The 72,089-nt window shown below is 34.2% G+C and overlaps 1 protein-coding gene and 1 non-coding gene across 2 annotated transcripts; both read right to left on the reverse strand.

Annotated features, from left to right (window-relative positions):
* Nucleotides 1-158: 158 nt before the first annotated feature.
* Nucleotides 159-265, reverse strand: LOC128284884 (small nucleolar RNA R71). Its single transcript, XR_008275304.1, has one exon. It is a non-coding gene; the product is annotated as a small nucleolar RNA R71 (small nucleolar RNA).
* A 31,877-nt stretch (nt 266-32,142) lies between these two features.
* Nucleotides 32,143-34,348, reverse strand: LOC108471142 (uncharacterized). Its single transcript, XM_017772733.2, has 5 exons — nt 33,664-34,348; nt 33,319-33,578; nt 33,060-33,153; nt 32,845-32,956; nt 32,143-32,646 (listed from the first exon to the last, which is right to left on the reverse strand). The coding sequence occupies exons 1-5, from the start codon at nt 33,797-33,799 to the stop codon at nt 32,454-32,456; spliced, it is 795 nt and encodes a 264-aa protein (XP_017628222.1). The 5' UTR covers nt 33,800-34,348; the 3' UTR covers nt 32,143-32,453.
* Nucleotides 34,349-72,089: the final 37,741 nt, after the last annotated feature.

A 72,089-nucleotide genomic window follows, 5' to 3' on the forward strand; every position in this document is an offset into this window, starting at 1 on the left:
GCGTTTCTGATGATGCCATTCGTCTTCGGTTATTTCCTTTTTCACTGAGAAAAAAAGCTAAACAGTGGTTGAACTCGTTACCATGAGGGTCTATCACTACTTGGGAACAAATAACTAAAAAATTTTTACTAAAATACTTTTCACCGGCTAAAACGGCTAAATTACGCAATGATATCGCTTCTTTTGTGCAGATGGATTTAGAAACACTTTACGATGCATGGGAGAGATACAAGGACTTACTAAGAAGGTGCCCTCACCATGAGTTACCGCTTTGGCTTCAAGTACAAACATTCCACAATGGTCTGAATCCCTTGACTTGGCAAATGGTTGATATGGCTGCTGGCGGAACCATCAATAATAAAACATCGGAAGATGCCTATGAGTTTATAGAGGAAATGTCACTGAATAACTATCAGTGGCAAGTTATGAGGATAAAGCCAACGAAAATAGCCGGCGTTTATAACGTCGACTCAGTTACTATGCTGTCAAATCAGGTAGAACTTCTCAATAAAAAGATTGATGGTTTACTTGGTTCTACGCAGGTCCATCCAATAATGAGGTGTGACGCGAGTGGAGGAGGTGTGCATACAGATTATCAATCCTTCAATTCTACAACCGAAGAGGAACAAGTAAACTATATGGGTAACAACAACTTTAGATCTCAAAATAACTCATACAGTAATACTTATAATGCAGGTTGGAGGAACCACCCGAATTTCTTCTGAGGTGGTCAAAGGAATCAAAAGCAACAAAATCCTCAGGGTTTTCAACAGTCACCTTATCAACAAGAGAAAAAACCAAGGCTTGAGGAGATGCTATCAAAATTCATATCAGTGTCAGAAACCCGCTTCCAAAATACCGAGACAACACTCAAGAATCAACAAGCCTTAATCCAAGGGCTCGAAACTTAAATAAGCCAGCTCTCCAAACTAATCTCGAAAAGATCACTAGGAAATTTACTTAGTAATACCAAATCAAGAGAGCATGTCAAAGTAGTTACACTAAGGAGTGGGAAAGTGTTAGCGGAATCTGAAAAGAAGTTAGCATAAGAAGCCGTGGAAAGCGAAAGGAGGGAAGAAAAACCCGAAAATAGTGACAAACTAGTGCCGGAGGAATATACACCACCAGTTCTATATCCAGTAAAATTAAAAAAAGATCACACTGATGCACAATTCGGTAAGTTTCTTGAACTTTTTAAGCAATTACATATCAACTTACCTTTTGTTGAAGCCATTTCGCAGATGCCTACCTACGCAAAATTTTTGAAGGAGCTTCTAACAAACAAAAGAAAGTTCGAGGACTTATCTACAGTAGAACTCAATGAGGAATGCTCCGCCATACTTCAAAACAAGCTGCCAACCAAACTAAAAGATCCAGGAAGTTTTACTATCCCTTGCTTAATTGGTAATCTGAATGTTGAAAAAGCACTAGCTGATTTAGGCGCCAGTATTAATTTGATGCCATATAAAATGTTCAAACAACTTGGTCTTGGGGAACCTAAACCTACTAGGATGAGTATTCAATTAGCCGATAGATCTGTTAAATATCCTAGGGGTATTATAGAAGACGTACTCGTAAAAGTAGATAAATTTATATTCCCTGTTGATTTTGTTGTGCTTGACATGGATGAAGATGTGGAAGTATCCTTAATTTTAGGATGCCCATTCCTAGCCACTGCTAGAGCGGTGATTGACGTGGGTGACGGTAAATTGGTACTTAGAGTAGGTGACGAGGAGATGATCTTTAAAATTTACAATGCTATGTGATTCTCTAGGGAACAGGATGATTCATGTTATTTCATTGACTCTATTGATCATGTTACTCAAGACTCTTTTCAGGAGATTGTACAAGCGGAGACGACGGAACCATATCCAACTCAAGACGAGGAGACAGGTGAGGAACCTAATGACCATTTGTCAAGACAAGTAGAATATGAAGGTATTAAGATAAACGAAGACCTTAAGCAAAAACCCTCTATTGAGGAGCCTCCCAAACTAGAACTTAAACAATTACCAAACCATTTAGAATACGCATTTCTTGGAAATAATTCTACATTACCAGTTATTATTGCTTCTAATTTGCAACCCAAGGAGAAAGAGGAATTAATCCAAGTATTAAATGAACATAAGAAGACCAAAGCATGGAAAATTTATGACATTAAAGGAATCAGCCCTTCTTTCTGCACCTACAAAATTTTGATGGAAGATGAATACAAACCGTATGTGCAAGCTCAAAGACGTCTGAACCCCAACATGAAGGAAGTTGTAAAAGCTGAGGTAATTAAATTTCTAGATGCTGGAATTATTTATCCTATTTCTGACAGTTCTTGGGTAAGTCCAGTGCAGGTTGTCCCTAAGAAAGGAGACATGACGGTCGTGACCAACGAGAAGAATGAATTAAACCCAACAAGGACAGTTACAGGGTGGAGAGTTAGCATAGACTACAAGAAACTAAACGACACCACAAGAAAAGATCACTTCCCCTTACCATCCGGAGACATGTTACTGCTTTCTAGACGGACTCTCCGGTTACTTCTAAATCCCAACAGCTCTTGAAGATCAAGAAAAGACGACATTCACATGCCCATATGGTACGTTCACTTATCGTAGAATGCCTTTTGGGTTATGTAATGCTCCTGCCATTTTTCAGTGCTGTATGATAGCGATATTTGACGAACTCGTAGAAGATATCATTGAAGTCTTCATGGATGATTTTTCGGTATTCGGTAAATCTTTCTATCTCTGCCTTAAAAATTTAAAACGAGTTCTAATAAGATATGAGGAAACAAACCTTGTGCTTAACTGGGAGAAATGTCACTTCATGGTTCAAGAAGGTCCTGTATTAGGGCATAAAATTTCTAGTAAAGGGATTGAGGTGGATAAATCTAAAATAGAAACAATCGAAAAATTACCACCCCTAGTTCAGTTAAGGCTATTAGAAGCTTTTTAGGACATGTTGGTTTTTATAGAAGATTTATTAAGGATTTTTACTAAAATAGCTAAGCCTTTGACTAAATTACTAGAAAAAGATATACCTTTTAACTTCAATCAGGAATGTTTAGAAGCATTTAATACTTTAAAAGATAAATTAATTAATGCTCCAATCATAATTGCACTTGATTGGAACTTGCCATTTGAACTAATGTGTGATGCGAGTGATTTTGTAGTAGGTGCAGTATTGGGACAACGAAGAGACAAGCATTTTCAACCTATCTATTACGCCAGCAAAACCTTAACGGCTGCACAAGAAAACTATACTACTACAGAAAAGAAGTTGTTAGCTGTAGTTTTTGCATTTGATAAATTTCGATCATATCTCATATTGTCTAAAGTTGTTGTTTACACTGACCATTCCGCCCTTCGGTACCTTTTAACTAAAACCAATGCAAAACCTTGACTCATTCGATGGATTCTCCTATTGCAAGAATTCGACTTGGAAATTCAGGACAAGAAAGGAGCTGAAAATCTCGCGGCTGATCATTTGTCCAAGCTCAAGAAATCCAATACTAGAGAACTAGATGACATGGAAATAAATGATCCGTTCCCTGAAGAACAATTTTTCGCTATATCCAACTCCGAGGTACCTTGGTTTGTAGACATCGCAAATTTTTTAGCTGCTAACATTATCCTAAAAGGGTTAACACACCAACAAAAGAAGCGATTCTTTAATGATATGAAAAACTACTTTTGAGACGATCCATTTCTGTTTCGCAGATGTGCAGATCAAGTCATCAGAAGATACGTTACAGGATCAGAAATATAAAAAATAGTGGAACATTGCCACTCAGGGCCAACCGGAGGACGCTATAATGGCACTAAAATCGCACAAAAATACTTGAATCAGGTTTTTATTGGCTTTCGTTATTCAAAGACACTATCAGGTATGTTACTTTGACAAATGCCAATGGACAGGTAACATATCTAAACATGATGAAATGCCTCAAAACTATATGCTTTCTTGTGAAAGATTTGATGTTTGGGGTATCGATTTCATGGGCCCATTCCCCAGTTCATTCAGAAATAAATACATCTTAGTAGCAGTTGAGTACATGTCCAAATGGGTAGAAGCCCAAGCTCTAACTACTAATGACGCTAGAGTGGTAGTACGTTTCCTTAAAAAATTCTTCTCGAGATTCAGAACACCTAGAGCAATTATCAATGACAGGGGTACTCATTTTTGTAATACCCAATTTGAAAAAACCCTTAAGAAATATGGAGTTCATCATAGAACAGCCACCCCATACCATCCTCAAACTAATGGACAAGTTGAAGTAGCAAAACGAGAACTCAAAAGGATCCTTGAAAAAATAGTAGAATCAAACAGAAAAGACTGGGCAACAAAAGTAGACGATGCCTTATGGGCTTACAAAACTGCTTTTAAAACTCTTATAGGGACATCACCTTACAGACTTGTTTATGGAAAAATTGTCATCTACCATTCGAACTAGAGCATAAAGCTTTTTGGGCTATTAAATTTCTAAACCTTGATCCCGAACTTACAGGAAAAAATAGGTTGCTGCAGCTGAACGAGCTAGATGAATGGCGAGCCAATGCATATAAAAATTCATGCCTATACAAGGAAGCAACAAAGCGGCACCATGACATTCGTCTAAAGCAACGGCAACAATTTAAAGTTAGAGATCTCGTCTTATTATACAACTCAAGACTTAAATTGTTTCCCAGGAAACTAAAATCACGATGGTCAGGACCTTTCGTAATTAAATCTGTTCATCCATATGGCACAATAGAGGTAAGTCACCCATCATACGGTACTTTCAAGGTAAATGGACACCGTCTCAAACTTTATAATGGTGAGAATTTTAAAGTCGATGGAGAGGAGCTACGACTCCACAAACTGCCCTGAATATACTAACAAGGTAACAGTCGAGCTTAGACTATAAATAAGTGCTTCTCGGGAGGCAACCCGAGTACTAACAATTTTAAATTATTTTAAATTCAAGTTTTAAACATTTAGGTCACTAACAGGGTATTTGAAGCATAGGTTCCCAGCTCCACACGGCCGATAACACGTCCGTGCTTAAGGCTGTGTGATCAACACAGAGGGAAACACGGTCGTGTGTTATGGCCGTGCAAAAATAGGATAAATGATTTCCCAAAACACGGGATGTGAACCGTGCGACATGGCCGCGGGTGAATTTGATAGGTGAACACGTGTGTGGGAATGGAAAAACACGGGCGTGCCAGGGGCAAGGCTCTATTCTATTTCTTCGACACGGGCGTGAGACACGCCCGTGCCATAAAGCTGTGGACAACAATACACGGGCGTGGTACCCTAACACACGGGCGTGGCTCTAGGCCGTGTGGCTTCCCCCTATATAAGCAAACCACTGTTCATTTTCTTCTTCCTTTCAAAACCCTAGCTGAAATCTCCCCCTCTCCACTCCTTAATCCCTATTTCGGCCACCATTCCACAGATTCTCACTTCCTCAACCCCCAAACCACACTAAATTCTACTCCACCTTTATTAATCCTCACTTTCCCCTCTCTTTCCCTTTCATTTTCCTCCACACGGCTGTACCCCCACAGCATGAGGACCCACTGACTCAGCCACTACCACCCTCTAGTCCAGTTCATGCGGCGGCTTCATATGCTGGCATCTCTGAGCGCCTCACTTGATTCAAGCAGCAAGGTTTTTGATGATTTGATAACATTGATGCTACTCTACAACAGATTTACCAGCACCTCTACATCTCATCGCCAATCCCACCTCGTGAACCATCTAGTGATGAAGATGTTTAGAAATATTTATTTTATTATTTTATGGTTTTAATTTTTATTCAAACTACTTTTTATTTTTTATTTATTTTATTTTATTTTTTTTATTTTTTTAGCAGATTTAAAATTTTTATTATAAATTTCGGTTATTTCTTTTCGAGTACTTATTCTTCCTAATATCCCCTAAAAAGTTCCTGATTTGATCACAGTTATATAGAGCTCTTAAGCTCATCATCACATAGGAACTAAACTCCACCGGGAAAGGGTCTCCACGACTACCATGTCTTACTCGACCACGACCATAGCTACCACTAGATATAATATTCTTTTGGCACAGGACGTATGGCCTAGTGAACTTCTACGATCGCCGAAGTATCCTCCTCCACTCTCGAACGAGCACTCTCCAAAACTCTAGTTTGAGGAATTCATCATACAGGAAGTTTCACTTCTCTCCCTATCTTATTTTTATACTCTAATATCTATCTTTGTACATTGAGGGCAATGTACATCTTAAGTGTGTGGGGGGTATTTATTTTATTATCAGAAAAATCCCTGAATAATCATCTTGTTCTCTTAAAAAACTCTCATATCATATTTAGGATAAATTTTAATTAATTTATGATTTTGATTGATATATCTTGGTTTAAAACATAGGGATTTATGCATTGATTATTTAAACTTTAAGACAATAGAGAGTCAAGCATGATGAGTTGATTTTTAAGAATTAAAAATCTTAGGTTGTTTCCCCAAGTCTAGGTATTACTTTGAATTGGAATTCATGAGTCTAAACATCAAAAAGCCATAATTTTTGTGAGATTTTTGAGCCTTTTGAGCATCTATTCATCCTTTCATGCTCACTTTTATTATTGCTTTGAGTGTGTCAGTATTGAACTGATATTCTAGAACTTGCTTGATTATGCATGTCGAGACCACACCATTTGATTTGATATATCAAAATGATTAAGACACTTAGGATTAATCCACTCATGCCATGAAAAGCCTACCCCCACGATTAATCCCTAGTAAACCTCCTTGAGCTTAACAAACCAATTCTTGTATTACCCTTAATATTAACCTTTAACCCATTATTGATTGAAATCCCCTAAATTAATCCCTATTTTTGTCAAGATTTGAGTTGAATGGATTGCCTAGCTTGTTTTTTTCTTGATATTTAGTCTATATTTTTTAACTTGTTCTTAAAAAAAAAAAACTATGTATGCATATCTGTAATTTCATAATTCTGAGAGAAGCTCTGTTGTACGCAAATGAAGATTAACTCTTTTTCTAGTTAGGCAACTTTTCATTTCAATCTCTATTCTAACCCTTTCTTTCAGCTTGTGACCACACCCCCTAACCAAGCCTCATTACAAACCTCAAAAGACCTTTTGATTGATGTATCATCTTAAATTATAGTGGTGGAGATTTGATTTTCATGCAAGCTTATGGTAATGACTTTCTATTATTGACTATTGAGTGTTTCCTTTATTGTCCTTAAAACACCTCGAGTGATTTGAGTGAATCATTAGTGAGGATGTAAAACTCTGTGATATTCTGAATTAAAAGTAATTACTTAGATGAGGGAAGACACCTATGTTTTCGGAATAAAATGTTCAACTTGGAATGATTGAAACTTTTATGTTCTTTTAGTTAAATTCTCAATGTATGATTACCTATGGATTAATTTGTGATATTATTAATAGAAATTATAAGTTGAGAAAGATTTATTTTGATTATGAGTTGAAAATTTTGCTTGAGGACAAGCAAATGCTTAAGTGTGGGGGTATTTGATAAACCTTAAATTATACATATTTTTACCCCATGTTTAATGCATTTTATGGATGATTTCTCATTAGAATTGGTGAATTTGATGCTCTTAATGCTTTAATTCCATGATTTACACTTAGGAGAGCGTAGGAGAGCGAAAGGAGCCAAAAACGAGCCAAAAAGGGACAAAACAGACCAAATTGAGAAGATGACATAGCCTAAGCCTTGCCACACGGGTAGCTCACACGCCCGTGTCTTTCGAGGGTGTCGACCAAGGCTTTCACGATTCACATGGCCTGGCCATTGACTCACACGGCCGTGTGCATTTTAACGGATCGAACACGGCCTAGCAATCACGTCACACGAGCGTGTCCCTGCCGAGCTCAAGTTAAGTCCAATTCAGAAAAGGCCATTTTTGAGGGCTTTTAGGCATTCCAAAGCCTATAAATACACTCTAGAAGAGGAGAAAAGGGGGGGACGGAGAATAGGGGGTAAGGAATTACTCCAGGAAGCCGATTGATCCATCTCAGAAGCTGGATTCATCATCAAGACTGAAGATCTTTCCTTAATTTCTCTTCGGGAGTTTTGGGTTTTCTTTATGTTTTGTATTCTTTATTCTTCTGAGATGTTTTCTTATTTAATTATGAACTAAAACCCCTAAATACCTAAGGGGAATGAAACCTAAGATGAATCTTGTTATTATTTTCTGAATCGTATGATAAATATTTAACTTGTTCTTAATTATGTATTCTTAATCCTTGTTTTGATATTCGAGGATACTGATTCAAGACATGCTCTTATTCAGAGGAGGAATAGACCCTGTCTAAGAGTACTTTGGTCATAATTAAGCGGAGTTGATTGCGCGCCTAGAAATAGGGTTGACAAAATTTTGCCAGATTAGGGTGAAACCTAATAAGGGGATCCATAGATTGAGTTAATGCAACCCTAGAGTGTTAATTAGTCAAAAGTCTCGGTTATTCAATCTAGGGATTAGATGTTATTAGTATTGAATAGGATAATAACATAACTTAAGGATCTTTACGGAACAAGTTGAATGAATAAATCGTCCGGTTCGGAACCAGGATAACAAGTAAAGTTTAGGTGGATTTTTCCTTAGGTATTGTCTCAAGTCAATCGATTTTCCCAAAAAGTAATTCCCCAATTCTTTTCTCTGTGCGTTCTTAGTTTAGATAATTAGTCAATTAAAACAAAACCCATTATTCTTAGGCTAGATAATAAAAAGACAGTCATTACTAGTACTTTTAGTTCCTTTGGGTTCGACAATCCGATCTTGCTAAAACTATACTACTGTTCGATAGGTACACTTGCCTACATAACGATATTAGTTAGTCTAGGTTTGATCTTCATTATAAATATTTATTACTTGTTACGAATCACACGATCAGGGATCTCAAGACTTTGAAGATGATAGAGATTGTAGCCTATCTCTTGATTTGTTAAGAATGGTAGAATAAGATAAAAAACGGACCCTACCTTACAAAAAGTCAGTGGACATTGTGAGCCTAGAAGAAGAGAAAATGGTGAAGATTGGAACCTGTATCACCACAGAGACAAAGCGAGACGTCATTCCAAGAATTCAAAAATGTTTTCGCACGTTCGTATCAAAATACGCCTGGGTTACTAAGACATGTGGATGCTGTTAAGGCTAGGAAAATCTTAAAGGAGTTCCATAAGGGTGCGTGAAGAACACATGCTAATGTTTCAGGTATTGTTGGTCTACCATGGAAAAGGATCGCATCAGTTATGTTGTAAATGCCAAATTTATAGAGACAAGATTCATGTGCCTCTTTCATTTCTTCATAGACTTTCTCTATGTGGGGCATGGATGTTATTGGGCTGATCTCGTCAAAAGCTTCTGGCAGATATCGTCATCTTTGTGGTCGTCGATTACTTTACTAGATGGGTGAAAATTGCTTCATATGCTAATGTTACAAAGTCGAAAGTAAAAAAAGAAAAAGAAAAAAGAACATGTGTCGACAAGGAATGCTAGAAAGGATCATATCTAATAATGCACAACAACACGATATCAAAAGTTTACAGTTTGTTCAAGATCAGACACCATACCACTCCAAAATGAATAGTGCAGCAGAGGTAGCCAAAAAGGAAAAAATATATATATATACATATAAAAAAAAGATCATGAGGAAAATGACCGAGACTTGTAAATATTGGCACAAGAAGTCACCATGTACCCTTTATGCTTATCAAATGTCGGCGAAGACCTTCGTCGGGGCAATACCTTTCTCATTGGTTTATGGAATGAAAGTGGTTTTGCCCATTGAAATCGAGATTCCTTCTCTCCAAACTTCGATTGAGTCAAAAATTGGATGAACTAGAATGGGTCCAGTTTCAATATGATCAAGTGAACCTGATTGAAAAAAAGAGTTTGAAAGTATTCATTATGGTCAAATGTATCAAAAACGAATGATGCGAGTTTATGGTAAGAAGGCTTGCCCTAGAGAATTCCATGAGAAGGATTTAGTTTTGAAAAGGATCCTTCATATACAAAAGGACTTTAAAACAAAGTGGATGTTGAATTAGGAAGGACTTTATGTTGTAAAGAAGGCCTTTTCTCGAGGAGCACTGATTTGGCTGAGATTAATGGAAAAAGCTTGCCCAATCCTGTAAATTTGAAATCAGTTAAGAAATACTTCACCTAAAAGGAAAGGCCAATGCGAAAACCCGCAAAGGGCACATTGAGACCAAAGGGATTTTGAGTGGAAAACTCGCAAAGGGCAATTCAAATTTTGATAAAAAATGGGGCATGCGATAGTTTTGCTATGACTGAATTAACAAAGAGGAGGTATGCTACATCTTGGGGCATCAAAAAAATATTCTAGATCTCCTAAACACATGTCGAGCTCAAAATGGTCATCAAAAAGTTTGTACAGAGAAGCTCAGGCTACGATATATGGGGCACCTAATCTTCATCTTACCCATATTGAATTTACTATTTTTGATTACTTTATTCGTTTCAAGATATGCTCCTAATAAATTTCCTTCTTATTGCATTTACTATCTGTGATTAACTTATTTGTTTCGAGCTATGCTCTCAATTATTTTCTTTCTTGTATATTGTTATGATCTTTTTCAAGCACTTTACATTGAAATAATGATTAATGAACTAATAAAACTTTCACAAAAGAAGTTATGCATATTACTTTGAAAAGTTTCTAAATAGTATAAGAACATAAAACAAGACTGTTGTTTAGAACTCACCAACTCTAAGGGTTGGAAACATTTGAGAAAGGGGAGTCTAAATCATGACTATCTCTTTGGATTTTCTGTCAAAGATATCATAGATAAGATCTTGCATCGTCAATACAACCACAAAAAATAACGAGCAACCCAAGCATTAAAATGGGATCATTCTCGAAAAAAATGACATTCTACGTTCCTACATACATATCTGGTCATGTTACCCAGATCAATTGATTGAAGAAAATCCACAAATCCTATACCCTTGAGTTGCAGTGGGATAGATTGAAGATGGTACAAATCCTATACCCCTGAGTTGCAGTGGGATGCATAGAAGAAACCACAAATTTTATCTCCCTAAAGATGTAGTGGAGTAAATCAGCTGAACAAATGGTGATTGTTTCTTCAAATTTTTTGTCAAAGATACCAGCTGAGCAAATAAGGCAAGATAACACATCAGTAACAGAACCTTAATGAACAACGAGTAATGACAACCCAAATATCAAAAAGAGGATCCTTCTCATGAAATTCTGTATTCATGTAAATATCATATATACACATCTAGTTAGGAGCATTTGATTCATTCTGATCATGACATCCTAATCATTTGGCATAAACATAGGCCCATGAAATCAATTCTACAGATCATGTTCCCTGGAGGACAATGTAACAAGATCGGTGAATGCACAAATTCCATACCCTTGAAGTTGTAGTGGAGCAGATTGAAGCCACTAAACCTTATCTCCCTAAAGTTGTAGTGGAGCACGTTGAAGTTAAAGTCTTATCTCCCTAAAGTTGCAGTGGAGCAGACTGAAGATAGCGAATCTTATTTCTCTGAAGTTGCAGTGGAACATATTGAAGCTATAAATAAACAGATCTTTTCTCTCTGAAGTTGCAGTGGAGCAGATCATAGCAAACCTTATCTCCCTGAAGTTGCAGTGGAGCAAACTGAAGATAGCGAATCTTATTTCCCTGAAGTTGAAGTGGAACAGATTGAAGCTATAAATAAACAGATCTTATCTCTTTGAAGTTGCAGTAGAGCAGATCATAGCAAACCTTATTCCCTAAAGTTGCAATGGAGTAGGTTAAAGTTAAAGTCTTATCTCCCTGAAGTTGCAGTGGAGCAGATTGAAGATAGCTAATCTTATTTCCCTGAGTTACAGTGGAATAGATTGAAGTTATAAATAATCTGAAGATAGCAGGTCTTATCTCCCTGAAGTTGTAGTGGAGCAGATTGAAGATAGCAGATCTTATCTCCCTGAAGTTGCAGTGGAGCAGATCGAAGCCACAATTCTTATCTCTCTGAAGTTGCAGCAGAATAGGATAAAAATACACAAACCTTATCTCCCTGAAGTTGCAGTGGAGCAGGTTGAAATTAGCAATTCTTATCTCCTTTAAGTTCCAGCGGATAGAGCAGATTAAAAGCTACAAGGCTAGTCTCTCTAAAGTTACAGTGGAGTAGATTGAAGCGACAATTCCTATACCTCTAAAGTTACAGTGGGTCGGAACGAGGCCACCTCGAAGAAGAGAAGTACCAAAAGAAGCTGAGACCTGGCAAGACAGGAAAAAATTGGCCCTTTTTAAAGTCTTTGCTCTATTCTCGTTACACGACAACGAGCAAAGAGGGGCAGCTATAACAGGCCCAATTTGCCCAGCCTGTTATAAAGAAAAAAAGAAAACAATAATAAAACCAATATTAAAAAAAACAAAAAAAGAGAAAGCCACAGTCCAGGTCTTTATAGCCCAAGTGCATTGAACATGCCCCATATTACAATTAAACCAGTTAAAACCCAAACCCAAAATGCCCAAACAAATTAAGTTACACGACCCAAACAAATTAAGTTACACGACCCAACAGGCCCAAAAATGTTAAACACTCAGAAACCCTAAGGTTTCCTAAACGCGCTGCAGCCTCAGCCTCCAGCGCCACCACTGCTCGCCACGCCTTCGCCACGTACCCTCTACGTACCTCCGTACACCACCGTTCCATCTGCAAGTAAAACAAAAGAAGACAACACAAAAAAAAAGATGAAAAACTTGTATTTTTCCTTTATTTTTATTTTTTTCTCTTTCTCTCTCGGCTATAAAGCCCAAGAGAAATCATTTTGTAGTTTTTCTTCTACGCATATGAAGAAATCAAAAATACAAAAAAAAAACAACAGTGTTCGAAATTGAGTATTTTCAAGGTGGTTTTTTTATCTCTGTCATTTTTTTCTTTTTTCTTTTTGTGTTTACTTTAAAGAAAAAGAAAAAAAATAAGAAGAAAAAGTAAGAAAACCTCACCTCTACGCTTACACCGTCAAACAGAGGGGAGGAGGTGAGGGAGCCACCTCCGATGAAGGGTGGTCGGAGGCTGAAAGGCCCTTCGCCCGTTTAAGGCATTTCTGTTGGGGTATCAGGGTTTTGGGCTTTGAATCGGGCTTGGGGAAGGCAAAACAGCCTTAAAGGCCCCTTTGTAATCTGACCGTCATATGTGGCGATCACTGGCGGATGGACGAACAGTGGTCCAGTGGTCAGAAATTGCCCAGGCCAGAGAAACCCCCCTCTCTCTCTCCTTTTTTTTCTTAAGGCATTAATGAAATGAATTTTGTAAATTTTTTTTGGCTTTTATAAAGGATTAAAACGGCGCCATTTTGGTCCTTAATTCCAATGGCCAAAATGATACCGTTTGAAGCTCTGACCCGCACTTGAACCCGACCCGCTCCCAAAGTCTGTGTGGTTTGACCGAATGGTCTAATTGAGCAACAGGCCCTTCCGCTTTTATAGCGCGCTTCAATTTAGTCCTCTTTTTTCTTTTCTTTTAATTTTGTCGCATGATTTTATTCATATTCTACTTTGGTCCTCCGCAGAACGGTGCGTTTAGAGGGCCTGGGATATTTTCCCTTTCGCCCCTCTGTTGTTCTCGCACGTTCGAATTGATCCTCCCCTTTTATATTATTTCTGATATTGTCCTAAAATTCTGTTTTAAGGTTCAAATTAGTCATTTTTTTATTATTTTCGCTATGTTATTATTAAATTAACAAATTTAATCTATTATTTCCATTACTATATTTCTATGTATTATATTTTTATTTGTATTTATGTATTAATATCATTATTTTCATTATTTTTATACTATTATTATTACTATTATTATTGCTATTATCTATTATTATTATCTCTATCAAGATTAACATATCATTATTCTTATTATTATTTTTATTATCATTATTAACCACTACAACAAAACAGGTTTTTAGCGGCGTTTTTAGCGGCGCTTTTCAAAAAATGCCGCTATAGGTTCAAATTAGCAGCGCTTTTCAAAAAACGCAGCTATAGGTACACACTAGCGGCGTTTTTTAAAAAAACGCTGCAAAACTTATGCTCAACACCGTCATTTTAACTGAGCTTCAGCGGCTTTAGCGGCGTTTTTTAAAAAGCGCCGCTAAAGATTGAGTATTAGCGGCACTTTTTAAAAAACGCCACTAATGCTTGATCTTTAGCGACGCTTTTGAAAAAACGCCGTAAAAAATTTAGCAGAACGTCGTCGTTTTGTGTTGATCCTTTAGTGGCTTTAGCGGCGCTTTTTAAAAATGCCGCTAAAGATCGAGTATTAGCGGTGCTTTTTTAAGAAACGCCGCTATAGGTACACCTTTAGTGACGCTTTTTAAAAAACACCACTAATGCTCGATCTTTAGCGGTGTTTTTTGAAAAATACCGTCGTTTTGCATTAAGCTTTTAGTGGCTTTAGCAGCGCTTTTTAAAAACGCCGCTATAGGTCGAGTATTAGCGGCGTTTTTCATTTTATTTGTCTATTTATAGTTTAACTGGTTTTTTTATATTAAAATATAATTTATTTTTAATTGAATATTTAAATTTTTCAGAAAAAATAATGACACGTAGAAAAAATTTTAAAGTAAAAACATAGGAAAATATTTGTTAAAAATGAAAAAATTAAAATATCGTTATTTAAAATAATTTTAAAGATTTTTGGTATATGACTGATTGTTTTTAATTTATATGTTAAATATTTTAAGGTTTATGGATTATGGGTTTAAGGATTATGGTTTATGGTTTATGAGTTAGGGTTTAAAGCTTAGGGGTTAGGGGTTAAGTGTTAGGTTTTTAAGGTTTAGAGATTATGTTTATGATTTAGAGTTTAGGGGGTTTAAAATTTAAGGTTTAATGTCTATGGTTTGGGATTTTAGGGTTTATGATATAATATTTATTATTTTGTGATTAGAATTTTGATTTTAGGGTTTATGATTTAGAGTTTGGGGTTTATGATTTATTGTTTTATAGTTAGGGTCTTAGTACTGTTCATGATTTTAAGGGTTAGGATATTAAGGTTTAAGAGTCAGGGTTTTTGATAAAATGATAAAAAAATAATTTATTTTAGAATTTAGGTAAGCAATAAGATTCTTTTTTAATTACTTTTATCCCTTGTAATACATATATATTGTGACACCCCTAATTTGACCCTAGTCGAAAGTGGTTTTGGAACCCCAAAACCGAGTCACAAAAATAATTAGATGTTATATTCTGTGCTTATTGTATGTGGAATTTGTATGTGTAAATATTTCGTGCCTTGATTTTATCAATTAGGTGTTAATTTATAAGAAAGGACCCATGTGATAAGACTTGAAAATGTGATAGGTGAAATTTAAAGTGGCCAAATAATGCATGAGTTATTGACATGAGGGACTTGCATGTCAAATGGACCACTTTTAATTTAGTGGCCGGCCATAATGATGGTTGATAGATATTATACGCATTTTATTTTAGCATGATAATAGTTAATGGCTTTATATTATGAAAGAAAGAATAATTAAAAGAAGGAAAGAGTGATAGAAACAAGGTATGTTCATCTTTCTTTTTCCCATTGCCGTAACTAGTGAAAGAAAAAAGAGAAGAAGAAGCTAAGGCATTCGGCCATGGTTATTTCATAAATCAAAGGTATGTTAATGTGATTTTTATGTAATTGTTTATGAAATTAAATTGATAAGTGTATTGTATAGTTAACCCATGGTTTAAATTCATGAATTATTAAACATATGTGCATTCGGCAATTTCTTAAATTGTGATAATTTGATAGCTTTTGGAAGGTGTTGTTTAGATGTTAAATTTGCTTGTATAATGGCTGAATGAGTGTAATGTTAATGAATTGATGGAGTTGTGAGTGTATAAATTTCCTTAGTTGAGGCAAAGCATGTATTCGGCCATGTGAGTAAAATGTTAGATTTTGAACTTTTGAAGTTTTAAATTATAAATGGTTATTAGATAGCACTAAGCTTGTTAATCTTTGTCTGTGAAGTTGTCAATTGATATCTTAATTAGGGAATTGAATATTGTTTATAATTTGAGGTTATTGAAAGTCGAATTAGATGATAAATAATGATCGGCTATTGTGTTTATGTGAATATATATATGCTGAATGTAGTCTTGGGTAAGTAAATTTTGATGTATTAGATTGGTAACATGGTTTTGCCGATTGTGAAAATGTGATAAAGGTGCCAAGAAATAATTTAGTAAAGTAAATTGAAATGAAGTTTTCTTTGAATGTGTTTATTGGTGTGTGAAAATTTGAATTGTAACGTTAAATCGTTAGTATGTGTTCTATGATTTCCGAATATGAATTAAGGTAAATAATGTGGAGAAGGGTGAGTTGAGTTGTAAAATTTATGTATATGAATTAGTGGTTAATGGACAATCGGTCAAAGTGGTTAATATGCATTTGTATATGTTATAATGGCCGATTGTAATCAAGAATAAAGATGTGAATGAATGGTTGTTAATGAGTTGTCGTATGTTTCTTATTAAGAAAAATTATTAATGTTTGAATCTAAATAAATTAGTTAAGTAATTAAACAAACCAATTTATTTTACCTAGCTCAAGAGCGAAAGGAACTTAACTCGGAAAAGGGAAAAGAGAAACAAATGGAATAGTCGATTCGTAGTTGTCCGACGACATTTAAGGTAAGTTCTTAAGTATTTGAGTTTGATTCCTTTGTAAGTCTTAAGTTTTAAAATGGGATGAATATGAATTATGTATATACGTTAAGGTCAATGACTTTTCTAAATGACGGCATATATGATACTATGTTTTAAAAATGTGAATGAGAACTTTACAGAGTAAATTGTATAAATCTGCTAGGGACAGCAGCAGTAGCGTGTTTTGGAAAAATTACCATAAATTGTGGGAGTTGAGTTAAAAGCTGGATAAATTATATAATTAAAGCTTGACGCGTCTAGTTTCGTATAAAAGAAATCGTGTAAGTAAAGGGGTTGCCGATAATGAGATTTTCAAAGTTGTGTGAGATAGAGTCAGAATGGCTCCGAAATCCTCTGTTCAGTATTTAGAAAATCATTATAAATCGTACAAAAATGATTATAAGATAAAATTTTATGCTTAGACTCCTTAATGAGTCTAGTTTCAAAAAAAATAAACGAAAACATATTTTGAATTCTGTACAATGAGAAATTAAATTCTTAGTGAAGAGTAGTCAGAGTAGTCAAGCAGTAAAATAGGGGAAACTTTAAGAAAAATCTGGTATTGATTGGCCAAACCAGAATTTTGAAAATTTTGTGGATAGAGGATATACGAGTCTATTTTCAGGGAAAATTAACGGCACATAATTTGGAATTTCGTAGCCCTAGTTACAAATAATTTAACGACTGTTGCTCAGGAAAATAGCTTGTAGAGAAATTGTGGTCATGTTGTAAACATGGATAAAACTTGTTTTAGTTGCTCATAAGCTATTGATTAAACTCATATGTGAATTCTAAATTGTGATGTTATAAAATGATATATGAGTGTTAGATGGATCTTTGATATTAAAATTTGTGAAATTGTAAGTTTATAAGTATTCGAATATGAAATGATAGTATGCCTTGAAATTGAATTACTCATCGGAAAATGATAGATGTAGATTCAGCCAAGACAAAGTGTATACATGAAAGTATATGTGGTATGTGAAGTATATTTGGATAATTGTGATGTGAATACATGAAAATTTATATTTTGATTTAGGATTTTATGTGATGAATGTGAATGTGTATATATGAGATAAGGTAGAATGGCAAATGTGATGAATGTGAACTCAGTATATATATGCGTGATAAGGCCGAATGGCCAATGTGATGAATGTGAACATGCGTATGTGTGATAAGGCCGAATGGCCAATGTGATGAATGTGAACATGCATATATGAGATAAGGCCGAATGGCCAATGTGATGAATGTGAACATGTATATATGTGGTAAGGCTGAATGGCTAATGCTAAACGTGTATGAGATGGATATGTGGTAAAGCCAAATGGATAATGTGAGATATGTATGAGATGTGTATATATATATTGTGGTCAAATGACAAACGGTGGAGGGTGTGTTTTATTAGATATTTGATAAGGTAAATGAATTACAAATATGATAGTCGATGTGAATGTTGTAACATGTGAATAAATATGCATGAAACTCTATGATGTAAACCTGGGATTAAAGACCAGATGACCATATGTGGTGACTATGTGCAGGTTAAGACCCACGACTTCGTGTGGAGATTTCATCCGAGCTAAAGGTCCCGCCGATAATCCGAGTAGAGTTTAAAGCTATAAGACTTCGCAATAAGAATTACTTATAAATTTATTCAATGCGAAAGGATAAACAGGTATGTACTCCAAGTTTATATGTGAGCTTGATTTGAACTAAATCATAAGATAGTTATGTGATGCATACGTGAGCAATCTATGAGACTATTCCTATGACTATGTGACATCGGATCGGTGTGAGGGGTTATGTGAAATTATACAATATATCTATGTCACATGAGCTCACTTTCATGTGAAAGTTTATCTATCTATTGTATATGATGAGATGTGCATATTCGGTAGAGGAATGGTATGCCCGAAGGAAGAGTGAAATAAAAATACGAACAACTATGTTATAATTTGATTGTTATCTGTTGACACTGCTTAAAACTTACTAAGCATTGTAATGCTTACTCCGTTTACTTTGTTTCCTCTGTTTTATAGATCTCATTTGGAAGCTACAGACTCGGGGATCGTCAGCAATTAGTCACACTATCATTATTCACTGCTTGTTACTGTTACGTTTTGAATTATTTTATGGCATGTAAAGAATAGACCGGTGGCCGAAGAATATTTTGGTTAATGTATATAAGCCATACGAAAATGGCATCTTTTAAATGTGTACTTATAGAAGTTTAAATTGTATTCCTAGCTGTCTTTAGTATTTACCCAAAGGAATGTTCCTTATTTCAAAAAAAAAAAAATTACTGTTCTGATATGAGTTTCAAGTCCGGTAATGCCCCTTTACCTATTCTGGCGACGGACACGGGATAGGGGTGTTACATATATATTTTGGGTTTATGGTTTAGGTTTATGGTTTATGATTTATGGTTTATGATTTATGGTTTGGGATTTATTTTTTAGTGTTTAGGGGTAAATATGGTGAACCCTTAACTTGTGTATCTTGGATTTTTTATAACATAAACCTAAATAAGATAAATATAAGTTATTATTTTAAAAAAAATATATATCAAAAATGGTTAAATCCCAAAAGCATACATGAACAATGGTTTAGTGTGCAATTGTATACATGAACTTTAATTTGATCTAGTTCTTGTAAATTATTAACACAATTATTGATATAACATAATTTTATATTTATGTATTGCATACATAAATATTTATATTTATTCAATATAAAAATTTATTGATGTGCTATTTATTTTTAAAATGTGTATGATTAAATCAAAATTAAAGTTTCAACTATACATTTAAACCATAATTAGAATTTCACATCTACAATTATACATTAAACTGAAATTCATATATAATTCGATATTTATCTTTATCAAAATTTAGGTGTATACATATAATTAAATATCATTTATATAAAATCTAAACAACTAATGCGGACCATACTTAAAAGAATAATGCTTGTATTGTTGTGTCATTTTGTATTTTTTTAATGCATCGATTCCATTTTATTTCATTAAAGTTTCTTTTTGTATTTTATATGTTAATTTAAAATTATAAAATCTTCAAAAATTTAAAATCTAAAATTAAAAATTAAAAATAAAAACTTAAAAATTTAATATTTAATATTTTAGTCTATATTTCAGTTAAAAAGTTCAATATTCAAAATTTAAAAAATCCAAAAAATGATAAACTCAACACAAAGTTTTTGAAAGAAGAAAATAGAAAAAAAATATGTTAAAAATGAAAAAAATTTAAAATTAAGCAATAATGGCATTTTTGGGCAAAACGCCACAAAAAATTGAGCTATAGTGGTGTTTTTAGTGGAAACACCGTGAAAGAGGAAATTAAAATCCCTAATTTTTGGTTACCCATTATTTACTCCCTCTTCTTCCCTCTTCTTCTCATCTCCGTCGCGCGCCCTAAATCCCCCAAATAAAAGTTTGTACTTATTTCCTTTTCCCTTTTACTCTCAAAAGTTTTAGAATGCCAGATAACATTGTAGGTAATAAACCAGAGAGATGAGATGGGCACTAAAGGATGGTTTTGGCAAAAAATTGGAAAATTTTCATGGAAAACTCGCTTTCATAATACGTTGTTCGGATTTGGATTTGGGCAAATGTTGAATATGGGTAAGTATATATTTAATTTGTTACTAAGTTGTTCTTTATATTTGAAGAGTCCTTAAAGACTCATATTTTCATACTCATATTTGGTTATTCGTCGTCAAATATGATAGTTGGACGTGGGCAAGGGTATGCCAATATTGATTAAGTTAAGACTAAAATATGATGTTGTTTGTTCCTTGGGACAGGGATCTAGAAAAGATTGGTGTTGGAAGAGGATTGGTTCGTGGTGGTGTCAGCCGCAGATTTGGTCGAGGACGTGGACATGAACATGAACGAGATGGACCAATTGGTAAGAAATTATCTGCAGAAGATCTTGATACTGATTTGGACAGGTACCATTTAGAAGCTACAAGAATTAAATGATGATATTTTGCTTGTTCCATTACTCTTAGTTTTTGAGGGGAAAAAAATGGAAGAGGTTATTTCATTTGTTTGATTACTCTAGTTTCTTGTGGGGAGAGAAGAAGAGGTATATGGTTGGAAAATGGTCACTGACATTAAGAAGGTTGAAAGTGCAGATTCTCTCAAGTTTATAGGCACTTGAATTGGTTGGGAATTTGTAGATGAGATCTATTTGACTACTTCCTAGATTGCCTTTTGAAGTTTTCATCTAATATTTGACTCTCAAGATTCTCTTGGATGATAGACAGATTCATGTAATACTTTTTCTTTGAAATAGTATTGTTCATGGTCATTGAACTTTGTTGTTACTGCATGGCCTACACTATTTATTTCTGATGTTGTAACTCGTTTCAGCGGTTTTCAAGTTGTCAAAGAGAAAAGCTGATGATAATCTGCAGATGCTTCATATAATTCTCTTTGGAAAGAAAGTAAAGGTGATTAAGGGTTATATTGTCTTGTTGTTCCATAATGTGTTTTTTATGTACTTACTGTATTTTTTCATTTACAGCCTCACAATTTGAAGAGAAACATTGGTCAATTTTCAGGCTATGTTTGGGTTGAGAATGAGGTATTTTCTTTGATCTTCTAGAAGTTCCCCTCCTTTTCCCCTGTTGTCTACCTGCATGGTTCTCTTGTTGCATTTCCATGAAGTAGGCTTTATTGAAGATACATTGCCCATGCTTTATTGTGTATAAGCTGTTTTTCATCAAGTGGAAATTTCTTAATGACCATTGTATTATCTTTTCAGCAGGAAAAACAAAAAGAGAGAGTAAGAGAAAAAAAATTGACAAATGTGTTAAAGAAAAATTGATTGATTTATGTGATTTACTGAATATTCCATTTATGAAGACCAATGTAAGAAAGGTACATAAGAAATGTATAAAATGTACCATTTTTATGCAATAATATTTCTTGCTTCTTTGGGTATAAGTCATTTCTATTTTGAAGGAGGAAGTCACTGCCAAATTATTGGAATTTGGAATCCCTTCATGCTACTACAGACGTTCTTCTTGCTGACAAGGAACAGGTGCAAATGATATTTGTATTGTTAATATAGATAATACCTCATTGTTATTTTTCGGTCCAGTCATGTGGAAATTTTTTTATGTTATTTGTTATTTGGTGTGGTTTTTCTCATTTTGTATTGGTCTTTCTATAGTCCTTTTTAGTTGGCTTAGAAATATATTTGGTTTGATTACAGATTTAAGTGATATTACCAATGAATATTTCTGGATTCAGAATAAATTATGTTTCACTTGCCTAGTAATGAATTATCAATGAATATTCGTGGCAGACATTGAGTATGCAATTAATTATATTATTACTTTAATGCAGGCTGCAAAACAGGATTATGAGAAGGAAATACTTAACAAAAGGATTGCTAAATTATCGGTGGTGTGGCGTTGATCTGAGGTAACCACTAGTTAGTTGAAGGGACATTCTATGTAGTTTGTCCATATGGAATTTGTTTTAAGAAATTTTATATTATTTCTATCCAAATTTTGATCTGATGTTCTTTTGAAAATTTAAAGGTTGGAGCTCAAACTGATTTTATGATACTGCATGTTGAATTTTATGATTTTTGGGACATGAAGGATGCGGTTCGACTTTGAAAAAAAATTAATGAGTAAAAGCCGGATTAAATCTCATGATTTTACCTTGTTTATGCCGTTTAAACAGCCTGGTAAGAACAAGTTTTCCAGCATTTATACAAGAGTCTAGTATGTCTCATGTTGTTCAAATTCGAATGGATTGAATAGAGTTTGTTTTGATTAATGGCTGCATTATACTGTCTGATTCTTGGACAGATTAAATGTGTTTTGGCATGGATAATTTCTAGGTCTAATGAGGTCCAAATGTAGATAGAATGAGTGTGAAATCAACTATTTAAATTTAGTGATGTGCCATGTTAAAGATTGTAAATTTTAGACAAAATTATAGTAACGTTAGCATGTTGAAGCCACAAATTATCCGATTTATGCTGATTGAAATAGTTTGTGTATGGGTAGTGTTAGAATTAAGTGACCCAAATTCTTATTTAAATAAAATACGATGGAAAATAAAATAAAAGTAAAATCCATATAGAACTAGACTTCTTTTATTTTATTTTAGAATAAGGTTTTTAAACCTTATTAAACTCCATCTATTTTATATTGATTAGGATAAGGTGTTTCAATCCTACTAGAATATGGCTTTGCAAGCCTATAAATAGACATAGTCTATTCCTCTTGTATTTGAGAAAAAAAATTTTTTGACATAGTGAATTTTCTTCTCCTCTGCCCGTGGTTTTTTTTTTCCGAAAGGGTTTCCACGTAAAATTTATGTGTTCTTTATTTTTATTTATTTTATTCTATTTTATTTTTCACAAATTGGTATCGAGCTTAGGGTTATTCATCTCGATCACGGTAATTGCGTCTTTGAAGTATGAAATTCATTGTTGGATCGCAACACCAGATTTGCGTTGTGGCAAATTAAGATGCAAGCGCTTCACAGATGGATCTAGAGGATGCCCGCTAGGATAGATAAGATGCCTTCGACATTAACAGATGAAGAGAAGAAGCGTAAGGATCGAAAGGCATTAACACAATTACATCGCATTTGTCCAACGAAATTTTGCAGGATGTGATGAAAGAGAAAACCGCATTGCATTATGGAAGAGGCTAGAACAAATATGTATGTCGAAAACTCTAACAAGCAAGTTGCATATGAAGCGGCGTCTTTATGCTCATCGTTTGGAGGAAGGTGCGTCGTACACGAACACTTAATGGTGTTTAAAGAAATTCTCTCAAACTTGAAGGCCATGGAGGTTCAATATGATAAGGAAGATCTAGGGTTGATTCTACTTTGTTCGTTGCCCGTCTTATTCAACCTTTAGAGACACGATTTTATATAGCCGCGAGTCTCTCACAGTTGATGAGGTTTATGATTCTTTAACCTCGTATGATAAGATGAAGCATCTTGTGGTTAAACCCAACTCTCGTGGAAAGGGTCTCATTGTTCGTGGGAGACAAGACCGGAATGTTGATGATGATCGTGGTAGAACACGAACGGAATCCTCGTGGTAAATCTAAGGGTAGATCGAAATCTTCAAGCAGAGGTAAAACTTGCAACTTCGCAAGAAGAAAGGGCACATTAAATCTGAGTGCTATAAGCTACAAAATAAGATTAAAAGGGAGGTGCGAATCAAAAGGAAAAATGACGAGAAAATTCGGTGAAGGCGATGTTGTAGAAGACTACGGCGATGGTGAACTTCTAGTTACTTCATCAATGATTCTAAAGTAAGCGAGGAGTGGATACTTGATTCAGCTGCACCTTCCACATGAGTCCCAATCGGGATTGGTTTACAACTTATGAAGCGATGTCTGAAGGTGTTGTTTTGATGGGAAATAATGCTTCATGTAAAATCGCGGTGTTGGAACAATTAAAGTTAAGATGTTTGATGGAGTTGTCGAACACTTAGTGACGTGCGGCATGTTCCGAATTGAAAAGAAATTTAATTTCGTTGAGTACTCTTGATTCAAAAGTGCAGATACACGGTGAAAGTGGGGTTTTAAAGATTTCAAAGGGTCCCTTGTTGTGATGAAAGGGCAAAGAAAGATTGCCAAGTTATATGTTTCTGTGGTTCTCTTGTTACTAGTGATGCAATTGCCGCTTCCTCTTCCTTGTCGGATGATGATATTACTAAACTTTGGCATATGCGCCTAGGGCATATGAGTGAGAATGGCATGGCGAATTAAGCAAAGAGGACTTCTTAATGGGCAAGGAATTTGCAAACCGAATTTCGTGAGCACCTTGTGTTTTGGGAAGCAAAGAGAGTTCGATTCACTAGAGGAATCCATAACACGAAGGAAACGTTGGAGTATATCCATTACGATCTGTGGGGCCGTCCGAGTGCCTTCGAGAGGTGGAGCTAATTATATGCTAACCTTTATTGATGATTTTTCCGAGAAAAGTTTGGGCGTTCTTCACAAGCGAAAAGCGATGTGTTTTCCACATTTAAGTCTTGGAAAATTATGATTGAAAAGCAGACGGAAAAGCAGATAAAATACCTCCGTCATGCAGACAATGGCTTAGAGTTACATTACGATGAGTTTAATAGATTGTGCAAGTCGAAGGATCATGAGACACTTGACGGTTCGTCATACTCCACAAAGAAAGCGGCGTTGCGAAGCGAATGAACGAGCGATCATGGAGAAGGTTCGATGTATGTTGTCAAATGCCAACTTACCGAAGTCATTTTGGCGACGACCTCTCATGCATGTTTTTGATCAACCGATCTCCATCCGTTGCCATTGAGAAAAAGACTCCACAAGAGGTATGGTCCGGTAATCCCGCTAATTATTCGATTTAAAGATTTTGGGTGTCCTGCGTATGCTCATGTTGATAATGGAAAATTGGAACCGAGATCCATTAAATGCATTTTCTTGGTTATAAAGTGGTGTAAAAGGCTATAAGTTATGGTGTCTGAAAATAGAAAAGTTGTGATTAGCAGAGATGTTGTTTTTGATGAAAGCGCTATGCTACCTAACTTATCTCTTAAAGACTCTTCCAATAAAGAAAACCAAAAGCGGTGGAGCATCGATTAATATAGAATCAACTCCTCAAGCCAAGGTACAAAATTGAGAATAGAGTTGCTTCTTCACCGCAATACTCTATCGCCAAAAAGCAGGACAAGAAGAGAAATTAAACCTCCAAAGAAGTATGCCGAGGTTGATCTAGTTGCTTATGCTTTAAATGTGGTGAAGATATAGATGCGAATCAAGAGCCATTTAATTATTCGAGGCGATTAGCTGTGAAGACTCGAAAAGTGGATGTTTGCTATGTAAGAGGAGATGGAATCACTCCACAAAAAGCAGAACATGGGATCTTGTAAAACTTCCTAAAGGTAAAAAGGCATTTCGTTGTAAATGGGTGTTTAAAAGAAAGAAGGGACTCAGGAGTTGAAGAACCGGATATAAAGCAAGGCTTGTTGCAAAGGGTTACTGATCAAATTCGAGTGGACTTCACTGATGTGTTCTCTCCGGTTGTTAAGCATAGTTCGATTCGAGCTTTGCTTGGTATTGTTGCCATGCATGATTTGGAGCTTGAGCGGTTAGATGTAAAAGCGCATTTTGCATGGAGAACTTGAGGAAGATATTTACATGCAACAACCGGAGGGTTTTATAGTCTCGAAAAAGAGGACTATGTTTGCTTCTTGAAAAAGTCCCTTTACGGTTTGAAACGATCACCAAGACAGTGGTACAAGAGGTTTGATTCCTTTATGACTTCTCATGATTTCAAAAGAAGTAGTTTTGACAGTTGTGTCTACTTTAAGAAAAAGCAGTGATGGTTCTTTTGTGTATCTACTTCTTTATGTTGATGACATGTCGATAGCGAGAAAAGATAAAAGAGAGATAAGAAAGGTTAAAGCCCAACTAAGTGAAGAATTTGAGATGAAAGATTTAGGACCAGCAAAGAAGATACTTGGTATGGAGATTCTCGAGATAGAAAAGCAAGTAAATTGTACCTAAGTCGGAAGGGTACATTGAGAAAGTTCTTTTTGAGTTCAATATGCAGAGTGCTAAGCTGTTAGTACTCCTTTAGCGACCCATTTCAGACTTTCATCGGCCTTATCTCCTCAATCGATAATGAGATTGAGTACATGTCACATGTTCCATACTCTAGTGCGAGAGGATCTCTCATGTATGCTATGGTTTGTTCACGCCCGATTTATCATATGCGGTCGGTCAGTTAGCGGATACATGGCGAATCTCGGTAAAGAACACTGGAAAGCGATTCGATGGATTTTAAGATACTTACGAGGCACTACTAATGTTTGCTTACAGTTTGGAAGAACTAAAGATGGAGTTATAGGGTATGTTGATGCTGATTTTCTTGGAGACCTTGATAGAAGAAGATCTCTCACGAGTTACGTCTTTACAATCGGAGGTTGTGCAATTAGTTGGAAAGCCACTTTGCAAACTACGATCGCTTTGTCTACCACTTGAAAGTGAGTACATGGCGATTCTTGAGGCTTGTAAAGAAGCTATTTGGTTGAAGGGACTATTTAGTGAACTCAATGAAGACCTTCAAATCAGCACGATATTTTGTGACGATGAGTGCCATCTTTCTTACAAAAGATCAAATGTTTCATAAGAGAACAAAACACATTGATATTCGGTATCATTTTGTTCGTGATATTATTGCTCGTGGTGATATTGTTGTGAGCAAAATTAGCACTCATGAAAATCCTGCAGATATGAAGACTAAGTCACTTCCTATAACCAAGTTTGAGCATTGCTTAGACTTGGTTGGTGTTCATTGTTGAAGTTAAACCCTTAAGGGGTTTTTGGAAGAGGTGAAGAACTTGTTTATTGAAAGTTCGCGATGAAGAACTTGTTCATTGAGAATTTGTGTCAAGGTGGAGATTGTTAGAATTAAGTGACCCAAATTCTTATTTAAATAAAATACGATGGAAAATAAAATAAAAGTAAAATCCATATAGAACTAGACTTCTTTTATTTTATTTTAGAATAAGGTTTTAAACCTTATTAAACTCCATCTATTTTATATTGATTAGGATAAGGTGTTTCAATCCTACTAGAATATGGCTTTGCAAGCCTATAAATAGACATAGTCTATTCCTCTTGTATTTGAGAAAAAAAAATTTTCGACATAGTGAATTTTCTTCTCCTTTGCCCGTGGTTTTTTTTCCCGAAAGGGTTTCCACGTAAAATTTATGTGTTCTTTATTTTTATTTATTTTATTCTATTTTATTTTTCACAGGTAGTTATTTATGCATACAAACTTTATTTCAAGACATATAATTAAAGCAAATACATATAATTATATACATAATCAAATTTTAAAATATTTCTTTTAACTTATTGTAAATATTTTTAAGGAAAACAATGTTCTAATATAATCTGCTAGTTTTAGTGTAAAGCAATTTGAATTTAATTTGTTTCATTTCATTTTTATGTGGTGTAGGGGGTATGTTGGAATTCACAGTTCGGGATTCAGAGACTTTCTGCTGAAACTGGAGCTGCTTCAATCTATTGTGGATTCTAGTTTTGAACATCCTTCCGAAGGCAAAGTTTTAAACTCATGTCTGATTTTAACATTCGTGTATTCCATGAATTACGTCATTTTGTTTTTCTTGCTTTTAGTGACTTATAATGGTGGGCAGTATATAAGTTTGGTGCTTTATTCTTTTGATTTACTGTTTTGGATGAAGCATTTGTTGTTACAGGATATGCTTTGTAGTAATCTTTGAAATACTTTGCCTTGAAATTATATTTTCTCAACTTAATTTATCTAGGCATGAAAGTCTTCAAAATTATCATAGCTTTTCTTTTCTATTTATTCAAACTGTTCATTTAAACTCTTTTATTATATAATAGTAGTAAATAAAATAAAATTTAAAGAGCGAAAGTAGTATTTGAGTTAATGAATCCTAAAAATCGAAATAATGGACTGAATATAGAAATTAGATTATCATTTTATTAAATATTTATACTATATAACGTTAAACAACAGTAGTGCAGCATGTTTCTGTTCTACTTGTTGCAAATTAATACTATTGTTCCTTGTTAAATAACAGAAGCATTCCATTGTATTGTGAAACCTCTAGTTTTTCTTGATATGAGTTAACTATGGAATATTATTTTCTTTTTCTCATATATATGTATTTGGTGAGGCATTTATTGCAGACAATTGAGATTCTTTTCAGCAAAAGGATATTCTTAGATATGAAGGTTAGTTATCTTAATTCCTTCTTGCTCTTAAGCCTGTGCAGTTATGCTATTCGATTTTTTTTTGTTCTACCCGATTATTAGCAACAATGTTTTATTTCTCTTTTGTCGAAACAAATTCTAATTCTTGCTTTATGGTGGCATTATTAAAAATTTATCTTTCCATATCATAATTCAAAGAGATCAGATAATGTCCTTTGACATATGTGGCTTTGAGGGTCGTATAAGTGATTTACTTACTGGCCTGACTTTGGCTTACAGGTGCATAATTTGGCTTTTTGTTCCGATGTTTTGGATTCTCTGGCGGTTGAATTGAAAGCATCAAAGGACTTCTTTAAGTTATATACAGGCATTGCAATACTTTGGCTTCATCTAAGCTTGAACCAGCCCTCTGTTATATATTGTTTTTTCTTCTTTTCTAATCTTTTTCCTTTGATTAATGAGAGGTGATGATGATTTGGCATTCTTTTCTCACTAGGATGAATTTTGTTTTAGAAATAGTAATACTTTGTGAGTGTCGTGTTTTTTTTTATGTATTAAATTACATATTGAATCAATGTTTATGTATTAAATTTAAATTCATTAATTTTTATATTTAGTTTTAAAGTTAAAATTTTAATAGAAAATTTAATTTAATTAATATTTTTTATTTATCCTTAAAGTATATAGTTTAAAGTTCAAATTTCAAAAATTAAACATAATATAATATTTATCATAGAAATAAATATTATTTAATTAAAATAATAATTTTAAATGTTCTTTAGCGGCCTTTTTTGAGAAAAGCGCCGCTAAAGGTCTATATTATAGTGGCGTTTGTGGCAAAAGCGCCGCTAAAGGCCATGTTCTTTAACGGCGTTTGTCAGAAAAGCGCCACTTAAGGCCATGTTCTTTAGCGGCGTTTGTGGGAAAAGTGCCGCTAAAGGCCATGTTCTTTAGCGGCGTTTTTGGGGAAAGCACCGCTAAAGGCCATGTTCTTTAATGGCGTTTTTGAGAAAAGCGCCGCTAAAGGTCATGTTCTATAGCGGCGTTTTTTTTCATAAACACCACAAAATGTTAGTGGCTTTTTTTGCGGCACTTATAAGCGCTGCTATAGGCCCAAAAAATGGCTGCTAAAAACCTGTGTTGCTGTAGTTAACGTAAAATTACATTTGTTATTATTTTATTATGTATCATTATTATTTTTTATTATTTCATTACCCTCTTTATATACTATTAAAAATTAGATTATTTATCTTCTTTACTTGTACATATATTATTATTATTATTATTATTATTATTATTATTATTATTATCTACTGTTCCTTGCTTTCTAAATATTTCAAATTGATTTTCTCTTTTATTATGCATTATATATATATTTTACTTGCTTTTATTACTGCCATTATTTGTTTACATATTTTGTTACAAATTATATCCTCAATTTTATTTTACTTTAACTTTATTCTTTATTTTGATATTTTACAAGTTATTTCTCCCTTGTGTCGATTTGTGTAGTTGTTTCTATGTCTCCATATTATTTAAGTAGCATCATTCTTTTTTTGTGTGCATGGCTGCTATCATCATTGTCGTTATCTATTTTATTTATCTCTTGATGGCTCTTGTTAATGTTAAAGTAGTGTACATTATGTGATTCTTATACGTTATTTTTGTCAATGTATTCATTATTGCCTTTTGCTAATACTACATTTCATTTGTGTATTATTTTAAATATTATATATTTTTACCCAAACTCGTCAAATTAAGATTTTAACAATAAGCAATATTTCGTATTTCGGGAATTTGAGAAATTGTACTCTAACTTATGAGGTTTCGATTTTTTGTTGAGCCTAAAAAAGCTAAATATCCTTTCAAATCAAAATACATGACTTTTAAATAAAAAAGGAGAGCAATATTCCACGTTTTGAAATTCGAGAGTTTGTGCCCTAACGTACTGGGTTTCGAGTTTCCTCGTTTGACCCAAATGACTGAATATCCTTTTAAAATTAAAATACATGAGTTTTGAAAATCAAAAGGCAAGCTTATTCTCGAGGGTTTAAAATGTCATGTCCTAACTTACTGGATATGACATTTTATTACTTCAGGACAAGAAGGTATTTAGCATCTGTTTCGATTTATCCAAACATTTTTTTGTAAAATTAACACTAAATAAAAAGAGGGATCATATTTTAAATTCTTTACGAGTTTTTAACTTTCAGCATTAAGACATTAATTAATCAATTAGGTACCAATTTTGGGCGCTACGAGGGTGCTAACCCTTCCTCGTACGTAGCTGACTCCAGAACTTGTTTTTTTGAGTTTCGTAGACCTAAATCAATGTTTTAATAAATCAAAATATTTTGTTAAAACGATCAATCATGAGGTGACCCGATCCCACCTTATAAAAGGGTTGGTAGCGACTCTCGTTTCCTTTTCAAAATAAAATGTCGATCGTTTTTTTAACAAAAGAAAAATGGTTTCAACAATGTGGTTAAGAGGATATTTGTTGTTAAAAAAAATTTTCTCATATTAACACCACCACCTTAGTATAGTCTAAAAAAATGTTAGGTCGTATTAGCATATTGGATATTTCATAAATCCAGTCATAGATTGAATTAAGATGCTCTATACTTTGAAGAATACATGGAAGAATTAGATGAGGATACAAATTCAAATGTTGAAAAAATTGGTCAAAGACCAACATATGAGGATAAGGGATATATGCTAAATGTTGTAAAGGGAATAGCTCAACAAATATGAAATGCTAAAAGAATTAGATGAAATTACATATCATGTTTATTTTTCTTATTATTTTTATTAGTAATCATATGGTTGATTACTTTCTTGGATTAACATCACATACGATGATTTGATTTCAATTTTGTCACTTATTTAAAAATTTTCTAGAGTATTATTGATAAAATTTTATAATTAATATTAAAATAAATAAATTATATAATCGTGTACTACCATATAATTCTTTGTAATTATTACCTTAATAATTACACTTTCACCAATTATTTTGTGATGTCCAAATGCCTTCTAATAATTGTTATAGATTAATTTTATTTAATAATAATATTTATTAATAGACAAGAAAAAATTGTTTTTATTAAATTTAATAAATTCACGATTTTAAAATATATTAAATAGAAAATCGAACGTGTGTTGACTTCTCTAAAATAGATTCCATTAGAGTTTCTTTTTAACATTTGGACATTTACTTTTTCACATTTTTATGATGACTTGGGTAAAAGTTTGAGATTCAAAGCTGAAAAAAGGTTTTTTTTTTATTATTATTATAAAAAAAATTAAAGGGTGTGTGTCCTAAATTAGAACACGAAGTCGTAATTTTATCCATGCAACTCTCCTATCAAACTTTGGTACGTGGAGGGACCGGTCTTCCACTTAATTAATACTATTACCCTAAAGCCGACAAAGAATTTCCAAGGGTTTCGTAATAAAAATTGCTTACGTCTAAAAGTAGAAATCTTGGGTTCCTATTCTCAAAATCTTTCTTTTTATTTGTTTGTTTGTATATGTAATTAGTTATTATAGTTTACAAAGTTTGGGATGCCGTATTTGACCTTTTCACTTCTAATAATTAATTGATGGATTTTGTTGATGGAGTTTGAGAAAACAAATTTACTTTAACTATTCTAGAATAATTAACTTAAAATGAAATTCTGGCATTGTCCCTCAAGCATTTTTCTTTAAGAAGTAACAGTAAAGCGCTGATATTAATTTAGAGGATGAAATTGTAAACATATTTATATTTATACATAATCAAAACAAAAGGAGGAGAAGAAGATGAAAGAAACCTAGAGTGAATTTACATAGCAAATCTTAATGAGACTTGAAAACCCAACAAACATCTGTTAAGCAAATATAAAGTGTAGAAAGGGAAAGTATAGAATGATATGATAAGGGCAGTAGAGACTTGGAAATGATTTAAAGGCAAAGGGAGCAAGTTGAGCAAATGGTGAAAGAACGAAAGAGAGAGGGGATATTGAATGGCTAATAGAATGTGGTGATGGAGGGACGGAGATCAATCTCCTGGGTCCAAGCGGTCCGGTCTTGAACGTGCAAGTGCCAGTAGGTTTGAGCCAAGGCGTCTGGGTCCATCATCATCCCCGCCCCGACCTCCCCTTCTACTCTGCCGCTTTGCTGTTGTTCCCCAACCAACCCTCTCTGCGATGCTGCTGCCCCCCTGCATTTTTCCATCGTTATATACTTTTTGTTGTTCATTCCACTACATACACTATTTCATTTGTATATTTAATTATATACGAGTGTATGACAACTTGATTGCAGTGCTTTTACTGTAATTGGAGCTTTCTTCTGGTCCATGAAAATGGGATACGATTCATTGGATAAAGATTCTTTTGTTTTTGTTAATTTCTTTTACCTGGGTGAACCGATGACTCCGTCAATGATAACATGGGCAACATGAACACCGAGAGGCTGGAATTCTCTTGCCAGGCATTGGGATAATGCTCTCAGGGCAAACTTTCCACAGCCTGTTTCATTTAAAACCAAAGTATACTGCTAAATTATTCTCATTTGTAATTTTAAACTTGGGGTTGGTATATAAGCTTCAATGGGTGAAACTTGAAAATTTACATAGTTCAGAGAAACCAGCAATGCCATTGAGTGAAGCTGAGCAGCCAGTGAAGAGAATGGTTCCTTTTCCTCTTTCCACCATCCCGGGGAGTACCTTTTATTCATTCATTAGCATATTACAACAAAAAGTGTAAATTCCTCCAAAAAAAGGGGAAAAAAAAAGGTAATTGAAGAAAACCAGTGAAACAAAGCTAGTTACAAAAATGGTTGGGATATTTTCCATTTGGAGGACGGGGTGGGGGAAGTCAGAAGAGGGTACCTTTTGAACGCAAAGGAAAGCACCAATGGAGGACACAGCGAGAGATTTCTCAAAGGAATCGATTTTAATGTCAGTAAAGTTTGTGGGGTGCCATGAAACTGATTGGTATGCATTATATACCAGAACCTCAACAAATCCTAGTGAGAGAACCCCTTCAAATGCTTCCCTAACGCTTCTAGAATCCGAGCAGTCTATTCTGATTGCAAACACTTGCGCTTTCTCTTCCCTCGCTATCTCATCTGCAAATCTTGACAATCTCCCTGTAAACCATATAAGAAAAACGTGATAATGAATAAAAGGGTAAAACAAAAAGACCTTTTGAGGGAAAAAAAAAACAAGAAGTACCCAAGTCCCTGGCCAGGATGGCAACGGTGTATCCTTCATGAGCAAACTTGCGGGCAATGGATCGCCCAAGCTTCGGTCCGACGCCTACAATGGCGGCGATGCCTTTGGCAGAGGTAGAGCTTACCATGCTACGCATCTTATGGGGACCAAAGAAGCCAAAAGAAGACAGATAAGCAGTCGAATGTAGAGAGGTTAGTTGAAAGCAAAATGGAATAGCAGCAAATGGGAGTGTGGTATAGAAGCCGCTGCTCCTTTCAGCTGTCTAAAATCATTTGCGTCCTTAGTAAGTGAGAGGCACTTTGCCTTAAAACTTCTGTCACATGAGGCTTGCCTCCCATTTATATAGCCCCACTATCATTAATTTCTTCTCTCACTCAATCATCATATATTGAAATTGATGAATCTCTGCATGAATTCTAGTGGGTTAAATCCAGAATCATGATGACTATGTCTGAAAAACTTTGCTTGGTTGGTAACATGTCATTTTCCAAGCTTTTCAAGGAAGTAGCCCTTGTTATATTAACATCAATGCTCATTGGTCCATATGTCTAAGGAGTGTAGGGGTTAGCCAGTTAAAGCCCTTTACCTGATAGTAAACAGGGCGTGTAGGGGTAGCGAATGCCAGCTCCCATATCCACTGTGCTAATTTTTGGTCTTCCAAGCTCCAACAGGTTAATAGGAAGGCCAATCCCGTTTTGCAAATGTAGTTTATTTGCGATTTCTAGTTCCTTTTTTGACATTTATTGAGTGGGTGATAAAAGCACGAAAATAATGAATGTGGTAATTATATATTTAAATGGTAACGGTAAGTAGGACCCGTTGTGCTTTTCTTGGTCCTGATACCATACCCATAAGATTTTTTATACTGCCTCTTGCAATTTGTTTGGGATCATGGGACCTATGGGGACATCACATGTGCACCATTCTCCTGATTTCTGGCCACTAAGTTCTTGCCATTCGTCTTTTGATGAAGGAATATAGCATCACCAAGTTTTGCTTTGCTTCATCTTTTCATCAGAATTTAGAATATTTCTTCACCCAAAAGAAAAAAAAAAAAAAACACGAAAAAAATTGTGCTTGGACGGTCCTATTGGGCTTTCCCATGACTTGGCACATGGAAAGTTCTACCCAAAATTTTGATTGAAGATTGAGTAAATTTATTCTAATAGATAAATTAATTAAATTTGAATTACTTATTAAATTATTTAATCAGTTTAATGCTCGTAACTCGAAAAAACAAGAAAATTCAACACCTAGTTGCTCTTTCTCTTACCTAGTGCAATAAGAACAAGCATTGATTCTATTCTTATTCACATTAATTTATCTAATCGATTTAAAAAAAAAAGTAAGTTCACACCAAGTTTTGAAAAGTCCAAAGATTTTGGACAATTTCTTTATTCTCTTCAAATTTTCGAATCATTCTTCAAGTTATGTTTCTCAGAATTTCGTTTTGGTTTAAAGAAAAAATTCCAATCTATGCAATTTTCACAGTGGTGTGTGTGAATTCACCATTGTCACTTAGCTTTGAAAGTGTACCTTGGATACCACGTTAAAAACAAAAAGTTAAAAAAAAATTTAGTTGAAAGAAATTGCTTTTGAGTTAATGAAGGTTTCCAATCATGCAAGAGACCGGGGCATGATGATAAGACAAGTAGACAAGGCAAGTCAGATAACATGTTTAATCAATGTTTGAACAGGTTTTTTTTGGGTGAGATTTATTGAATTAAAAAGGCAGTTGAAAAAAGAAAATCTGATAAACGAGGCTGAATATCTCGAAGGTGTACTTTGGTTTTCCACCGTATGCCTTTACAGGTTCCCAAAAAGGCAAAGAACCACTTGTGACTTGCCTTTCCCATGCATCTGTCTTAACTGCTAAATTAGGAAAACGATGATGAAGAGGAAGTAATTGTTGTCTTTCTGACAGCCTGTTAGCAGATGGCAAAGGTTCCTTTTTCTATGCTTTGCATTTAGGAATCTTAAGAGAGTAGCCTTGGGCATCCACTGTTTTTATAAACCCACTCTTTTATACTTGTTGATTGGTAATCTTTTAGTTGATAATTGAAATAATAAATGATTTATGAGGTTTTTGTTGCAGTAAATGTAGAGATTATTCTAGAATTATGGAATATTATGAAAGTCGTAAGTTTAATTGTTTTTATGGAAGATAAAAAGATTGAGTTGTTTAATATAGAGGTGTTTATCGATAGGTCGAGTTAAGTTTTGGAAAAATTTCTACAAATCATTAATATTATATATAGTTATTTAAGCTTAACTTGATTGAAATTTGAGTTTTAAATTTTATCCAAACCTACTAGTATTTTTAAATCATCAACCTAATCTCATTTAGATATGCTCATATTATTTTTATATTTTTAAAAATATAATTATTTTATTTAATATTTATAATTATATATTTTTACTATCTATTTATATATATCTTTTATTAAATTTCTAAACATAAACAATTTAATATATATTTTAATATTTTCATTATAGTAGAGCATATATATTTTTTATATAAAAATAATATATTATAAACTTAAAAATTGGTCGGACTAAAGTTTTGAATAATGGAACTCAAGTTCGGTCCATATTTTAAACGAGCTTATTTTTTGAACTTAACACTTATATCATAACTTTCCCTAATTTGAAGCGAATATTCGAGTTTAAGCAAATAGTCTAATCTTTAAACAAGTCTAATTTGAAGAGAGAATTATTGTAATTTAAAGGATGAACATTTAGACAAGTCTATACAAACTTTGATAAGTTGATTAGTTAATAATGGAGTATTTTAAAAAGAAAGGATGGTGATCTTCCATGAAGATACACGGAGTATGTGAATATGGTTGAAGAGGAGTTTTCTTGTTTGGTGCGTTTGAAGATTAGTTACCTCTTCATTGCCTTTGAAAGGAAGCTTTACTCCGTGTAAGGGATCTTACAAGTAACCATCAACGCTGTTATAATCAAAGAGATCCTAGATTGATTAAGGGTGAGTTTGGATGGACGATTAGATGTGGTACGGTACGTTTAATTTATTTTTTGTCTCATGTTACAATTTTGTTATAATATTTAACCTTATTACCACCATTATTTTTACACTAACGGTAGGTAAATGTACTGCTTATCTAAACTTACCTATATATATATATATATATATATATATATAGATAGATAGATAGATAGATAGATATATAGATATATAGTTATATTAAAGATAGTGTACTAATTCATGTGAGCATGAGTAGATGTAAGTGTGATTATTGAATCGTGTAAGTAATCTCCGTGTGTCCTTGTGTTTCACGTTATACACATCTCTCTAATATGTTATTCATAGAGTTGCAACACCCCAAACCCATAATTTTTGTACTTGTTTTGTTCCATTTTGAATTTTGGTGGTCAAATTTTTTAATTTTTAAAATTTATTTTGGGTAAAAATATGGAAAATATATTAAAAACTTTAAAGGAAATAGTTTATATATATATATTTGGTAAAATATATTTAATTAAAAATATTTATATAAAAGTTTTAAAAATATACCAAATAAAAGTCAACTACGATATTTAAATGGAGACAAAAAGAATCTTCTTTTTATATGATAATTGTGTTTTGAATGTTATATTATTATGTAAATTTTAATAGTTAATACTTTATTTTATGTTGTAAATATATTAAATGGATGTCTATAATTCATTTAAACATTTATTAAAGTAATGAAATAAATTTTGTTTTTTCATTTATAACCATGAGATGATTAAATGGAGTAATTAAGAAAATTTAATTCATATTTATTGATTGAATGTAATACATTTATTAATTAAATGTAAAGAAGCTTATAAATAGACCATTGTAAGTGAAAATTAAATAATTAAAATTCTCCGTATTTTTCATCCACCTTTTACTTATTATTATTGTTTTATTAATTTTCTATAACACTTTATCATCACGAGCTTCTACAAGTTAATAGTGAAGTTCACGTAATTTTAACTTTATATAATTTGCCTATATAACTCCCGTTAAACTATATATGATATACATAATTTCATCATTCTTTTATTTTATTTTCTAGATGAAATATTTGTTTTGGGTAACATTTACACATTTATTTTACAACTCAAATGTTATAATGATAATTATATATACATTTTTTACTAAAAGAAATTTCAAGTAAGGCAATTTGTTTTAAGTTATTATTATGAATATTCTTCGCTATGCCAATATTTGACATACATATTATTATTTCACAAATTTGGTATGTATAATTGGATTATTTTACGTTTGAGAATGCTTATTATTTTACTATTTTTTTTTTCATTTTGATTCAAGTGATTATAATGTCAAATCTTGCTAAACTTAAATTTGTGACTTTAGACATCTCATGCAAGAATTATTTGTTATGAGTGTTAGATTCTGAAATTCACTTAGATGCTAAAGGTCTAGGAAATACCAAAAATAATGATTTTCATCCACCATCATCTACATGAAGGATTAAAAGTGGAATACCTCACTGTGAAAGACTCTCTTGTGTTTTGGAATAATTTGAAAGAACGATTTGACCATTAGAAAACTGTTATACTCCCTAAAGCTCATTATGATTGGATGCATTTATGGTTGCAAGATTTTAAGACTGTAAGCAAATACAATTCAGAACTTTTCAAAATTAGTTCTTAATTAAAATTATGTGGAAAAAACATAACTGATGAGGACTGGTTAGAGAAAATATTTTCAACTTTCATGCTACTAATATACTCATGCAGCAGCAATACTGTGAAAAAGGTTTTAAAATGTATTCTAAATTGATTTCATGTCTTTTGGTGGCTAAACAAAATAATGAGCTGTTAATGAAAAATCATGAAATTCGTCCAATTGGTTCTGCACCATTTCTTGAAGTGAATGTAGTAGTACACAATAATTATGAAAATGAAAAATATAGAGGTTGCAGTCACGATCGTGGTCGTGGACGTAGTGAGGGACGTGGTCGAGGACGTACTAGTAATCGTTATCATGGTGGTCATAATAGTGGTACTTATAACCACCAGAAAAAGAATAACAATGAAGGATAAGAAAGAGGTGGTCAAAATAATCCTTTAAAGATTGTTGAGAATTTATGCTACTGATGTGATATGAAGGGGTATTGGTCACGTACTTGCTGTACATTTGAGCATTTAGTGAAACTTTATCAAGCATCCATTAAAAAGAAGAGAAAGAATATGGAGATAAATTTTATATCTCAAAATGATGAAATGGAGGCAAAAAATGAAAATATTCACTATGATACTAAAACTGACCATGGCTATCACGGTGATAAATTTCATGACCTTAATAATATAACTGACCTAGATGTGGCAGATTTTTTTTTTTTTGAGAATCATTAGAAAAGTTGATGCTATTTTGACATTTTTATGTTGTTTTCATTATGCTTTATTTTCTTGCATAAAGAATAATTTATATATTTAATAAATATTTGCAATGCTTCTCATATTATATTTTGTTTATTTTTATGAAGAATATGAATATTCAACAAAATTTCGTTAGACCAAAAATCAATGGAGACATGTGTCTTGCAGATAGTGCTACAACAAATATAATACTCAAAGATAAGAAATATTTTTCTTATTTGATAATAAGTGATGCCCATGTTAATACAATATCTGGTAGTTCAAAACTTATTGAAGGCTCCGGAAGAGCTATTATATTATTACCTAAAGGTCCAAAAATTTTCATTGATAATGCTTTACATTCCACTAAGTCTCAAAGAAATTTATTGAGTTTTAAAGATATTCGTCTTAATGGATATCATATTGAGACTATGAATGAGAAAAATATTGAATATCTATTGTCGAAACCATTTTTTAGAGTTAGAAAAAATGGGGATCAACTTTTAAACAACATGTGGAGTTGCCACCAATCTCTCGGTTTAGGTGTGATTAGGCCACCTATTAAAGACAATTTGGTTCACGTAAAATTAAAAACAAATGGGTTCGGGAGTCGATTACGCATGAGGAAGGGTGAGCACCCTCATTACGCTCAAAAATTGGTACCAAATTGATTCGATGCTATCCTTACATCAGTGATTTTTAAAAAAAAAATTTCAAAGCATGATTCTTTAAAATGTGTGAATAGCTCAAGTTAACTGTCAAAATTCTCTCGTTTCAAAGATATGCAGCATCATACCCAGCACGATTGGATACGATCCAATTTATACCTTCAAAAATACGATTGACTTTTGACTTTCAGAAACTCGTACACTAAATTTATAAAAGGATATTCAAATATTTGGTTCACCGAGAAGAATCATACCCAGCACGGTAAGGCACGATTTCTTGAATTCCCAAATATTGGATATTGCCGTATTTCGGAATTTTTGAATAATAAGGAAAAATTGGAAATTAGCTCAAAACACATTTACTTGTTTTAAAATAGATGGAATACTTAATGCATTGTAACAAAACATTTGTATAGAAAAGGATTAATGAACATGAAATAATATGCACACATATAGTACAATAAACCACAATTAATAAATCCAACAATCACGTACAATTATTCTAAGTAAAATGTAGCCAAATCCTTAATCATGAATAGAGAACAATTAATATAATGAATAAAACAATGACTAAATGATATACATCAACAATAAATATGGCTCAATATAAAACAATCCCCAAAACATGTACAAAATAAGATGGAAATTAGAAGTCAATATGGTATAAGACAATTTCAAAATAGTAATAAATTAGTGAATGCATAATATATAATAGATGAGTTGATGAGTTGATGAATTTGAAATAATTTGTATAAAAACTAGAGATATTTACAATCATTAAAATGAATATTGTAGAATGAAGACATCTGAATTAAATGACATGAAAAATGTAAAAAAAAACATTTGTTTAAAATGACAATCTACACAATAAAGGAAATTTAAATAATATATAAAATATGCATGGATAGTAAAATGGATAATAAGATATAATCTTAGGAAATAAATTATACACAAAAGCAGATTTACAAAATGTATATATATATATATATATATATATATGTAAATAGATTTGGAAGCAATTGTTTGTGAAAATAGCATAGAATTAATAATAAGATTAAATTAATTTAATCAAAAATTGTATATGTAATAGATTTTTTAGAAAAAAGAAAAATAATTATGTAAATAAATTTAAAAGAAAGTATATGTATAAAATTAATGGTGTATATAGATCAAACATAGCTCCCATATATATGTATATATACAATAATAATTTACATAATAAATAAAACATGTAGGATTTTCCTTTAAATAATAAGAACATATAATAAAGTAGGTGAATAGATTTAAATGAAATTATATGTATAAAATATCATAGAATTAATAATGTATATAGAATAAAATTAATTTTACCATGAACTACTTATATACAACAATACATAAGAAAATTTATATGAAATATTATACAAAATATTAAAAGAACATGATATACAAACTTTACAATAATGATTTAAAAAACAAAATAAATTTATCAAGTAGCTCAAATTATAAAAATAAATAAACAAGAATTAAAAATGAAGGTTAAGTGGATCTTTTAAAAAAATAATTATGAATTATACAAAATAGAAAAAACTCAGTTAAAATAAAATTAAATTAAAAGGGATAATTAATAAATTAAACCATTGAAATCGTAAAAGACTAAAGCGCGATGCGCATGAATGTGCAGGGATTAGAACTGAAAATATTCCAGATCTCACAGCTCAGCGTTTAGGTGCTGGCCAAATTGAAGTGTCACGCAAATTCTAGGACAAATTTAAAACAAGTAAAATGCAAATAAGGATTAATTAAAAAGAATGTGCAAACGAGGAGGACTATATGCGCAAATCTCCCATCTGATGCACAAAAATGTGGATTCGGGTTGGGGAGCGGGTTGACGCGCGGATCCCCTTCCCTAAACGGCACCGTTTCGTTTTGTTGTCAAAATCAAAGAAAAAATGAATGGTATTCTACCATTTTTTCTAAAATCAATCCTTAACCCCTTTTATTTCTCTCCTAATTTCCCTCTTGGCCTACCAACGCTGCGCCACCATAACAGCGACCCACATGCCCGCAATTCGACTACTTTTCAGCCTTAGATTCCCTCTATGCTTAAATTTCGACAAAGAAAAAGGAATCCACGGCATTTGGTAAGGTCTTTCTTTTATTTTCAAATACTTTAAAATTATAATGAAAAAGAATAAAGGGAAATAGAATTCAAAGAAAAGCATAGAACCCAAAAAAGATAAATCTAAAATCACCTTTTAAGAACTGACTTTGGATTGCTCTGTATTTTTTACAATATGCATGTATTCCCCCTTTACACTGATTTTTCTCGACTTTTTATAACCGATTTACAAAATAAATAAAAAATCTTAGATAAAAGCTTTAATTTTCGCTGTCATTTGCTGGCTTATTTCATCAATTCTTTGACCGTTATGGTTATTATTCTATTATTTTGCTGCAGGTAGGCATGGCATGGCGAAGCTGCTCATGAGCTTGTCGACGTGGGGCGTGAAGTGTTAGGGCTGCTGATGGCGTTTGCGGCGCTGGCTGTTGGCTAGGGTTGGCCGAAAGTTTGGTTGGTGTTTTAGGCCTGGAGTCTTTTGGGTTTAGGTTTATTAGGTTGGGTTTATTGTTCGGTTAATAAATGTAAATGGACTGGACTTTTAAATTATTTTGGTTATATTATTTTTTTGTTTTGGTTTTGGTGTAAGCTCGGGCAAATTTGGGCCTATACAGTTGCCCCTCTTTGCTCATTGTTGTGTAACAAGAATAGAGCAAAGACTTCAAATAGGGCCAATTTTGCCCGGTTTTGCTGAATGTTGACTATAAATTTAGGCAAATAAGGCTGGTGACTTAAATCTGCTCCATTGCCAATACATGGAGATAAGATTCTCCATCCTCAATCTACTCCGCAACTACTTTAGGGAAATAGATCTTCAATCTTCAGTCTGCTTCCTTACTACCTCAAAAAGATAAGACTAAAATCGCCAACCTACTCTCTTACTACCTCAGAGAGATAAGGCTAGTGGCTAAAATTTGCTCCATTGCCGGTACATGGAGATAAGATTTGCCATCTTCGATCTACTCCACTACTGCTTAGGGAGATAAGATCTTTAATCTTCAGTCTGCTTCCTTGCTACCTCAGGAAGGTAAGACTACAATCACCAACCTACAATCTTTATACCTCAGAGCGATAAGGCCAGTGACTAAAATCTGCTCCATTGTCGGTACATTGAGATAAGATTCGCCATCTTCGATCTACTCCACTACTACTTAGGGAGATAAGATCTTAAATCTTCAATCTACTTTCTTGTTACCTCAGAAAGATAAGACTCAATCTTCAACCTGCTCTCTTGCTACCTCAGAGAGATAAGGCCTTGAGGTTTAAACCTGCTCCATTGCCGGTACATAGAGATAAGATTCACCTCTCCCAATCTTCAATCTTCAGTCTGCTTCCTTGCTACCTTAGGAAGATAAGACTTCAATCTTCAACCTGCTCTATTGCTACCACAGAGAGATAAGGTCAGTGGCTAAAATCTACTCCATTGCCGATACATGGAGATAAGATTCGCCATCTTCGATCTGCTCCGCTACTGCTTAGGGAGATAAGATCTTCAATCTTCAGTCTGCTCCACTGCAGCCTCAGGGAGATAAGACTTGTATATTGAGCCTGCTCCATTGCAACTTCAGGGAGATAAGGTTGGTGACTTAAATCTGCTCCATTACCGGTACATAGAGATAAGACTCGTCATCTTTGGTCTATTCCACTACTGCTTAAGGAAATAAGACCTGCAATCTGCAATCTTCAACCTGCTCTATTGCAGCTTCAGGGAGATAAGGTTTATAATCTACGATCTATTTCGCTACAACTTCAGGGATATAAGATCTGACTTCATCGATGTTACTACACCGTCTTTTGGGACATGTCTTGTAGACTCTGCTTCATGTATCTATGCTTATGCCAAATAATTAGGATGCCATGATCGAAATGAATCAAATGCTCCTAACTAGATGAGATGCTTATATCAACGATTAGGATGCTATGATCGAAATGAACCAAATGCTCCTAACTAGATGCGATGCTTGTGTCAAATAATTAGGATGCTATAATCGAAATGGATCAAATGCTCCTAACTAGATATGGTATGAATGATATATGAATGCAACAATGAAAATGATTTTTTTTTAAATGCTTAAGGTGTTATGGCTCATTGTTCACCAGGGCACTATTACTGATTTATTATGCTGCCATCTTGTTCAGCTGGTATTCTTGACAAAAAAACACCCAAAGAAACAATCACATTCTGCTCAGCAAGCTTGCCCCACCATAATTTTAAAGTCCCTTACACTGTAACTTCTGGGACATAAAGTTTGAAGTTCCCACTACAACTTCAAGGGAATAATCATTTGATTTCTTCTATCCATCCCGCTGCAACTCAGAGGTATAGAATTTGCATCATCTTTAAACAATTGAATCTGTTACACCATTCCCTGGGTGTAATGAACAGACGTATATGCCTGATATCTGCATGAATACAGAATACCATTTTTCTTTTCTCAAGAATAACCCCATTGCTCGTTCTTTATCGGGATTATAACACCAATTAATATCTTTGACAGAAAATCCAATGAGATAATCTCAATTTAGGTTTAAACATTTCTAACCCTTAAGCTTGGTGAGTTTTAAACAATAGTCCTATTTCATGCTCCTGTATTATTTAGAAACTCCCCAAAGTAATATGCGAAACTTCCTTTATGAAAGTATTATTAGTCCAAAAATCATTATTTCAATGCAAAATGCTTGAAAAAGATCATAACCATGGACAAGAAAGGAATTAATTGAGAACATAGCTCGAAACAAATAAGCAAATGCAGCCAAGAAAGAAATCTATTAGGACGTGACCTGAAAAGAACAAGGTAATCAAAGATAACAAACAAAAAATGGGTAAAAATGGAAAGCTAGGTGCCCTAGATATCGCAGCTTGAGCTTCTCTGTACCAAATTCTTAAGGATCATTCTGAGCTCAATCTGTGTTTATGGGATCCGAAGTGTAACACCCCAAACCCGAGACCATCGCCGGTGTCGGACGCGAGGGGTTAACGAGCCAAGTCCTCTTAAAGCACCGACCAATTTGGCATTTCCAGACAGGCTGGAAATCTGCGTCACTGTCGCCTTAAAAATCATATCTCGAGTTTCAAAACTCGGAAACTGATTCTGTAAATTTTCCCTGAATTTAGACTCATTTATCCTTCCATGGATTTATTTCTAGAATTTTTGGTTGGGCCAATTGGTACAGTTTATTAGTTAAAGTCACCAATATTACAGGGATCAACTGCTCTGACCTTCGCGTGTTACAACTTGAATATCTCTCTGTACAGGGCTTTAATACTGGTGCCGTTTGTTTCTAATGAAACTAGACTCAAAATGGAATCTGCACATATAAGGCATGACTCCTAATTCTTTCTGGATAATTTATAGTAAATTTTTAAAGTTGCGACAGGGGACCCAGAAACCGTTCGGGCCCTGTCTCACGATAACTTTAATATCTCTTAACAAGTAACTCCTATGACCGTTTCGTTTCTTCCATATGAAAGTAGACTCATCAATGTTCATTCACATAACTTATTCACTATTTAATACCATTCCTACAGTTTTGGTGATTTTTCAAAACCACACCACTGCTGCTGCCAGCATCTGTTTTCAAGGTAACCTTTACCTATTTCATGATTTCCACGATTCAATTGCCCTCTTTGCATACATAGCACAAAGTGTGATCATGATTAACCATTCCAATGGCTAATCTTCTCAAAACAATTCCATACCCCATAATGATCAACATACAATGATTATAGTATCATACCAAAACGATATAAGCCATTTTCGCATGGCTATCCAAGTTTACACAAAACCGAAAGGTACATGACCTTCAACAATAGGGTAGTCCTATACATGCCATTTCAAAGTTCAACCAAAATTATACCAAAATGGAGGCTTTGATAGTGTAGATGACTTCGACTTTAATGATCCCGGATCCGATCGCTAACGAGCAAAATCTATAAAACAGAGAGCCAAAGCAACGGAGTAAGCATTTTTATGCTTAGTAAGTCTCAAGCAATAAAATCAGCTTTAACTAAAGCATTACATTCACATAGCCAAATGAATCATTTCATTAATACACTCACATAATCATACTTACTTCACACTTCATCATTATATACTTTCACAAGATATCAACCAATTCAATAGCTGAAAACTCGTTAGTCGATTGAACGAATGTTACTCAAACATATCGACTTTTCCAATGCACATATAAACATACCTTATCCTTTGGGCTTTTCGAGCGTACTAATTAAATTTATTACAGCAACCAATGCTCACCTCCAGCCCAAGCTTCTTCGGAATACAACCGGATATAACCACATGCACGAATGCCTTGGTCTTAGCCGGATAGAACGACTTGCACAAATGCCTTGGTATTAGCCGGATTTAACAACTTGCACGAATGCCTTGGTCTTAGCGGATGTAGCCACTAGCACAATTGCCTTCGGTCTTAACCGGATATAATTACTAGCATAAATGTCTTGGGACTTAGCCGGATATCATTCAATTGCTCATGCACACACATACATCAATAATCATTACACATCCATGTTTCATTTTCGTTACTAAGGCTCAAACACAAACATATCACTAGCATAATCGCCTCGGGACTTAGCCCGGTATCATTCAAATACTCATACACACATAAATCAATAATCATTACACATCCATATTTCATTTCACATAATTCGAGTAGGGTCATTTCTTGAGGACTTACCTCGGATGTTGTCGAACGGCTTCAACGGCTATTCGATCACTTTTTCCTTCCCTTTATCGGATTTAGCTCCTTTTGCTCTTGAGCTTAACGAATACAAGTAGAAGTATTCAATATTTCTATCAACAATGTTTACTAGTAAATCACATTCGCATCTCATATCATCTCACTTTATTATAATTTATCATTCAACCTTTGAACCAAAACGCCATTATATGGCCACATATACATGCATCCATATATTTAAGCTCAAGAATTTTAACATAACATCAAGTGCTCAAATTACTCATGTGGCCGATTATACATGGTCATAAATACACAAAATCAAAAATAATTTCAAGGTTTTTCACACTATACATGTACTAGGCCGAATGTACATGCAAATTTCACAACATTCTTCAACAAATTTCTTCTTTAAACAAACATATTTATCACTTTCTTCATAATCAAAATATCATGTGCAAACATATATACACATATAGGTGCAAGGTCAATCTCAAGGGTTCATACCCATCCAAACACAAATTTTACCAATCAAGTAACAAGCATAAATCATGCTCATGAATGCACCATGGCGAATACATCACAACCATACCCTTCAACTTCGGTCATGGTTAAACAAAGAATTCAATGTCCTACTCAAGAATACTAAAAAGAAATTTCAAGAGTAGTCAATCCATCATTACATGCATCATCAACAAGCTTCACATTTAGCATGCAATGGCTTTAACACAATATCAACCTTGGCCAAATACCATTTTTCATGGCATAGCAAGGATTTGAACCATGGCTAACATGCACATCAAGTTAGCAACCAAAACAAACATGAATCTCATGACACAACCTCAACATACCTTAATTTGATGCAAGTATAGCCAAATCTCCTTCTAGATCTCTTCTAAACTAAAAATGGAGCAAAATTTCCTTCCTTCTTAGAATTTTCAGCCCAAAGAAAATGAGAATAGATGAACCAAATTTTTTTCTTTTCCTTTCTCTCAACTCACGGCCAAGGGGGGAAGCATGGATGAGACCATTTTTTTTTCTTTCTTTGCCCATGCTCTTTATTTTATTATTTCACCCTAATGCACCAACAAAACATGTTTCATGACATGTTTTGCCCATCCACTCTTGCCATGGCCGGCCACTAGCTATTGGGGGGGGTGGGAATTTGACATGCAAGTCCATTGTTTTGCATGCATGCTTTAATTAGTCATCACACATTTCCCCATCATACTTTCAAAGTTTACTACTAGGTCCTTTCTAGTGAAATTCACATTTATAACTCTAAATCAAAGCATCAAAAATGTCACACATGAGTTAACACACATTATAGGCAATAAAATAAATATTAAATTATTTTTATGCCTCGGTTTTGTGGTCCCGAAACCACATTCCGACTAGGGTCGTTTTAAGGCTGTCACACGAAGTACTTTGTCAATGCCCCAAGACGTAACATTCTTCTTTTATTGTTAATTCAGGCATAGCAAGACTATTGTATGCCCCATTTTGATCCAAATTTGAGCCGCCTTTTTTGGGTTTTCAACTCAAATCCCTTTTGGTCTCAAAGCGCCCTTTGCGGGTTTTAGCCCTGGCCTCTCCTTTTTCTTTCTTTTTTCAATTTCTTTGATTGATTCTTTCTTTCTTTTTTAGATTTTTTATTTTTATTTCTCTTTTTTTTTTATTTTGATTTTTTTAAGGTCTCAAGGCACCTTTTGTGGGTTTTCACCTTGGCCTTTCCCATTTTAGGTAGAATACTCTTTGACTGCATTTTGAATTTCCAAAACTGGGCAAATCCTTTCATTCAATATCAATGCTCCTCCAAAATAGACCTTCTTCACTACATAAGGTCCCTCCTGGTTCAGTATATTTCTTCCTTTGAAGTCCTTTTGTATAAGAATGATCTTCTTCAACATCAAGTTCCCCTCATGGAATTTTCATATCATTCATTTCTGGTGCATTGGACCATGACAGAATCTCCTCTTTTCGAATTCAATTGATCATATCAAGTTTAGATCCATTTTTCCTTATCCAAGTTCAACTCTAACAAGACTCGAAGAAAAAGAACCTCGTCTTCAAAACCGTTTCTATCCCATAAACCAATGAGCAATGTATTGCCCCAACAAAGGTCCTGGCCAACGTTCGATAAGCTTAGAGGGTAAATAATAACTTCTTTATGCCAATCCTTACAAGACTTAGTCATTTTTCACTATGACCTTTGTTTGCTTTTCCTTTTATTTTTTTTATTTTTGTACTTTTGTTTTTCTTTTTGAATGCCTTTGTTGCACTGTGATATAGTTTCTGATCTTTGAATAGACTGCAAACTTTTGACATTGTGCAGTTGTATTTGAAAGTGATCTTTTCTGACATTACTTGTCAGCAACCCCCTTTTTTTTTTTTGGAATTTGATGACTATCGATCTTGTAATATTGACATATGAAGCGACCTTCACCCTCTTCGTGAAGTAATCAATGACTGCCAAGATGAATCGATGTCTATTAGATGAGAATGGCCTGATAATATCCTTGGCCCACATAGAGAAAGTCTGTGAAGAAATGAATGAAGCACATGAATCTTATCTCTCTAAATAGAGCCTAACTAATACGATCCCCTTCCATGGTGAATCAACAGTACCCAAACCTCATGATTAGTGTGGCTACCATAAAACCATCAACATGTGTCCTTCTGGCACTGTATAGACATTTTGTATCGTCCATAGATCTTAATATCTCAAGTATATCTCGACATTATCATGTGAAAACATCTTTAAATTCTTGAAGTAACTCAAAGATGATTCATTTTGTCCTTGTGGTGACTCAGATTTCAATCTTTGCGTCTTGACCCTTCGTAAAGTAGGATCTTTTTTTCATCTTGTTCTACCGTCCTTAACAAATTAGGTGATAAGTCACAGTCTTTATCATCTTCAAAGTTCTGAGATCCGTTTAAACACATATCTCACCCCAAAAGGGAGTTAGTTACAGCGTTGCTCATGTCATTGATGGCTGGGGACCTATAGTAGGTAAAAGGAAAATTCTAAAAAATAAATGATTCTAAGGATAATTATTTGTATGGTATGATAATGAATGAAGAATGAAAGCATATTTGGAAAATAGTCCAAAGAATAAAAGAATATAAAAAGAATGAAAGAATATTTACTAAAAAAAAATACATTTTATTGAAATAAAAAATTTGGACACAAGCCTATTTCACAAAAGGATTCTTATTGCCCCTAGGCTAAAACCAACAAGCGTGTTTTGAACATTACTCTAGATTAGCTCTAAAAATATAGGGATCTCTTCCACAGTCCCATTGCTTAAAACACCCCAAGTACATAAGGGTTTGGAAACTTTTATTCCCTAGACCTCTCTTTGGATATGTCATTCAGATTCTCTTTGATGATTAGTGGTTATAACCCTTGGCTAGCCTATGTTGACACATTTGGAAGGCATGCTCACGATGTTCACTTCATTTTCCTTGTTTCCCAGAGCTGACCTTTTGGTGTTTTCTCCTATATCTATTTTTCCATTTCTTATCGCACCTTCAATCATCTCATCAGACGTTAATATATCTGAAAATCTCAGAGTATCACTTCCCAACATATGATTAATGAACAAGGCCTCCAGAGTATTGATGAAAAGCATCGTAGTCTCCTTTTCCAGAAGAGGCGGTTAGACTTGTGTTGCTACCTCTCTCCATCTTTGGGCATATTGCTTGAAGCCCTCATTTTGCTTCTTTTACATATTCTGTAAGGTAATTCTATCGGGTTCTATGTCCGTTACATGACTATACTGCTTCATAAAAGCTTGTGCTAAATCTTTCCATGAATTAATTTTAGCATGACTCAAATGATTGTACCATTTAGCTGCTGACCCGATCAGACTGTCTTGGAAGAAATGGATTAATAGTTGATTGTTATTAACATATCCTGTCATTCTTTGACAGAACATTGTGATGTGAGCTTCAGGAAAACTAGTCCCATTGTACTTTTCAAACTCTAGAATCTAAAATTTTGGCGGGAGTACTAGATCAGGAACCAAACTCAAATCCTTGGCGTCAATCCCACAGTAGAAGTCAACATTCTCTATTACTTTCAATTTTTCCTCCAACCACCTATACCGATCCTCAAGTTATCTTGGCAATTCCCTCCCTGCTTTTTCTATTTCATATAGATCAAGAACTTCAAGATTGGTTAGGTTGCCCCCCAGATTAGAGCCTGAGCCTATCGGGTAATCCACTAGTGCAGAGGTACCGGCCTGATATTGTTGAGTTTTGATAACAGGTACACCTTGCGGACATGTCTGAGCATTTGTCGAGGTGAAACTTGGAGGGTAGAGAGGCTCCTCATTGTCCTTCCCAGTATTGATCATGGAACTTTTCCTTTCTACAAGCCCTTTTGTCAGCAATTGAGACAACTGGTTCAACATATTCCTTTGAGACTCTAGCACCTGGTCTCTCATATCCTGCCTAACCTTCGCTAGTTGCTCTTGCATCTGTATTTTAACTAGTCTTGCATCTCTCTTTGTAATTGTTCAAGTTTTTCCAATCTTTGGTCCATAGCTTTTGTCTTAGCACGGGTACTGTAGTGACGCTTGGTTGTTAAGTTTTTATTGGTTCCCAGATTAATTGAAACAATTTCAACTAATTAGGGGCCCTTTTATGAAAATCTAATGCAAATGATGCAACGATGCAATGCAATGCAAATACATGTGATGAATGCAAAAGAAAGAGAGGTGTTGATTTTGAATTTAATTCTATTAGAACAACTTTTCTAAAAAAAAAATTCCTTTACATAAAACGGATTACATATACGACCTTGCTTTCATATTCCAGGAGAAGACACCGATCCCTTTTCTTCGTGAAATCCAAATCTCGGAAGCCTCTAATGAATGCCTCCACTACCTCTTCTTTGCTTGATCCAGGCCACGACTCATTATCTTCACAACGTTGATTAGCTCTGTTAAGAAAATCGAGATGCGACGGCTCTCGAGCAATCTTTATCTGCTTGAATCTTCAGGTAAAGACTTATTTTTATTCACGAACTGTTAGCCTTCTTCCGTCAATTCAGACAACCGTATTATAATCCACTTTATCAGGAAATTCGTTTTCTTATGACAAACTGTTCTATTTAGCAATCAAATATGAATCAACACCTCCTTTCTACAATGATATAATGCAATGCAATTATAAACAAAACAAAAACAAAACATGTTAGTACAAGTGAAATAAATATCAAATAAAGTACCTATTCAGGTGACCACTAAATTTGGGCAAGGTTCTACTTAAGGTGGATTCTCAAGGTTCACTATATATAGCTCGGTTCTAGAGAAAGGGTACCTGAACCAGCAAATTCCTCAATTCTCACCCATTATAGGCTCATATGAACCGAGTTCGGTTCAGGGGAATACATTTCCCTATGACCATGCGGAGATGAAAATCTCACGAAATCATAGGTACGGATGTATCCCGGAAGTAATCCACTAGCCCATACGGAGGTGAAAACCTCACGAAAGCATAGTTTCGTACTCCCACTTAACAGGTACAACCACAACAGTCATGCAATGCAATGCCATATTATTCTACAAGACTCGAACCACAACAATCATGCAAACAAATGCAATTAAAAGAATCATGATTTTCAAAACAAATTTTCAATTCTTTGACAAAAGGACAGCAAATAATCAATTTTATGGCCTGACTCTCTTTGTTCAATCCCCGATGGAGTCGCCAAGCTGTCGAAACCATTTTTTAGAGTTAGAAAAAATGGGGATAAACTTTTAAACAACATGTGGAGTTGCCACCAATCTCTCGGTTTAGGTGTGATTGGGCCACCTATTAAAGACAATTTTGATTCACGTAAAATAAAAAACAAATGGGTTCGGGAGTCGGTTACGCATGAGGAAGGGTGAGCACCCTCATTACGCCAAAAATTTGGTACCAAATTGATTCGATGCTATCCTTATATCAGTGATTTTTTTAAAAAACTTTCAAAGCATGATTCTTTAAAATGTGTGAATAGCTCAAGTTAATTGTCAAAATTCTCTCGTTTCAAAGATATGTAGTATCATACCCAACACTATTGGATACGATCCAATTTATACCTTTAAAAATACGATTGACTTTTGACTTTCAGAAACTCGTACACTAAATTTATAAAAGGATATCCAAATATTTGGTTCACCGAGAAGAATCATACCCAGCACGGTAGGGCACGATTTCTCGAATTCCCAAATATTGGATATTGCCGTATTTCGGAATTTTTGAATAATAAGGAAAAATTGGAAATTAGCTCAAAACACATTTGCTTGTTTTAAAATAGATGGAATACTTAATGCATTGTAGCGAAACATTTGTATAGAAAATGATTAATGAACATGAAATAATATGCACACATATAGTACAATAAACAACAATTAATAAATCCGACAATCACGTACAATTATTCTAAGTAAAATGTAGCCAAATCCTTAATCATGAATAGAGAACAATTAATATAATGAATAAAACAATGACTAAATGATATACATCAACAATAAATATGGCTCAATATAAAACAATCCCCAAAACATGTACAAAATAAGATGGAAATTAGAAGTCAATATGGTATAAGACAATTTCAAAATAATAATAAATTAGTGAATGCATAATATATAATAGATGAATTGATGAGTTGATGAATTTGAAATAATTTGTATAAAAACTAGAGATATTTACAATCATTAAAATGAATATTGTAGAATGAAAACATCTGAATTAAATGACATGAAAAATGTAAAAAAAAAACATTTGTTTAAAATGACAATCTACACAATAAAGGAAATTTAAATAATATATAAAATATGCATGGATAGTAAAATGCATAATAAGATACAATCTTAGGAAATAAATTATACACAAAACAGATTTACAAAAACGTATATATATATATATATATATATATATATATATATATATATATATATAAATAGATTTGGAAGCAATTGTTTGTGAAAATAACATGGAATTAATAATAAGATTAAATTAATTTTATCAAAATTGTATATGTAATAGATTTTTTAGAAAAAATAATTATGTAAATAAATTTAAAAGAAAGTATATGTATAAAATTAATGGTGTATATAGATCAAACATAGCTCCCATATATATGTATATATACAATAATAATTTACATAAGAAATAAAACATGTAGGATTTTGGTGAATAGATTTAAATGAAATTATATGTATAAAATATCATAAAATTAATAATGTATATAGAATAAAATTAAATTTACCATGAACTACTTATATACAAAAATACATAAGAAAATTTATATGAAATATTATACAAAATATTAAAAGAACATGATATACAAACTTTACAATAATGATTTAAAAAACAAAATAAATTTATCAAGTAGCTCAAATTATAAAAATAAATAAAAAGAATTAAAATGAAGGTTAAGTGGATCTTTTATAAAAAATAATTATGAATTATACAAAATAGAAAAAACTCAGTTAAAATAAAACTAAATTAAAAGGGATAATTAATAAATTAAACCATTGAAATCGTAAAAGACTAAAGCGCGATGCGCTTGAATGTGCAGGGATTAGAACTGAAAATATTCCAGATCTCATAGCACAGCATTTAGGTGCGGGGCAAATTGAAGTGTCACGCAAATTCTAGGACAAATTTAAAACAAGTAAAATGCAAATAAGGATTAATTAAAAAGAATGCGCAAACGAGGAGGACTATACGCGCAAATCTCCCATTTGATGCACAAAAACGCAGATCCGGGTTGGGGAGCTGGTTGACGCGCGGATCCCCTTCCCTAAACGGCATCGTTTCGTTTTGTTGTCAAAAGCAAAGAAAAAATGAATGGCAGTCTGCCATTTTTGCTGAAATCAATCCCTAACCCCTTTTATTTCTCTCCTAATTTCCCTCTCGGCCGACCAACGCTGCGCCACCATAACAGTGACCCACATGCCCGCAATTCGACTACTTTCCAGCCTTAGATTCCCTCTAAGCTTTGATTTCGACAAAGCAAAAGGAATCCACGACATTTTGTAAGGTCTTTCTTTTATTTCCAAATGCTTTGAAATTATAATGAAAAAGAATAAAGGGAAATAGAATCGAAAGAAAAGCATAGAACCTAGAAAAGATGAATCTAAAATCACCTTTTAAGAACTGACTTTGGATTGCTCTGTATTTTTTACAATATGTGTGTATTCCCCCTTTACACTGATTTTTCTCGGCTTTTTATAACCGATTTACAAAATAAATAAAAAATCTTGTAAAAAAACTCTAATTTTCATTTGTCATTTCTTGGCTTATTTACATCTATTGTTGCGACCGTTATGGTTGTTATTCTGTTATTTTGTTGCAGGTAGGCATGGCATGGCGAAGCCGCTCGTGAACTTGTCGACGTGGGGCGTGAAGCGTTAGGGCTGCTGATGGCGTTTGCGGCGCTGGCTGTTGGCTAGGGTTGGCTGAAAGTTTGGTTGGTGTTTTGGGCCTGAAGTCTTTTGGGTTTAGGTTTATTAGGTTGGGTTTATTGTTGGGTTAATAAATGTAAATGGACTGGACTTTTAAATTATTTTGGTTATATTATTTTTTTAGTTTTTTTGTTTTATTTTTTGGTTTTGGTTTTGGTGTAAGCCCAGGCAAATTTGGGCCTATACATCTATATATTACAAATGTTGAATGTGGATAGAAATATGTTTTGGAAAGACTACTTGCTTTTTCATCAGGTTTATATTATACACATACTTTTACTATTTGACATGACCAATTAGGCCATCCCGGATCTATTATGATACGAAGAATAATCGAAAATTCAATTGGACACCCATTAAAGAACCAAAAAATTCTTGAATTCAATGATTTATCTTGTGTTGCTTGTTCTCAAGGAAAATTGATTATTAGACCATCACTAGCTAAAGTTGGAATTAAATCTCTCGTATTTCTAGAACGTCTTCAGGGTGATATATGTGGGCCCATTCATCCACCATGTGGACCATTCAAATATTTTATGGTATTGATAGATACATCTAGTAGGTGGTCACAGGTGTGTTTATTATTGACTCACAACCTGGCATTTGCGAGACTACTTGCCTAAATAATTTGGTTAAAAACAAAATTTCCAGATTATGCAATCAAAACTATTCATGTTGATAATGCTAGTGAGTTTACTTCCTAAGGTTTTAATGATTATTGTATGTTAATTGGGATAAAATTTGAACATCTTGTAGCTCATGTTCACACACAAAAACGGTTTAGCTGAATCATTTATCAAATGCCTTCAACTAATAGCTAGGCCATTTTTTTATGAAAACAAAACTCCCTGTTATAGCTTGGGGATATGCTATTTTGCATGCATTAGCACTTGTGCGTTTCTGGCCAACAAGTTATAATGAATACTCCTAATTACAATTGGCTTTTGGTCAGGAGCCAAACATTTCTCATCTTAGAATTTTTGGATGTGCAGTATATGTTCTAATTTCTCCACCACAATGCACAAAGATGGGTCCTCAAAGGAGGTTGGGAATATATGTTGGTTATGAATCTCCTTCTATAATTAAGTCTGTTGAACCATTAACTGGAGATTTATTTACTACATGATTTATTGATTGTCATTTTGATGAAACAACATTCCTAACATTAGAGGGAGAGAAAATACATCTGGTAAAAGAAATTACATAGAATGGATCATCATTATCTCAATTAGATCCTCGTACAAGTCAATGTGAACAAGATGTTCAAAGGATCATACATTTGCAAAACATTGCCAATCAACTGCCAGATTCATTTACTAACCTAAAAAGAATTACAAAATCTCACATACTAGTTGAAAATGCTCCAATACGAATTGATGTCCCAATAGAGTAAACTGTTAGTGCACAAGAAAGTAATCCACGCCTAAAGCGTGGAAGTCCAGTCGGTTCCAAAGATAAAAATCCTCGTAAAAGAAAATGAGCAAATATTCAAGATGATTATATTGTGGAGGCAAGTGTCCAAGAAGAGACCAAAAATATATCTAATGAAAAAAAACCCCAAAAGAGGTTCAGGTACCTAAAAATAGTGACAACGAAGAAATCTTAATACGTTATGTTACTTTAGGAAAAAGATGGAACCGAAAAAATATAGTTGTCGACAACAAGTTTGCTTATAATGTTGCTATTGAAATATCAAAAGAAAATGAGGATCCTGAGCCTAAATCTATTAAGGAATATAGAAATAGAAAAGATTGGCCAAAATGAAAAGACACAATTTAAGTACAATTAAATTCACTTTCTAAACGTGAGGTTTTTGAACCTATAGTATAAACACCTAAATATGTAAAGCTGGTAAGATATAAATGGATATTTGTCCAAAAACAAAAAGAGAAAAATAAAGTCGTAACATATAAAACATGACTTGTAGCACAAGGATTTTTGCAAAAGCCTAACATTGATTACAAAGAGACATATTCTCCTGTGGTGGATGCAATACCTTATTAGTTTGGCAGTACGTTAAAAACTTGACATGCGTCTAATGGATGTTGTTATAGCCTATTTGTATGGTACACTTGATAGTGAAATTTATATGAAAATCCCTGAAGGATTTAAAATCATAGAAGGATGTAGAGTTTCTTGGGAAAATTGTTCAATCAGATTAAAGAAAAGTTTATATGGATTAAAATAATTTGGACATATGTGGTATAATCGTCTTAGTGAATATTTGTTAAAAGAAGGTTATAAAAATGAACCAATCTATCCATGTGTTTTTATAGAAATATCTAGATCAAATTCTGTGATAATTGCTATTTATGTTGATAATCTAAATATTATTGGAACTCCTGGATAGCTTCAAAATACAGTAGTAAATTATTTAAAGAAATAATTTGAGATGAAAGATATTGGGAAAATAAAGTTTTATCGTAGCCTATAGATTGAGCATTTATAAAATGAAATTTATGTCCATCAGTCAACTTATACGGAAAAGATCTTAAAGAAAATTTACATGGATAAAGCACATCTATAAAGTACCTCGATGGTTGTACGATTGTTAGATGTGAATGAAAATCAATTTTGTCTTTTCGAGAATGATGAAGAATTTCTTGATCTTGAAGTACCATATCTAAGTGCCGTAGGGCATTGATGCATCTTGCAAGATTTAGTTTTTAGCTGATATAGTTTTTTCTGTAAACTTTTTAGCAAGATTTAGTTTTTCTCCAACACGTAGACATTGGAATGAAATTAAACACGTATTTAGATATCTTAGAGAAACTATTGATATGTGGTTATTTTATTCAAATGATTCAAAGTCCCTATTAGTGAGCTATGCTGATGCTGGATATTTATCGGATCCACAGAAAGGTTGATCTCTGTAACACCCCTAACCTGAGTTAGATGCTAGAACAGGATACGAGGTGTTACCGGGCTTAAACACTTACAAACATACATTTCCTAGATATAAAATTTCGCTCCAAATTAAAACTTTTCATAATACCTTAATGTCCCTACTATAGGCTTATGAGGCCCCGAACACACTTTGGAATTGGTTTGGGAATAATCTGTGCACTCTAGAAAACTTTGTAAAATTTCAAGCTGACAGGGGCACATGCCCGTGTGGAAGGACAACACGTCCGTGTGTCTTCTTAACATGGCCATGTTGAAGACCCGTATGACTCACACGGCTTGAACATATCGAGACACGCCCGTGTCCCTAGCCTATGCAAAATTATTTTTTGATTCGAACCTATAGGGTTTTCACACGGCCTGGCACTCACTCGTGTCCATGGCCCGTATCCTTCACACGGCCATGACACGCTTGTGTCTCAGCCCGTATACAAAACCTTGACATTTTGTTTCTGACGTCATTAACCAATTAAGGGCACACGACCAAGGCAAATGCCCATTTGTTAGGCCGTGCCCTCCACACGGCTGAGACACATGGCCGTATCTCTGCCTGTGTGTTTACTACCATGCATACTGACTTGTAAAATTGAGGTGCAAGGGACACATGGTCAGAATACATGCCCGTGGGGCAGACCGTGTGTCACACACGACCTAGACACATACTCGTGTGTCTGCCTATGTAGACAAAAATAAGGCTATTTACCAAGCCTTTTTGCCACCCCTTACTTGCACCAACCTACACAATATCAGCCAAAATCAATCCAAGTATAACATATATAACCAAATCAACCACAACCATGAGAAATTTGCATCAAATGCATTTAATAATAATCAATATTAACCAACATTTATGGCCTATACAAAATGAATATCACATCATAAGAGCCAACCCTTGTGGCTAAACTAACAAGACACTAAACCAAAGATTCAAGTCCCTATACATGCCAAAATCAAATGTTAAACTAGCTATACCAAAGCTTCAGGTGATAGTGTGATCGATGCCTCTGACGTTCCTTGATCCCCGATACTAGCTTGGTGGCACAATAAGAAATTGGACAGGAGAGGGAGTAAGCATAAAGCTTAGTAAGTTGCAAACAAATAAGTAACTACATCAACCATGCATATTATAAATCCACACAGCATTCTTGAGTGAACATGGGTAAATATCGCTACATGCTTATATATATCACAAGTATAAACCGCAGATTTCAATATCGTCCCAAAATCACTTTCATAGCTAGAACTTACTCATGTTATTCTTACCATCAAGGCAACATAACTAGACTCATATCTCATGAGTTTCGAATAAGAACCTGTACTACTCACAATATGATTATATCATTCCATATCATTGTCATAAGCTTTTAAAATAACCTATGAAACCATTTGGAATACAAAAGGATATCTGACAAGCTTTACACAAGAGGGTGAATTGTCGATGCCATGTTCCAAACATGGTCTTACACTGGCTCGCATGTCGAGGCCGATGCCATGTCCCAGACATGGTCCTACACTAGCTCTCATCTCATTACCGATGCCATGTCAAGACATGGTCTTACACTGGCTCTCATGATGTGGCCTATGCCATGTCCCAGACATGGTCTTACACTAGTGCACATATTAGTGACGATGCCATGTCCCAGACATGGTTTTACACTGGCTCTCCCAACATTGCCGATGCCTTGTTCCAAACATGGTCTTACACTGACTTTCATATCGTGGCCAATGCCATGTCCTAGACATGATCTTACATTGGCACACATACCACCCAAATGTCATGGCATGGATATCCAATCTATTCCTAGGTTCAACTGGGAATTTACCGTATTAATTTCATCATGCCTTATTCGTAATCATATTCAACCATATTATGCTAAATAAATCATTCAACACATAATAACGATAAAGTTACCTTACTTACATACAACTTACCTCGGTACACAAAAGTGGACGACTATTTAGATTTAGTCTACTTGCTTGGCCTTTTTGATTTTCTTGTCCCTATGGCCGGCCATGCCATTAAGAAAGGCCTATTTGCTCTTTAAAGACCCTTAATTTTGGTTTTCTAGCTATTTGACACCTTTAGCTAATGAAATAAAACTTTTCTCCCTTATGCGATTTAGTCTTTTTTCGCAATTGAGCATGCAATCGCTAAAATTATTTCACCAAAATTTTCATGCACTCATATAAACATGCTATAATACATAAAATAATATTGAAAATAATTTCTTTGACCTCAGGTTAGTGGTTCCAAAACCATTTTCTGACTAGGCCTAAAATCAGATTGTTACAATTCTCCCCCTTAGGGATTTTTGTCCCCGAAAATCTTACCGGTGAAAAGGTTAAGGTATTGATCTCTCATAGTCTCCTCGGGTTCCCATGTGGCCTCTTCAAACCCCATGTCGATGCCACAATACTTTCATGAGTGCTATACTTTTATTTCTTAATTGCTTGACCTCTCGGGCTAAGATCTTAACTGGTTTTTTGCCATAAGTCATGTCTGATCGAATCTCAACCTCTATTGGCGAAAGAACGTGCGAAGAGTCATAACGGTAATGGTGCAACATCGACACATGAAAAACATTATGGATCTTCTCAAACTCAGATGGCAAGGCTAGTCAATGAGCTATTGGTCCAATTCTCTCTGTCACCTCATAGGGTCCAATAAAACGTGGACTTAATTTTCCTTTCTTATCAAATCTGAGGACTTTCTTCCACGGGGACACTTTTAAAAACACCTTATCATTGGCTTGAAACTCAATTTCCTTTTGTTTCAAATTCGCATAGGATTTCTGTCTATCTGAAGTGGTCTTCAAACAATCACGAATTACCTTAACTTTCTCTTCAGTCTCTTTGACTAAATAGACCCCGTGAATATGATTTTCTCTAAGTTCAGTCCAAAACAAGGGCGTTTGGCACTTGGGCTCATATAAAGCCTCATAAGGCGCCATTTTCATACTCAATTGATAGCTATTGTTGTAGGCAAACTCTACCAGCTGTAAATACTTTTCCCAACTACTTTGGAATTCAAGAACACAACACCGTAACATGTCCTCAAGAATCTGAATTACTCTCTTCGACTGGCCGTCAGTTTGTGGATGAAAAGTTGTGCTAAAATTCAACTTTGTCCTCAAAGCTTCTTGTAAATTTTTCCAAAACTGTGAAGTTAACCTCGGATCCCTATCCGAAATTATCAACAACGGCACTCCGTGAAGTCTCACAATTTTAGAAACATACAACTCGGCTAGTTTATCAAGCGAGTAGTCGGTACGTACCGGGATAAAATGAGCTGACTTCGTTAATCGGTCGACTATGACCCAAACTGCATATTTCTTTCTCGGTGACAACAGTAATCCTATCACAAAATCCATGGTAATTTGATCCCATTTCCATTCAGGAACCATCACAGGCTGAAGTAAACCCGAAGGTACTTGGTGCTCAGCTTTCACTTGCTGACAAATTAAACACTTCGACATAAACTCTGAGATGTCTCTTTTCATGCCCGACCACCAATACAATCTCTTCATGTCATTATACATCTTAGTACTACCCGAGTGGATTGACATACAGCTACTATGTGCCTCGTGAAGAATTTTCCCAATAAGCCCATCATCTCTAGGTATACAGACCCTATCTCGAAACATCAAACAACCATCAGTACTAATTTGAAAATCAAATTGTCAACTGTCTCACACTAAGTCATCTTGGCTTGCAAATCTTTATCACTCTTTTGAGCCTCACAAATTTCTTAGAGAAACATAGGTCTAGCTTTCAACTTCGCTAGAATCGAACCATCCTCGATTACCAACAACTGAGTATTCATGACTCTCAAGGCAAACAATGACTTCCTACTTAATGCATCAGTGACCAGGTTTGCCTTTCCTGGGTGATAGTCAATTACTAACTCGTAATCTTTAATCAAATCTAGCCACTTCGTTGCTGTAGATTTAAGTCCATTTGAGTCATCAAATATTTTAAGCTTTTATGGTCAGTGAATACCCAGTATTTCTCACCATACAAGTAGTGTTTCCAAATCTTCAATGCTAACACTATTACTACTAACTCTAAGTCGTGAGTTAGATAATTTTTCTCATGCGGCTTCAGTTGTCTTAAGGCATATGCTATCACTTTGCCTTCGTGCACGAGCACGCATCCTAATCTATTTAAGGATGCATTGCTATACATTATGGATTCTTTTCCCGGTTCTGGTTGCACTAAAATTGGGGCTTTAGTCAACAACGCCTTAAGTTTCTCAAAACTCTGTTGGCATTTTTCCGTCCACTCGAACTTGACATCCTTCTGTAGCAACCTCATCATCGGAGTAGCAATCATGGAGAATCTTTTAACGAATCTTCTATAGTAACCCACTAAGCCTAGAAAGCTTCTAATCTTCGATACATTCCTTGGCGGTTTCCACTCAACAATAGCCGAGATCTTACTCGAGTCAACTCTAATCCCATCACCTGACATGATGTGTCTCAAGAATCCAACCTCTCGGAGCCAAAACTAACTTTTACTAAACTTGGCATATAGCTGCTTATCTCGTAATGTCTTCAAAATGGTTCTTAAATGCTCTCTGTGCTCACTCTCATCACGAGAATAAATTAATAAATCATCAATAAAAACAACCACGAACTTATCCAAGTACGGCCAAAAAATACGATTTATTAAGTCTATAAACACGACAAGAGCATTTGTTAAGCAAAGGGCATGACAAGGAACTCACAGTGCCCGTATCTCGTATGAAACTTGATTTTCGGCCTATCTTGCTCCTTAACTCTTAGCCAGTAATAGTCGGATCTCAAGTCTATCTTAGAAAGCACCATGGCTCCCTTTAATTGATCAAACAAATCGTCGATCCTCGACAAGGGATACTTGTTCTTCACCGTCACCTTGTTGAGCTGTCTGTAGTCTATACATAATCTCATCGACCCATCTTTCTTTTTCACAAAAAGTACCAGAGCACCCTACAAGGAATAGCTCGATCTCGCAAAATCCTTGTCCATTAATTCTTGTAACTATACTTTTAACTCCTTTAACTCCATCGGAACCATCCTATATGGAGTAATCGAGATATGTGCTGTACCAGGGGCTAACTCGATACCAAACTCAACTTCCTTAGTTGGAGGTAATTCAAGCAATTCTTCCGGAAACACATCCGGGTACTCACATACTACTGGCACTGACCGAATTTTTACTCTCGACTCTTGGGTAATCAACATAAATGCAATATAGGACTCATACCCTTTTCTCATGTATTTCTTAGCAGTCATAGAAGAAATCAGTACTGATAAACTGTTCGATTCACCTGATTCAACCTGAATAATATCTCCATTTTCACATCTCAATTCAATAAATTTACTACCACAGTTTACTAACACGTTATGAATAGTCAGTCAATACATGCCAAGAATTAGGTCAAATTCATCAAATGGTAGTAGCATGAGGTTAGTCGGAAAACTGTGGCTTCTAATCATTAAAGGACAGTTTCTACACACTTTGTCAACTATTACATGTTTGCCTAACGGGTTGGACACTTTTACCAAAAATTCAGTAGACTCCACTAGCATATTCGTACTAGGTACCAATTTCATACAAATGTAAGAGTGGGTAGACCCCAGGTCGATCAAAGCAACTACAGATATATCATAGATGGAAAAGGTACTCGTAATCACATCGGGAGACGCAGCATCTTTGCGGGCGCAAATGGCGTATGTCCTTGCGGGTGCTCTTCCATCAAACCTCATAGTAGAATCTCTACACGTACCTCCGCTGCCAGCCCCACTCTCAGGGTTCTTCTGTGGTCTACCCCTCGAGAGAGCATTACTCACTCTCACATATTCCTTTTTGTCATTCTCTTCCATCTCAGGGAAGTTTCGAATAAAATAATCTAGTGAACCACACTTGAAGCAGCCTCTATCATTACCTCGACACTCACCGAAGTGTTGTCTACCACACTGTGAACACTCCGATCTATTCGATCGAGCACTACCAATGCTCGCAATAGAAGTGGTCTGAGCTGTAGATACTACATACTGCTTATTCTTGTTTCTGCTCGAGAATCCTATCGACGCACTTGTTCGAGTAGGAAACTCCTTCTATTTCTTAGATGAGGTCTGAAATGATCTTCGTATTTGTCTTTTCTTGGAGTCATATGACTTAATATCATCTCTCCTCTTCTTTTTGGTTAATTCTACGGCCTTACACGCTCTCTCAACAAGTACTATAAGTTCTTTTAACTCCAAAATACCAACCAATAACCGGAAGTCTTCGTTCAAACCATCCTCAAACCTCTTGCACATAGTGGCTTCAGTAGATACACACTCCCTAACGTTTTGCTGAGTTCCACGAACTTACGTTCATACTCTATTACTGTTATTTGGCCTTGCTTTAATTCTAGAAAATCTTTCCTCTTCTAGTCTAGAAACCTCTGACTCATATACTTCTTTCGGAATTCCTCTTGGAAAAACTCTCATGTAATCCTTTCCCTTGGTACAATCGACACAAGGGTGTTCCACCATTGGTAGGCCGAGTCTCGCAAGAGTGACACAACACACTTCATGCATTCTTCAAGGTTGCAAGACAATTCATCGAATACCCTAATGGTATTTTCCAACCAGAACTCTACTTTCCCTGGGTCATCATCAATTTTAACCTGAAATTCCTCGGCCCTATACTCAAGAATTCTATCTACTGGGGGTTTTTCTCTCCTAACCACTTCTACTCCTTAGGGAGCTATATGAGTAGGCTGAGGAGTAGGAAGAGGTGGGGGAGGTAGAGTGTTCGGATTTGTATGAACGAACTCCAAGTACCAAGCATCCATCAATATAGGTAGGCTTCTCTAGCCCCTCTGCCCTGACTCAAAGTCACGGGCCCACTTTCGACTAACACAGTCCCTTTAGTGGGAACTGACGCATTCACATCATCCACCATAGCTCCGTCAGGATCCATTTACTATATGAAAACACAATTTAAATTTGTCAAGAGTCGTCACATTATCATAATATATTTATGGCATGTATAGCTAGACTCGTACTCATGCTAGATTAGTTTGAGAATCGACTAAAGCATAGCTCTGATACCACTAAGTATAACACCCCTTACCCGAGTTTGACGCCGGAACAGGAGACGAGGTGTTATCAGGCTTAAACACATGCAAACATACATATCCTAGATATGAAATTTCACTCCAAATTAAAACTTTTCATAATACCTTAATGTCCCTACTATAGGCTTACGAGGCCCCAAACACACTTTCGAATTGGTTCGAGACTAATCTGTGCACTCAAGAAAACTTTGTAAAATTTCAAGCTGACAGGGGCACATGCCCATGTGGAAGGGCGACACGCCCGTGTGTCTTCTTAACATGGCCATGTTGAAGGTCCGTGTGACTCACACGGCTTGAACATATCAGGACATGCCCGTATCCCTAGCCTATGTGAATTTATTTTTCTATTCGAACCTACAGGGTTTTCACATGGCCTGACACACGCTCGTGTCTATGGCCCGTATCCTTCACACGGCCATGACACGCTCATGTCTTAGCCCGTGCACAAAAATATTGACAAACTGTTTCTGACGTCATCAACCAATTAAGGGCACAGAGCCAAGGCACACGCCCGTGTGTTAGGCTGTGCCCTCCACATGGCTGAGACACACGACCTTGTCTCTGCCCGTGTGTTTACTACCATGCATACTGACTTGTAAAATTTAGGTGCAGGGGACACACGGCCGGACTACACACCCGTGGGGAAAAAAATAAGGCTATTTACCAAGCTTTTTTGCCACCCCTTACTTACACCAACCTACACAATATCAACCAAAATCAATCCAAGCATAACATATATAACCAAATCAACCACAACCATGAGAAATTTGCATCAAATGCATTTAATAATAATCAATATTAGCCAACATTTATGGCCTATGCAAAATGAATATCACATCCATCATATGAGCCAACCCTTGTGGCTAAACTAACAAGACACTAAACAAAAGATTCAAGTCTCTATACATGCCAAAATCAAATGTTAAACTAGCTATACCAAAGCTTCAGGTGATAGTGTGATCGATGCCTCCGACGTCCCTTGATCTCTAATACTAGCTTGGTGGCAATATAAGAAAATAGAAAGGACAAGGAGTAAGCATAAAGCTTAGTAAGTTGCATACAAATAAGTAACTACATCAACCATGCATATTATAAATCCACACAGCATTCTTGAGTGAACATGGGTAAATATCGCTACATGCTTATATATATCACAAGTACAAACTAAAGATTTGAATATCGTCCCAAAATCACTTTCATAGCTAGAACTTACTCATGTCATTCTTACCATCAAGGCTACATAACTAGACTCATATCTCACGAGTTTTAAATAAGAACCTGTACTACTCACAACATGATTATATCATTCCATATAATTGTCATAAGCTTTTAAAATAACCAATGAAACCATTTGGAATACAAAAGGATATCTGACAAGCTTTACACAAGAGGGTGAATTTCAGATGCCATGTTCCAAACATGGTCTTACACTGGCTCGCATGTCGAGGCTGATGCCATGTCCCAGACATGGTCTTATACTAGCTCTTGTCTCATTGCCGATGTCATGTTCCAAACATGGTCTTATACTAGCTCTTATGATGTGACCAATGCCATGTCCCAGACATGGTCTTATACTGGCACACATATCACCCAAATGTCATGGCATGGATATCCAATCTATTCCTACGTTCAACTGGGAATTTTCCGCATTAATTTCATCATGCCTTATTCGTAGTCATATTCAACCATATTATGCTAAATAAATCATTCAACTCATAATAACGATAAAGTTACCTTACTTACGTACAACTTACCTCGGTATGCAAAAAGTGGACGACTATTTGGATTTAGTCTACTTGCTTGACCTTTTTGATTTCCTTGTCCCTATGGCCGGCCATGCCATTAATAAATGCCTATTTGCTCTTTAAAGACCCTTACTTTTGGTTCTCTAGCTATTTTACACCTTTAGTTAATGACATAAAACTTTTGTCCCTTATGCGATTTAGTCCTTTTTAGCAATTGAGCATGCAATCGCTAAAATTATTTCACCAAACTTTTCATGCACTTATATAAACATGCTATAACACATAAAATAATATTGAAAATAATTTCTCCGACCTCGGGTTAGTGGTTCCAAAACCACTGTTCTGACTAGGCCTAAAATTGGGTTGTTACAATCTCAAATGAGAAATTTATTTACATGTGGAGGTACTGCCATATCATGGCGTTCAACAAAGTAGACATTAGCTGCTAACTCTTCAAGTCATGCTGAAATAATTGCAATGCATAAGACAAACCGATAGTGTGTTTGGCTAAGGTTATTAACCCAACATATCTAGAAGATATGTAATTTGCCTTTACAGGAAAAGATGGCGACTATCTTATACAAAGATAATGCATCTTGTATAGCTCAATTCAAGGGTGGTTACATCAAAGGTAACAAAGCGAAACATATTTCACCAAAATTATTCTTCACTCATGATCTTGAGAATAAATGTGACATAGAAGTTCAAAAAATTCATTCCAGTGATAATTTAGCAGACCTCTTTACCAAGGCATTGCCAACTTCAACATTTGAAAGACTACAGGACAAGATTCGAATGCGTCGACTCAAAGGTATAATGTGATGTTGCCATTTTGGGGAGTCTAAAACACATAGTCTTTTCCTTTAACCAAGGTTTTGTCCCACTAGATTTTTTTGGTAAAAGTTTTAATGAGACAACTTGTAAGAGGAGATTTTGTACTCTTTAAAAGACACATTTTTATTTAAAAGACATCCAAGGAGGAATATTGTAAATATATTAAATGGATGTCTATAACCCCTTTAAACGTTTAGTAAAGTAATGAGGTAAAACTCTTCATTTCATTTATAACCATGAGATGATTAAATGGAGTAATTAAGAAAACTTAATTCACATTTATTGATTGAATCTAATACATTTATTAATTGAATATAAAAGAGTTTATAAATAGCACCTTGTAAGTGAAAATTAAATAATAAAAATTCTCTCTTATTTTTATCCACATTTTACTTATTATTATTATTTTATTAATTTTTCTATAACATTTTCTATTAACTTTAAATATTCATATATTCGTATTAATTTTTTTATAATTTGAAAGGCACTTTATTTGTTGGTTTTTATTTTTTATTTTTTAAGTGTAGCTTTAGCAATGTCAATATTATAACTGAGAAGCGATGAGAACTGAATATCATAAACGAATAAAATTGCTGTATACATTTCTTGAATGTTGACGATTGCAGGCAAAGGTTGAAAGCTGAAAAGTGATCTAAGAGTGAACTTTTAGCCTTTGATCATCTTTCTTCTGCCAACAACCCCACCGATCACTTCTTTTTATGGACCATCGATAAGTATATATAAACAAAATATCTGGTACGTCAGGTTTAAATTAACTTTTATTATTAAATTAATTAATTTAACTATATATATAATAGTAAAAAGAATATAACAAAGTTAATATATTTACTATTAAAGAAATGATATGATTTCTTTAAGTAATAGTTCAATTTCAATTAAAGGATTTTATTTGTAGAACATAAAAGTCTTAAAAGTATTAATTTGGTTAAATACTAAATGTTAATACCGTTAAATATATTAAAATTTAGATTTTAATATATAAGATTTTAAGTTTTATGTTCATAATTTTAGATTTGAGTTTTCAATTCGTGAGATTTGAATTTTAAATGGTTAGATTGAGAGTACAGTATAAGAGTTTTATTAGAATTTTGAGTTTTAGGAATTAGGTTTTAAGGAATGCATGGTTCAAGAGTTCAAGTTTAAGATTTTGAATTTTAAAGTTTAAAGTTAGAAATTTAAGTTTTAAGTGTAATGAAATTATAAAAAAAATAATTATTTATAATAAGCTAAATGCTTATGTCATTGAAGGTTACAGCTTTGAAGGAGTGTTAGCATAGCGATACCTTTCTTAAAATTTGACATTTATTTTTTTAACAACAAAAAACTAAATTAAATTATTTAATAATAAAAATCTATTTAAACGAAATCTTAATAATAAAGGAAGCTACCAGAAACTTTCCGCTTATATATGACTCATTTTTGAGACTAGGATTCCTATAATGTATGGAAGAATCTCATCCTGTAAAATCTACAACATATTTTATGTACATACTTAAGAAATTTCTTCCTACTCCTTTTTATTTTTCTTTCCCGAAGTAGTGGGGTAGATCATATGCTTGGATAAGGACGCCAGCTAGACTGTATATATGGTTGTTGCACAAGTGAAAAGGAAAGGTATGTATTATACTCCCTCTAATATATACTCAAATTCAATCATTAAGTATGGGACCAGAAGCAAGTGGACGTAAGTCCTATCTCAAACTTTTTGAGTCCTGTAAGGGACCTTTGGTCATCAATGGCCCATGAGTTTTAAGTCTATCCATTTAGCTGAAGCTCATTTAAAGTATTATATTCTTTCAAATGAAGACCTTCCAATCCTTTCCCGTCAGATAAGGTAGCAGTCTAAGTACGCGGGTTATGTTTCCAAGCTCTCTTTTGTTTTCATTAGGGTTTGATTGCTTATCATTGTTGATGACATGCTTAATCAAACAGGTTACGAATACTCGTATGATTGAAAAGATTAATCCACCGAAAGATGGGAATTAAGTGGTCATTTTCATGACCGAATAACCAACTTGGATGCTTTTTCCCCCCTTGAAGAAGAAAAAGGAAAGAAAAAGAAGAAAAACAATAATAATAATAAAAGAATGCGGGATAGAGCATCTGGTCAATTTTATAAAATTCCATTCCACCAACATTCTGCTTTATTGGAGGTGTTGTATTCCTCATTATTGTCCAACAAATCCAAAGTGATAGCGAATTTGGATTGAGCTTTCTAATGAAGACAAATGCAGCTTTAAATACACCTTTCAAATGCTATTAATGTATTTGTATTCAGCCGTCACCCTACCATCAGAAACTAGTCATCTGTGGCTAAATTTGGTATATAGAAGGCAACCCTTCAGTCCTAAATGAGCCTTACATTTGTGGCTTCGGATAAAAAGCTTCATTCTCGGGATGGTTAGTAAGGTTTTATGATGATTAGCAGTATACAACGAGATCATTGGCCTCGACGTCAACTAGTGTATTTTTTTTCTCTTTCACAGCCATAGTTGAGTTTATTTTTTTAGAAAAGCCTCTAATGATAGGTGTACAATAAACTTGCATGAAAATATCTCAAAGAAAGGCCCTTTTCTTTCATTTTCATTCAATCATTCTTTGGAAGTAGATGAGATCCTTGATTCATTTAAAGAACTTCATCGTGCAAAAGTTGGGTGTCCCAACCTTTGGATAGATACTACTTTTACAAGGGAAAAATAACATAAGGAAAACAACGTAAATGGAATAAATGACCAAGACATATAGGCTAGTGATTTGTTGTATTCTTCAATCTTGCACCTGATGAGGCGGAAGCTGATTGAAGGAGGCATAGGAAATTTTCCCAGGTTATGGAGGTTGATATTGTTAAGCATTGTATATCTCTAAGTAATTTTTTTACAAAAAATAAGCTTTAAATAATGTATATTTTACTAGTTGCTGAGCATAAAAACATTTAACAGAGTTTCGTATATATAGCGATAAAAACTTTCCATCAAAATTAACTTTACACATTAATGTATTTATCGGTTCCTTTCTATTGAATTGAAGCACTAAAAATAGACATAAATTACAAAACAATTTATGATGCTTCTTTCAATTCAAATGAGATATTAATATATAATTTGTTGAAGCAACTTATGTAGCATCAATGGGTATTGATAGTTATGTAAACATGTCTTATTAAAGACAAAAAACAACTTTGCCGTTGTTCTTAAACTCTCTTAATGCACTCAAAATTCCTTAATTAAAGACATAAATTAAGTGAATATATATATTTACTTTAAAGACTTGGCTAAACGCATAATCAATAAGGAAATTTTAAGATTACACACACAAAAAAAAACTAATCATTTTAAGGGACGAAATTTATGTTCTCTTACTTAAATAGTATATAATTGCAATAATCCTTAAAATCCTTTTAAATTTATTTTGAGAAAAGAAATAGAGCACATGAATCATGAGGATAAGTACTCTAAAATGAATATTATCTTCCATGTATCGATATACATTCTACCTCTTCAACCATTAATTGCCCATTATAAATATTTATGAATAAATCATATATTTATTTTGAATCCAATAATGATTGCTATTCTCAGCATAAATGTGTATAAAAGAAAAAGAGAAAACAAAGCCCAAATAAATAAAAATTTCATTTCTAATGATATTATTCTATAAGATGAAATCGTAGGATGGGACCAAGTTCATTAAAGCTTGTTGGTGGTATGCCTTTTGTTAAAGGATTAAAATTCCTTAATTTAGTTCTAATGTGTTCAAAGAATATTTAATTCTCTTTAACATTATCTTATGCTTAAATTCTAGTGTCAATATGTTTATTTCCACTACCACTTTTATTATTTTTAGCCAAGAAAATTGCAACTAAATTATCACCATACGTTTTTATTGGCTTAGAAATAGAATTGACAATTCTAAACACTAATATGAAACTCCTCAACCATTTGAGGTTATCTCAAAACCAAGGAATGAACTTAGCCTTCATGGTAGAAGTAGCAGTCAAGGTCTGTTTTACACTCTCCCAAAATACAACTCCCCCAATTAACATAAAAATGTATCAAGATGTTGATTTTCATGGGTTAACACACCCAACAAAATTAGTCAAGTAACCAACTATCTCTATATTGTAAACTTGCTTATACACAAGTATTTGTCCTTCGTCCCTTTAAAGTACATCATCACTTTTTTTATAGCTCTTCAATGGTCTAAACCTATATTACTCTATTATCTTCTCAACATTCTAATAGCAAATGCAATGTCAAGTCTAGGACAAACTTGAGCATACATTAAGCTACCAATAGCAAAAACGTATGGAATATTTTACATTAGTTCCCTTTCAAGCTCAATTTTTAAACATTAGTTTAGGTTGAACTTGTCTCCTTTTACAATAGGTGCTATAGGTGAACAACCATTCAAATGAGATCTATCTAAAACCTTATTGATATAGGTTTCTTGAGATAGACTAAAACATTTTGAGATTTGCCCTTATGGATCTTAATGCTAATTACATAAGGC

The sequence above is a fragment of the Gossypium arboreum genome, chromosome 11 (genome assembly GCF_025698485.1).
Source record: "Gossypium arboreum isolate Shixiya-1 chromosome 11, ASM2569848v2, whole genome shotgun sequence".
NCBI lineage: Eukaryota > Viridiplantae > Streptophyta > Magnoliopsida > Malvales > Malvaceae > Gossypium > Gossypium arboreum.

Coding starts and splice junctions, on each gene's coding strand:
- LOC108471142 (XM_017772733.2), bottom strand. CDS start 33,799: ATGCGTAGCATGGTAAGCTCTACCTCTGCCAAAGGCATCGCCGCCATT. Junction 33,154..33,318: donor CTTTCCTTTGCGTTCAAAAG/GTACCCTCTTCT, acceptor AATGAATAAAAG/GTACTCCCCGGGATGGTGGA. Junction 32,647..32,844: donor GGAGTCATCGGTTCACCCAG/GTAAAAGAAATT, acceptor GGAAAAATGCAG/GGGGGCAGCAGCATCGCAGA.